The sequence below is a fragment of the Piliocolobus tephrosceles genome, chromosome 8 (assembly GCF_002776525.5).
Source record: "Piliocolobus tephrosceles isolate RC106 chromosome 8, ASM277652v3, whole genome shotgun sequence".
In the NCBI taxonomy this organism is placed as follows: domain Eukaryota; kingdom Metazoa; phylum Chordata; class Mammalia; order Primates; family Cercopithecidae; genus Piliocolobus; species Piliocolobus tephrosceles.
The window spans coordinates 41,087,395-41,159,483 of record NC_045441.1 but is presented as its reverse complement, the minus strand read 5'-3'; the positions used below and the strand labels follow the sequence as shown (position 1 = coordinate 41,159,483).

At 36.5% G+C, this 72,089-nt stretch overlaps 1 pseudogene; it reads right to left on the bottom strand.

Moving 5' to 3' along the window:
• Nucleotides 1-58,337: 58,337 nt before the first annotated feature.
• LOC111555724 lies at nt 58,338-68,669 on the bottom strand (annotated as a pseudogene).
• Nucleotides 68,670-72,089: the final 3,420 nt, after the last annotated feature.

The window sequence follows — 72,089 nt, the reverse complement described above, 5'->3', positions numbered from 1 at the left end:
GCAGAAATAGAAAAGAGAATACTAACACTTTTGTCCTTCATACAAATAAATCTTTCCCAACCCTGTTTGGTTAACTGGGTTTCTCAGCATATTGTTGCTTGATACTTAAACAACTTCTGTGGTTTTAATTTCTGGTTTTCATCAGAGATTGTAGGCTGTCCCTTTTCCTCTCTTGTCGCTTACTCTTGCTCCAGTACAGTAAGGGGCTTTCTTTCACGTGGTGCGATGTGATTGATAAGCCGTGTTCTGCAATGATTATGAATATACGCTTTGGAATAAGAAAGTGTTATGTTTGAATCTAAATGCATGCTGTGGCATTAGTTACAATTTTGACAAGTTATGCGATTAGTCTATGCCTCAGTCTCCATTTCTGTGTGTTGAAAATAATAGTACTTGATTTGTAGGGTTGTTTTATTCAAGGAAACCATTGGTATAAAGCAATAGAACAATCTTAGCATATTATCAATACGTCCAAAATATGAAATATTGGGAAGATTTTGTCATACTCACCATTTGTATCATATTTACAGTAAATAATATTTAAAGTGATTAAATAATTACTTGGGGAGAGAGCATCTTCAAGCCTTTTCTTGTTTCTTTTTTATTTTGTTTACTTCATTTATTAACATGCTAGAATATCTGTGCGACATGCTCATCATAATCTCAAGTAAGAAATCTACAAAGTAAATATGCTCATCTGAAAAAGATGCAGGCATGGTGACTGAGCAAGACGAGGTGATTGTATTCTGCTAGACTGGAGTCTGGGGTGCAGTCCTGGTGTAAATGCTGCCCCTCCTTTCCTCCCTGTGCCACACAGCTGCTCACGCGTCTTAAGAATCTCAGCCATGGATAGGCTCAGGTTAAGCCTGGGCAGCGTTTCCAGCTTCCACTTCATAATTAATGTGTACATAACAAAAGAGTTCCTTGTTTACAGTAATATTTTTATTCAATTTATCTTCACAATCAAAGAAAGTGTTTAATTTGCCTTAATGATATTGGCCACCCCAGCCTTTATTGCAACATAGGACATAATTACCCTGCTTTAACTTAATTTATAGACCTCATTAACACCCTTGTGTTTCCACTGTGATTAAAAATCTCCTAAGAATTGAGAACTTTCTGAACAGTAGGATAATTATTGTGATGTATTGTTCACCCTGGCAGTCTTGAGCACAGAGTGATTTATTATTGTGGATCCCCACTGAGGTGAGCAGAATTTTGGGGGAAGAAGGCAGGGTTGCAGGGGAGGTGCATGTATTCCTCTTAGACTGAAGGTCACAATTTAATATGGAGCCTGTTGCTTGCTGCACAAAAGCACGAAAGAATCTCGGAAGAACAAAACCTTCAGCAGTAACTAGCTTAGAGAATGTTGTTTCTGCCAAAGGGAAAGTAATTTTATCCTCTTATTGGAAATGAAAAGCTAGGGCAAGTCTTAAATATTCCAGCTGGTATTCATTTTCCTCCCTCCCAGAGGGACGACTTCCACCGTGGTCTGAACAGTCAACCAGTTTCATGAAACAGAAGTTGCTTATATATTCTTGCTCTGACAAAAGATCGCATCTCCACATTTTCCCAGCTTATTTGCTATAATGATTCATAGCTAGCAGATCAAAAGTACTGGCATCACAATTGCCCTCAAGGTCCCAGAAAAAGAACTGGGACTTTTGGAGCTCATGTTATCATTAACAATGACTGTTTATAGTTCATACACGGTGCATGGTATTACATGAAGTCTTACAGCATTTTCACAATAGGCTTACAATATGAATTTTGAGGGTGATGATAGGAGACAGAAGATATTTTTAATGCAAAATAGGAATTCACTACTGCCCAAATCCAGATAACTTTTAGAGGCAGAATGAACTGTTGCTGTTCTTTGGATTCATTGAAAGAAAAATACCTATCCAAAGACTTTGGACAGGCAAACCGTAAAGTGTTTTTTCCCTGCACTCATTGTGATCTGGCTTACTACAGCTGCTGGAGGGGAGAGCGGTTTGATTTCCTACATAAATTGCTGTTGACTTTATAACTTAAGTAAAAGCATTGGGAGATATTTAATTGTTTAATGCATTTTTATTGGTTGTTAGATACCCAAAGTTGAGAGAGTGAAGAAAATAAAAGATTCTTGCTCTTGTTATCCCTTCATTTTTATACCAAAGAAAAGCACTCATGATTCATTCTGGGTAAAGAGTTAATGGAGTGTGTACTGATGGAGAACAAGTCTCACACCCACCACGACTAGAGCTTTGCTCCTGACACTCCTAGAAGCTTTGCACCTTCTTTCCAAAGCTCTTTACAAATCATCATAAAAGAGAAATGATCTCAGAAGCACTTAAAGCCTTTTCTACACCGACTTTTCCAATAAATCTCAAATGTAACTTTCATTTTGATCACAGAAATGCAGATTTTCTGACAGGCAAACTACAGCATGACTAAGTCCAAATCGGATACAGTACATTTACTCAAGTGGAAAGAATAATGCAATGAAACATATTGGAACTCACTCAACTCCAACTCTCAAACCGTGAATGCTTTACATCATCGTCTTACTGTTTGGCATTCATTTTGCACATATTATTTTAAAACTATTTAACCAGTTAGAAAGAAAAATAATGTTTGCACATTGCAGGAAATTTAATGCACTTGTTTCTCCTTAAATGTATGTTTTATTTTTTTCTATAATGTTGATTCATAAGAAAGGTAGATTTGATAGTACTAAAATGATTCCAAACTAATCAGGGATGTAAGTTTTTATTTTTGTTAAGTTGAATCTCATAATAGGTAGAGAAATGGAAATAAATTTGTAGTCTAGTCTCTCCTCAGTGTGCAGGATAATGGTTGCTAGGCAGCTTCCTTTTTTGCAGAGAAAAGACAGAATTTCCTTCTTTATAGATTTCGTCAATAATGCCTCATCCTCTGCTTTCTGCTGAATCTATATATGGGATTGGACCTGCTGAGCAGCATAATTGAATATAGAGTATAGAACTATTCTATGTGTGAGGATCATATTTCTGCACAAGAGTCAAAGTGGAAAAAAGTGGACATTTGTGAAACAGATGGACGTTATATAGAGAAGTCAGCCTCATAATACCTAAGAGGCTTAAAATCTGCATCGTGAATATTATTTTAATTGAATTCTCTTTTATCAAAGCAACACATACACAATAGCATAAAAAGTTAAGTAGTAAACTAAAAGGATTAAAACTAAATGACTCTCTGCTGCATCACTTCCCTCTCCGACCAGTCTCCCTCTCCAAAACCAAGAGGTTGTGTTTTTTTATTGTTTAGTTTCCATAGTTCTCAACATGTGAATAAATTGCTGATACTGAACTCATCAATTTTGGATACTATGGGCTTCCTGTTACGATAGATGAGGATTTACATTTATTATGTTGTTAACCTGTTTATTTTATGTTCCTCATTCTCTTCTTATAATCTTGTTAAAATTTGGGATTAAAGCAACATTAGGGTTCATGGTATTTAAATTATTACCATCTCATAAAAGGATCACATTTACCCTTTTCAATTAGTTCTGAAATTTGGGATTCCTTGTTTGTTTAGTAGAGACAGAATCTCACTATGTTGCCCAGGCTGGTCTTGTACATTTGGGCTCAAGTAATCCCACCACCTCAGCCTCTTAGTGCTGGGATTACAAGTATGAGCCACTGTGCCTGGCCTCTTGTTTGTTTTTATTTGCTTGGATTATTTGTGTGTTTACTAGATCGGTTTGTACTTTTTATGATATTATCAGTGCCATTTTCCAAAAAGTAATAAAGTTCAGTAAACTATAAATTCAAATTTTCTTTGCAGGTCTTACTACTGGAGGTCTTTAATCCCCTGCATTGCCTAGACGTGTTGCTCTGTTGTCGACTTTTACCATCATCCTAAGTTGAATGCTTATTTCTTGTATACCAGGACTTCTCTTCTTTGACTTACTCTATTGTTTGGGTGAAGCATATCCTCCAGTAGTTCTACCATGTTAAAAACATGGCACCAAGACAGAGGTTGTGATGAAAACTCTTAGCCTGTCTTCTGAATTTCACTGATCCCAATGGACCGGTTGTCCTCTCTGCTTGGTGCAATTCCCTGCCTATATTCCTCTTTCACTGTCTCCCCTGGCATTTCCTTTCTCATCTCCTAAGTTGAATCTTCCATTTTCATGTTCTTTAGCATGTCTATATATTTCTCTATATATTTCCTGATTTGGGGGGAAGTATATCTCAAGTAGCTTTCTGGAAAAGGTAGAAAGAGAGAGAAATTTGTCAGACTGTACCTCTCTGAAATGAGCTTGTGATATACTCTCAAGCCTCATAAAGAAGATTGAAACTGGACCCCTTCCTTAGACAAAATACAAAATTTCACTCAAGATGGATTAAAGACTTAATTTTAAAACTCAAACTATAAAAACCCTGGAAGACAATCTAGGCAATACCATTCAAGACATAGGCATGAGCAAAGATTTCATGAGAAAGATGCCAATGCAATTGCAAAAAAGTAAAATTGACAAGTGGGATCTAATTAAACTAAAGAGCTTCTGTGCAGCAAAATAAATGTTCATTGGAGTGAACAGACAACATACAGAATGGGAGAAAATTTTTGCAAGCTATGCATCCAACAAAGGTCTTATATCCAGCATCTATAGGGAAGTTAAATTTACAAGAAAAATACAAATCCATAAAAAAGCGGACAAAGGACATGAATAGACACTTTTCAAAAGAAGACGTACATGTGGCCAATAATCATAAAAATGCTCAATATCACTGATCATTAGACAAATGCAAAACAAAATGAAAATGAGATATCATCTTACAGCAGTCAGAATGGCTATTATTAAAAAGTCAAAAAATAACAGATGCTGGTGAGGTTGTGGAGAAAAATGAATGCTTACACACTGTTGGTAGGAGTGTAAATTAGTGCAACCGTTGTGGAAGACAGTGTCCTCAAAGATCCAAAGACAGAAATAACATTCGACCTAGCAATACCATTACTGGGTGTATACCCAAAGGATGTAAATCATTCTGTTTTAAAGACACATGCAAGCATATGTTCATTGCAGCACTATGCACAATAGCAAATACATGAAATCAACCTAAATGTCCATCAATGATAGACTGGATAAAGAAAATGTGGTATATATACACCATAGAACACTATGTAGCCATAAAAAAAAGAACAAGATCATGTCCTTTGCAGGGACATGAATGGAGTTGAAGACCATTATCCTTAGCAAATTATTGCAGGAACAGAAAACCAAATACCACATGTTTTCATTTTTAAGTGGAAGCTAAATGATGACAACACATGGACACATAGAAGGGCACAACACACACTGGGACTCATCAGAAAGTGGAGGGTGGGGGGAGGAAGAGGATCAGAAAAAATAACTAATGGGTACTAGGCTTACTACCTGGGTGATGAAATAATCTGTACAACAAACACCCATGACACAAATTTAGCTATATAAAAACCTGCACGTGTACACCCGAACTTAACATAAAAGTTAAAACGGCCAAAAATTCCATTTAATATATAATATTATGATTGGAAAAGAAAATTTGATGATAGTTTAATTTTGAATAGACTTATAAGAATCCAAAAATTATAAAATTTTTATGAAAGCATTTTTCATTGATACTTAATATTTGTAGTTATATGTGGGGCCCATGTGATATTCTTTTCCATGCAAAAAATGTGCAAAGATTAAATGAGAATATTTAGGATATGTGTACACACACACACACACACAATTTAATAGGTGAGTTTTTCTCAGTCCCTGAAGTTCAAGATGATGATCACGTAGGCACAGCAGGCACAGACCCTCTCATCATTGTCCCTTGTGTCCCCAGGGGGCTCAGGCAGCTGCTGGTCACCAGAGTTGATTCGTCCATTACGTCCACTCAACATCTGGCTCTTCCATACCCATGGCTCTTAACCATCCTCCCAGCCTCTTCTAATTCATTTTCCAAATCTCAGCCAAAGTGAAATTTCTAGGTTGTAAATGTCCTGTTCTCCCTTCTGTAAATGGTACATGGTAGTCCTCAGTCTCAATCCTAAGCCCAGTTCGGAGACTCAGAGACTTAGTGTGACAGGACCTGCTCTGCCTGCATCACTTCCTCTGGCCCTAGTTGAGCTGCTGGCTCCCAGCATGCCCTGCCTTCTGCGGGCACCATTGATGTCTCTCCATTGTAAGGAACTTGGCGATACCTTTATTTGCTCATTCCACTTCCTCAAAATTTCTTCCATATGGCTAAACCAATGGGTTTAGACCTGCTGTTATGCACTCATGACTTACTCCGTCAAAGTGTTTATCACACTTGATTGTAATCACTTTCTTAACTGTCTATGTCTTTCATTAGATTTTAAACTCTACAGCCAATAGGGCCTGCAGGTTAGTTGGCACTACATAACTTTATTTTAAATTAAGTGAATGACATAACTTAATTTTTTTTCAATTGTAAGCTGCAATAAAAAGTCTAGTGTAATCAAGTAGCTTCTTCTTTTTCTCAAATACTTAGCATATGGTGTATAGAAGATAAAAAGAAAACATTCAGTATGGGATTCAGGAAAAAAAATAACTTTATGTAGAGTGTTAAGTAAGTCCTCAAGTCTGAGATATTTTTCACTTGCATTAATATAAATAATTTTCAAATGCAACTTTTCTCCTTCCTGCTCTATTGAGCACACGCATTCAAAGAAAATGGTCTGACTTCTCCGTCTGATTTTCGCGTTTCATTTATTTGTTACCTACCAAGAAGGTTTGGGACACATCAGTCACTATTGTGTGTTTTTATCTATCCTGCTGGTCAGTGATGAGAGAGCATAAAGTAACATAAATCTGTTTTGTGGTTATTCACAAGATGGACTTTCAGAGTATAGAATTCAGCACATGTCTTATGGCAGATCTTCAGGCAAGCACTTGTATGAGCCTGTTCAACAGGAAATGAACTCTTCCTTTTGACAATCTACTTTTAGTAGAATATCTCACGAGTATTATCTAGCATTATAACTTCCCTTTCTACTTTTACAGGTCCTGTTATTTTCCTGGCTAAAGGAGTTAAAAAAAAAAAAAAAGTGCTATCTGCTGATCGCTGAAGTCAAGCACAGAACTGAGTACTATACATACAGCAGGAAGTGAAATTCTAGCCCATCTATGAGCAAACCTAAACACCTATGTAAGCATAACTGGCAGATATCTGTTTCTATTACCTGACCTAGAAATCTCACCATTTTTCAAAATCATCAAATAAATGACATGAGGATAGCTTTACTTTGGCTCCAAACCAGAAAAATATATTTCTTTTAAAATGTATAAAATCTGCTTTTCCACTAATTTGGACTGACTTGACTCCTCATCATTTCTTGGTATGATTGCTGGATTTTCAAGTAGTAATCTCAAGAGATAAACTTGAAAAGATTCATGATAAAATGAAGTCTAAAAATGAAAAATAAAAACATATCATTGCAGTAACTTCAAAATAAGTAATTTGATTTTGGAGAAGTGAGATGTTATGTTGAATAGTTTAAAATACCTCTATTTTGTTTCAGTGCGATCACCTAAAAAGAGCCTGACAGCAATACATAATTCACAGTATCATTAAAAATTGAATCATACTTTCACAGCTTTAATAGGAAATCAATACAAATCCATCTTTTACACGATAAATATATCTGAATGATTATAGTGGCAATTGATCTCATGTAAGACTTTTCTCTCCCTCTCTCTTTTTCTTTCTCCCTCTCTCAAAAGCTAAAGTGACATTTCCCTTCCTGTTCTTTTATAGAACCAAAGAAAATCTTTAACAGCAAATAAGGTGATTTGACAGATGTGTTACAAAGTCTAAAGAGTTCTATTTCATATGTCAGATATTTCTGTTTAAGCCATGGCACACATTTTGCTGATAGAGTTTGTGTGCTCAAAACCCCACATATACTACTATAAGAATGTGGATCCTCTTGGAGCTTTTAATAGAATCCTCAAATCCCGTTTTCTAGTGGAAGCTACTATTTATATTAATTTCTCTTCAGCCCTTATATGAGAATGTATGTTCCTTTATGTAATTTGAAAACTGCAGAGATGTAAATGGTATTAATTATATAATTTTCATTTATCTATCCTCATCTAGATTTAATGTACTGATTTAATATTTGTAAATATATTATAGATTTAATATACTTATTAAATATATTTTTAAAATATTTTTGCAAACATTTGTAAAAATATTTAATTTACAAATAGTATTGTATATATTCAAAGTATACAATGCAATGCTTTGATATATATACACACATACACATATATATATATAGTATATTGAATACCACAATCAAATTAATTAACACATCCATCACCACCCATACTGGACATTATATCTCTAGAACTTATTCATTGTGTAAGTAAAATTTTGTGCCTTTGATTAACATCTCTCCATTCCCCCTACCCTTCAGTCTCTGGAAGCTATTGTTCTACTTTTGCTTTTGTAAGTTTGACTTTCTTGGATACCACAAATAAGTGAGACCATGTTATATTTGTATTTCTCTGTCTGTCATATTTTACTAGGTGTAACGTCCTCTAGTTTCATCCATGTTGTCGCAGATGACCAGATTTCTTTTATGGCTGAATAGTATTCCATTTTATCTCCCTTTCTCTCTCTCTCCTCTCTCTCTTTCTCTCTCTCTCTCTGTGTGTGTGTGTGTGTGTGCACGCACATACATATAGATTACATTTACTTTCTTCACTCATCCACCTATGGCCACTTCGCTTGTTTTAATATTTTGACTATTGTGAACAATGCTGCAATGAACATGAGGGTGCAGATTCCTTGTACTAGTTCATTTTCATGCTGCTTATAAAGGCATACCCAAGACTGGGCAATGTACAAAAGAAAGAGGTTCCTTGTGGCTGGGGAGGCCTCACAATCACAATGGAAGGCAAGGAGGAGCAAGTTACACCTTACATGGATGGCAGCTGGGAAAGAGAGAGTTTGTTCTGGGCAACTCATGCTTTTAAAACCATGAGATCTCCTGAGACCCATTCACTATCATGAGTACAGCCCGGGAAAAACCTGCCCCCATAATTCAATCATCTTCCACCGGGTCCCTCTTACAACATGTGGGAATTATGGAAGCTACAACATGAAATTTGGTTAGGGACACAGAGTGAAACTATATCACACCTTTTGAAGGTATAGATTTCATTTTTTTTAATTACTTGATCATACAGTAGTCCTATTTTAAAAATTGTCAGCAGACTCCATATTGTTTTATAATGGATGTACCAATTTATTTTACTACCAGAAGTGTACAGGGATCCCTTCTATCCACACTTTTGCTAACACTTATCTCTTCGCATTTGGATAATAGCCATCCTAAGAAGTATGAAGTGATATCTTGTTTGATTTGCACATTCCTAATGATTAGTGATATTTAGTACCTTTTTCATATACCAGATCATTTATTTGCCTTCTTTGGGAAAGTGTCTATTCAGGACCTTTGCTCATTTTTAAATTTTATTATTATTACTATTTTGTTACAAAGTTGTGTGAGTTCCTTCTGTATTTTGGATATTAACTCGTTGTCAGATATATGGTTTGCAAATATTTTGTCCCATATCTTAGGTTGTCTTTTAATTTTGTTTGTTTCTGTAGCTCTATGAAAGCTCTGTAGTTTAATGTAAACCTACTTGTTTATTTTTGCTTTTGTTTCCTATGCTTTTGGTGTTATACGCAAAAAAAAAATTATTACCAAGACTGACATGTTTTGGATTTGTGTCCCTGCCCAGATCTCATGTCAAGTTGGAGGAGGGGTCAAGTGGGAGGTGATTGGATTATGGGGATAGACTTCAGCCTTGCTGTTCTCCTGATAGTGAGTGAGTTTTCACAAGATCCGGTTCTTGCTTCACTCTCTCTCTCCCCTGATGCCATATGGAGAAGGTACTTGCCTCTCCTCACCTTCCACCATGATTGCAAGTTTTGTGAGGCCTCCCAGTCACGCTTCCTGGAAAGCCTGTGGAACTGTGAGTGAATTAAATTTCTTTTCTTCATAAATTACCCAGTCTCAGGTAGTTCTTTATAGCAGTGTAAAAATGGACTAACACAGAAAATTGGTACCAGGAGAGTGTGGCATTGCTATAAAGATACCTGAAAATGTGAAACAAACTGTAAAACTGGGTAATGGAAAGAAGTTGGAAGGGTTTGGAGGGCTCAGAAAAAGACACAAAGATGTGGGAAAGTTTGAAACTTCCTAGAGACTTGTTGAATGATTGTGACCAAATGCTACTAGTGATAATAGTGATAAGGACGATGAAGTCCAGGCTGATGTAGTTTCAGATGGAGATGAGGAACTTACTGAGAACTAAAGTAAGGGTCACTCTTGCTATGCTTTAGCAAAGAGATTGGTGGCATTGTGTCCCTACTCTAGGAATCTGTGGAACTTTGAACTTGAGATATGATTTAGGGTATCTGGCAGAAGAAATCTTTGAGCAGCAAAGCATTCAAAATGTGCCCTGGCTGCTCGTAACAGCATATAGTCATATGCATTCACAGAGAGATGTCTGAAATTGGAACTTATGTTTAAAAGGGAAGTAGAGCATAAAAGTTTGGAAAATTTGCAGCCTGAGTGTGTGACAGAAAAGAAAAACCCATTTTCTGAAGAGAAATTCAAGCCTCCTGCAGAAACCTGCATAAGTAAATGAGGAGTTAAATGTTAATAGCTATGACAAAGGGGAAAATGTCTCCAGGGCATTTCAGAGATCTTTGCAACACTCCTTCCCACAACAGGCCTGGAGGCCTAGGAGGGAACAATGGTTTCACAAGCTGGTTCCAGGGTCCTGCTGCTCTTTGCAGCCTTGGAACATGGCACTCTGTGTCCCAGTTGCTCCACCTCCAGCCATGGCTAAAGGGGGCCAAGGTATATAGCTCAGGCCATTGCTTCAGAAGGTGCAAGCCCAAAGCGCTGGCAGCTTCCATGTGGTATTGGCCCTGCGGGTATGCAGAAGGCAAGAGTTGAGGCTTGGAAACTTATGCTTGGACTTCAGAGGATGTATGGAAAGACCTGGAGGTCCAGGTAGAAGTCTACTGCAGAGGTGGAGCCCTCTTGGAGAACCTCTACTAGGGTGGTGCAGAGGGGAAATGTGGGGTTGGAGACCCCAAACATAGTTCCCACTGGGGTATTGCCTAGTGGAGCTGTGAGAAGAGGGACACTATTCTCCAGATCCCAGAATAGTAGATCCACCAACAGCTTGCACCATGCATCTGAAAAAGCTGCAAGCACTCAACATCAGCCCATGAAACAGCTGTGGGTTGCTGTACCCTTCAGAGCCACAGAGACAGAGCTGCTAAAGGCTTGGGAGCCTACCTCTTGCATCAACGTGCCCTGGATGTGAGACATGGAATCAGAGGAGATTATTTCTGAGCTTTAAGATTTAATGACTGCCCTCTGGGTTTCAGACTTACATGGGCCCTGTAGAGCCTTAGTTGGCCAATTTCTCCCAGTTGGAATAGAAGAGTTTATCCAATGCCTGTAATCCAGTTGTATCCTGGAAGTAACTAACTTGTTTATTTTTGCTATTGTTTCCTGTGCTATCTGTGTCATATACTAAAAAATTATTACCAAGACCAATGGCAAAGAACTTTTCTCCTATTTTTTCCCTGAAAGTTTCACAGTTTATGATCTGACATTTAAGTCTTTAATCCATTTCAGGTTAATGTTTATATATGGTTTAAGACAAGGGTCTAAATTTATTCTTTTCCATATGGACATCCATTTTTCAAAACTAATTATTGAAGAGGCTTTTTTCATTGTGTATTTGTAGTATCATTTTCAAAGATTGTTTACTATATATGCATGGGTTTATTTCTGGGTTCTCTATTCTATTTCACTAGTCTATATGTCTGCCCTTATGCCCCTACCACACTGTTTTGATTACTATAGTTTTGCAGTATAGTTTGAGATTAGGGAGTGTCATCCCACCAACTTTGTTATATTTTCTTAAAATTGCTTTGACTGGGGTCCAATACAAATTTTATGATTTTTTTTCTATTTCTGTGAAAAATGTCATTGGAATTTTGATAGAGACTGCACTGAATCTATAAATTAGGAATTACGGATATTTTAACATTCTTAATCTAATCTGTGTACATGGGATCTTCATTTATTTGTTTCTTCAATTTTTTATCAATATTTTCTAGTTTTAAGTACAGTTTTCTCACTTCCTTAGTTAAACTCATTTTTAAATATTTCATAATATTCAATACTATTATAAATGGGATTGTTTTCTTAATTTATTTTCGAATAATTTACTGTTAATGTAAAGAAATGCAACTGATTTTTTGTATGCTGATTTTGCATTGCGAAATTTTACTAAACTTTGTCATTAGTTCTGACAGTTTTTTGGTGGAGTCTTTAGTGTTTTCCCTATATAAGATTATTGCATCTTCAGAGACAGTTTAACTTTGTCTTCCTATTTGGATACATTTTATTTCTATTTCTTGCTTAATCTTTCAAGCTAGGACTTCCAATACCATGTTGAATAGAAGCTGTAAGAGTGAATTTCCTTGCCTTCTTCCTAATCTTAAAGGAAAAGCTTTCAGCTTTCATCATGAAGTATGATGCTGGCTGTGGCCTTGTCATATATGTCCATTATTATGTTGAGACAAATTCTTCTCTATCAAATTTGCTGACAGTTGTAATCAGAAAAGAATGTTTAATTTCTACAAATGATTTTTCTGCATCTATTGAGATGATTATATGATCTTTATCCTACAGTCTGTTAATGTGATATGTCACATGTATTGATTTGTATGTTGAAATAACCTTTCATCTCAGGGAAAAATCCCACTTGATCATGACGAGTAATCTTTGAAGTGAGCTACTGAATTTTGTATTTTCTTTAGTTTTTTGCATCTGTGTTCATCGTAGATATTGGCTTCTAATTTCCTTATTTTGTACTATACATGTCGGGATTTGGTAAGAGGGTAAAAGAATTTGAAAGCATTTCCACCTCTTCAATTTCTTGGAAGAGTTTAAGAAAGATTGAAGTGAATTTTTTTTTTTTTTTTAATTTTGGCTAGAATTCAGCTGTGAAGCTCTCTGTTTCTAGGATTTTCTTTGTTGGGAGATTTTTTATTATTGATTCAATTTCCTTGCTAGTTATTATTCCATCCAGATTTTTTATTTCTTCATGATTTAGTCATGGTAAGTTGTGTATTTCTAGAAACTTATCCATTTCTTCCAGATAATCTGGTTTGTTGACAAATAATTGTTCACAGCAGTCTGTTATGATCCTTTGTTTTTCTGTAATATCAGTCGTAATGTCTCTTTTTTACTTATAATTTTATTTGAGTCAGACTATTTTTTGCTTGGTTAGTATAACTAAAGTGTTGTTCATTTTTTTTAACCTTTTCAAGAAAAGCTATTTCATTCCATTATTCTTTTCCATTGTCATTCTAGCCTCCATTTAATATATTTCTGCTCTAATTTTTATTATCGTTGTTATTCTGTTGACTTTGTGCTTAGTTTGCTTTTATTTTTCTAGTTTTTAAGTTATAAATTTAGGTTGTTAATTTGAGATTATTCTTATTATTGATGTAGGCCTTTATTGCTTTACATTTCCCTTGCAGTATTGCTTTTGCTGCATCACATCAAGTTTTGGTATGATGTTTCTATTTTTGTCTGTCTGAAGATATATTTGGATAGCTCTTTGGAATTATGTTTTTACCCATTGGTTGTTCAAAACTGTGCTATTCACTTTACACATATTTCTAAGATTTCCAGAATTCCTCCTGTATTGATTTCTAGTATTGTATTATTGTGGTCAGAAACTATACTTGAGGTGGTTTCCATCTCTTAAATTTCTTATGACTTTTATTTGTGACCCAATATATGATCTATTCTGGAGAATATTCTGTAACACTTTAGAAAAATATATATCTGCTGCTGTCGGATATAATATTCAGTATAAGAATTTTAAGTGTATTTGGTCTATAATGTCACTTTAGTCAGATGTTTTCATGTTTATTTTCTCTCTTCATGATATATCAATTGTTAAAATTGAGATATAAAAGTCCTCTATCTGTTTCTCTTTTAAGTTCTGTTACTATTTGATTTATTTATTTAGGTACTCTAATGTTGGGTGTATATATATTTATAATTGCTATATTTTCTTTATAATTAAGTATAATTATTTCTTTATAATTAATAGTTTTCTAATTATTTATATTTATAATTATACTTAAAATTATACAATAATTATAATAAATATAATTATTTCTTTATAATTAATAAATAATAATTTATTTATAATTAAGTATAATTGTTTTCTTTACAAGTTGACCCCTTTATCATCATATAGTAATATTCTTTGTCTCTTGTGAGAGTATTGACTGAAAATCTAATTTTCTTGGTAGAAGCATAGCCATCGCTGATCTCTTCTGGTTGTCAAATGCATGGAATATGGTTTTTCATAACTTTACTTTTGATCTGTGTAGATTGTTAAGGCTAGAGTGATTCTTTTGTAGCCAGCATATTGTTTGATCTTGCTTATTATCTATTTGAAAAGCTTGTGTTTTTAGATTAGATAATTTAATCCAATTACATTTAAAGTAATTATTGATGTAATTAATGACTTAGTATTCACATTTTCTTAATTGTTTATTAAATGTCCTGTAGCTTCTTTGTCACTTTCTTTCAATCTTGCTTTCTTTTTGACATTTCGATTTTTGTAGTGATGTGCTTTAATTTTTTCCTCTCTTTATATTTTGTCTATCTGCTAGTTATTTTGTCTTTTTCATATCATAGGGGGGCTTACATAAAATGATGTGTAGTTATAATTCTATTTTAAGCTGATAGCAAAGTAAATTTGACTGCATACAAAACTTTTATGTTATTGGTATTACACATGCTATTGATATTGTATTTTTTAACAAATTATTGTAATTATAGTTATTTTTAGCACTTCTGTCATTTAACTTCTGTATCAGTTAAAAATGAATAGCACATCACAATTACAGTATTGGAGTATTCTGAATTTTACTATATGTTTATCTATACCAATGAGTTTTATTATCCTTTCATGTGTTTCCACATTTTCAGTTAATGTCTTGTAGTTTTAATTTCAATAACTTCCTTTAGCATTTCTTGTATGGTAGGCCTAGTGGTAACTAATTCCCTCAGCTTTTGTTTCTCTGTCTGGGAATGTCTTTATCTCTCTTTCATTGCTGGAGGACAGCTTTGCTGCATAGAATAGTTTTCATTGTCAGGTTGTCTTTGCTTGTTTTAGCACTTTCTATATATCAGTCTATTCCTGCTAGGATATCAAGATATCTGTTGAGAAGTTTACTGACAGCCTTATGGAAGTTCCCTTGTATGTGATGAGTCTCTTTTTTCTTGCTTTTTTCAAGACATTATTGTTGTCTGTAGCATCTAACAATGTAATGAAAATGTATCTCAGACAATTCTCCTTTGGGTTGATCTTGCTTGGATTTTTTTATCTTCATGAATCTGGATGTCCACATTGCTCCCAATATTTGGGAAGTGTTCAGTTAGTATTACTTTAAATAAGCCCTCTTTGCCCCCATTTTTTCCTCTTTTTTCTTGTTGGACTCCAATAATTCTTACATTTGTACACTTGATGGTATTCTATAGGTTCAGTAAGCTTTCTTTGCTCTTTTTCATTCTTTTTTTCTTTTTCTTCCTCTACATTGCTAATTTTAAATAACTTGTATTCTAGTTCACTAATTCTTTCTTCTGCATAATTTAGTCTGTGGTTAAAGCTCTATGTTTGTTTTACATACAGCTCTAGTATTTTTGTTTGGTTCTTTTTAACGGTTTTGATTTCTTTAGTAAATTTCTCATTTTGCTCATGTAGTTTTTGCATTTGGGTTAGTTGTCTATATGTATTTTTTTTTTCTTGAATTTTATAGAGTTTCTTTACGCTAATTATTTTTGAGTTCTCATTCAGGCAATTTGTAGACTTTTATTTCTTTGGGGTCAATTACTGGAACTTTATTTGTGTGTGTGTGTGTGTGTGTGTGTGTGTGTGTGTGTGTGTGTTGTCCTGTTTGGCTATTATCTGTGTAGTCTTGTATTGATATCTGTGCATTTGAAGGAAAAAACACCACTTACAATCTTTACTGCTTAATTCCAGCAGGTAAAAGCCTTCTCCTGTTAGATCTATACGCAGATAAATTTCCCTGGGGATAAAGGTTGAGTGGGGTTAGAGCCAAATTATGTTACTGTTGCTGGGATCCCACTGTAGTCCAAACTAATGTGCCTATAACCAGGGGTTCTAGAAGTCGTGGCTCTTCTTTGGTCCTCAGGTGGACTAAACTGCTCTCTGCATCTTGATCAGTAGGGCAGGTGCTAGGATGACAGTATGCTTCAGAGTCTGAGGATGATGGGACTATCATCTAGTGAGCACATAGGTGTGACTTTCTCCAGGTCCTTAGGAGGGCTGGAAGTGTTTCTATTTCAATGGGCAGGCTATACTGGTCTCTAACCACAGCTGACAGTGGATAGAACTGAGTCACAGGGCTGCATCAGGGCCCATAGTCAAGATTGAGGTCTGTAGGCCCACCTCTGGGGACACAAACAAACATGTCTCCTTTCAGGCCTTTTGGGGGTAGCACTGCTCTCAGATCACAGCTGAGAGGGGCTGAAACTGACTCTCATGGCCATTGCAGGGTGTGCTGTGGGACTAAGGTTGGCAAGCCTGTACCAGGGACTCAAATGGCGCATCTTCCTCTGGGTCTCTGTACAGGAAGAACTGCACTTGGACAGCAGTGGAGAAGGGTGGGAGCAGAATCTCAGGGTTATATCAGGATCCATAGTTGGGACCAAAATCAGAAGGCCTGTCACTTGAGGCACAAGTGGGCATGAATCCTCCTCACTCCCCTTGATCGATGATTTTGATGGCAGGACCAAGGAAAATGAAGCTTTATTCAAACACACAGAAGAATAGGGCTATTTTTAGGTCTGAAGCTGGTTTGGTGACTCTGCCATCCGAGTGTGGGTCTCCCCTTTCAAAACAGCCCTACTAGCTCTTGGGCTTCCCTGGAGTTTCACAGTCTTCTTCCTGAATCCCAAAGCTCCCACAAAGGCAATTTTGTCTATGAATGGCTAAGAAATTATTGCTGCTATTAGGGGCATGTAAGTGGGGGATCTTCTATTCTTCAATCTTGCTGACAACACTCCTCTTGAGTAGTTGCTGAAGGTACAATCTTAAAACAACGTGTTCCTTAAAATTAGCAAAACTCAGCTCCAAAATATTTGACCCTAGTGTTTTCTGAATGGAATAATTTGTAGCTACTAATTCAGTTTTTTTAATGGATATAGGACACTATCTGACAATTCTATCAAAATTGTCAAATGTATTGGCATATACTTTCTTATTGCAATATTAATATCTGATAAGCCTATGCAATTTTTCATTTTTAGTAGTTAGTTATTTTTAACCTTTTTTTCCTTCTCCACTTCCTCTTTCTCATTTTCATCTCCTTTAATTTTAGAAGAGGTTTGTCTATGTTATTAATCTTTATTTTAAAAAAGTTTTTGTTTTTTTGATTTCCCTCTTTTGACGTTTTTTTTTTTTGTTAGCACTTTTCACTTTCTCCCATTATCAACTGTTTTAAGATTTGTTCTGTTATTTTTTGAAACTTTAAAAATTTGTTTAATTCATAGACTTTTTCTCTTTCTTATATAATATTTAATGCTATTGCTTTTCATAAGTGTCACTTTAGATGAGCTTCACAACTATTGGTGTATTCTATTTTCATTATGGCTTAGCTGCAAGTATGCATTTACTTTTCTATTATAATCTCTTTTTAAATCTAAGCTTTTCTTGAAGCATATTTTTCCTTCTGCAATACGGAGATTTTTTTATGTGTCTTATCTTTAATAAATGTCTAGCTTAATTACATTATGGACTTACTAGTTTCCCATTTGAAATAGTTTTCACTAGTTTCATTGCCTGGCAAGTAGTTAAATTTCATAAATGTCTCATAGGCTTAGGGTTCTATCTATATTATATTAATAATCCAAGTATTGCTAATTTTGTTATTTTTGTTATCTGTTTTCTAACTAAAATTTAACCACTTTGAATTTTTAATAATTTAGACAGAAGTTGGAAGCTCCCAATTTGATAGTGTATTTGTCAGTTTCATTCACTACCTGTATGTTGCTTTATATTAATTTATATGATGTCTTCATCTCAAGTATTTTTCTTGTCTAAAATTAGCATAATATAGCCCTAACATTAACATAATTGTGCAATTTATTTATGTTTTACGCTCTTACGTTATGATAGAAAATGTTTTTAAATGTTTTCTTGAAGTATAGCAGATATACACGCAAGTTTAAAGCTAAATAAATTTTTACATACTGAACATATCCATGTAAACAGCACTCAGGTTAAAAGCAAATGAACAAACGCAACATACCAGCACCCCAGGAGTTCAGTCAGTTTCCTATTCCAATCACTTACACACTCCAGGATTAATACTGGGAATTCTAACACTGTAGTTTAGTTTGCAATGTAAATTTATATAAATTTAACCATAAAATGTGTGTTCTTTTGTGTCTGGTTTATTTCACTCGGTATTATGTTTGTGAGATTCCTCAATACTGTTGCATGTGCTTATTTCTATTGATGAGTCAAATTGCCTTTTGTGGGCCAGGCGCAGTGGCTCACGCCTGTAATCCCACACTTTGGGAGGCTGAGGCAGGCAAATCACGAAGTCAGGGATTTGATACTAGCCTGGCCAACATGGTGAAACCCAATCTTTACTAAAGATACAAAAAAATTAGCCAGGTGTGGTGGCACGTACCTGTAATCCCAGCTACGTGGGAGGCTGAGGCAGGAGAATCACTTGAATCCAGGAAGCAGAGGATGAAGTGAGCTGAGATCACACCACTGCACTCCAGTCTGGTGACAGAGCAAGACTCCATCTCAAAAAAAAAAGTATAAAACCTACTCTGTAATCTTGTCAAGTACAAAGCATTGCTGAGATAAACTAAAAGAGATCTATATAAATGAAAAAATACCATGTTTATGTATCAGATTTATTATTGTTAAGGTGGCAATACTCCCTGAATGACCTACAAATTCAATGCAATCGCTATTATAATTCTAGCTGTCTTCTTTGTAGAAATGGAAACATCTGATTATGGAATTCATATGGAATTGCAAGAGACCCAAGATAACCAAAAGAATATTGAAAAAGAAGAATGAAGCAGGAGAATTCACACTTTGCAATTTCAATGCTTACTACAAGACAACGTCATCCAGGCAGTTGTATGTAGTACTGGTGCAAAGATAAACAGATAGATCAATGGAATAGAATTGAGAGTCCAGAAATAAACACATACACCCATGACCAATTGATTTTCAACAAAAGTACCAAGACCATTTACTGGGAAAAGAAAAGTCTTTTTAACAAATGGTGCTGGGACAACTGAATAGCCATGTGCAAAATAATAAAATTGAACTGTTATTTCATACTACGTAGAAAACTAGCAAAAATGGATCAAAGAACTATTTGTTCTTTATAAATCTATAAACTCTTAAACATTATGATAAATCTTCATGACTTTAGATTTTGAAAAGGACTCTGATACAGCACCAAAACATGAGTAATAAAAGAAAAATAGATATATTTGACTATATCAAAATGCAAAGCTTCTGTATTTCAAAGAACAGTATTAAGAAAGTAAAAAGACAGCCCACAGAATGGAAGAAAAATATTTACAGATCATATATCTGATAAGAAACTTGTATCTAAAATATATAAATAATTCTTACAACTCAATAATGAAATTTTTAAAAAAACACTTAAAATAGGCAAATGACTTCAATAGATATTTCTCTAAGGATATATAAAAATAACCAATAATTACATAGAAAGATAACAAAAATAAACACAATGACATACCAATTCATACCCACCAGGATGGCTAAAACCAAAATGTGTGATAATAACAAGAATGATGTAGAGAAATTGGAACCTCATGAGTACTCATGAGTACCACCTCATACTCTAGCAGTAAAAATGCAAAATGGAGCAGATAGTATGAAAAACAGTCTGGCAATTCTTCAAATATTTGAACTTAGAGATTATATAACCCAGCAATTCATTCTAAGTATATATCCAAGAAAAATGAAAATCTGTACACACAACAACTTATACAAAATCTATTTGCATTACAACTTTATTCATAATTGCCAAAATATGGAAATAGCCTGAATGTTTAACAATAGATAAATGGATAAATGGATAAACAAAATTTGGCATATTCATACTATGGAATGTCATTCAGCCATAGAAAAAGAATGAATTACTATAATATTTGCTGTAACATTCATGAACCTTGAAAATATTATGCTAAATGAATTAAGCCAGTCAGAAAAGACTTTGCATTTTATACCTATGATAGTCTAGGAAAGATAAATCTACAAAAACTAGAAGTAGATTAGTGGTTGCATAAAGCTGGGAGTAGGGCATAAGGATGTGATAGCTCTAGGTTATGGGTTTTCTTTTTGAGTTGATAAAAATGTTTTATAGTTGACTGTGGTGATGTTTTCACATATTTATGAATACACTAAAAACCACTAATTGTATACTTTAAATGAATAAAGAATATGATATATTTATTGTATATCAATAAAGTTGGAGGTTGCAGTGAGCTGAGACCATGCCACTGTACTCCAGCCTGGGCAACAGAGAGAGACTCTGTCTCAAAAAACAAATATAAAAGAAAAGTTAGAGGATTAGGAGGCCAAGGCGGGAGGATCACCTTAGGTTGGGAGTTCAAGACCAGCCTGACCAACATGGAGAAACCCCATCTCTACTAAAAATACAAAATTAGTTGTGCATGGTGGCACATGCCTGTAATCCCAGCTACTTGGGAGGCTGAGGCAGGAGAATTGTTTGAATCTGGGAGGCAGAGTTTGCAGTGAGCCAAGATCGCACCATTGCACTCCAGTCTGGGCAACAAGAGTGAAACTTCGTCTCAAAAAAAATAATAATAATAAAGTTCAAGAACACAGAATAAAGGGAAACTACAGTGATGGTAAAAGGATCAGTGTTTGAGATATTTTTATAAGTGAGGAAAGGTAGAATTGATGACATACGGGGATATTTTAGGGTGGAAAACTGTGTGATACCATAATAGTAGATACATAACATTAAGAATTTGTCAAACCCTATCAAAATTTATAGCACAAAAAAGTGAACCTTAATGGAATTAAAAATATTTATAAGACTGGGGATCTTATGATGAAATGCGGAATTTGACAGAAACATCTAATGTATTTAAATGTATTAACCTCAATTTTAGAAAAGGTAGATAAAAGTTGCTGACCTAAGTAACTTTGGAAATCAGTGGAGTCTGTTAGACTGAAGGTGAAAGAAACTGTATATAACATTGCAGTCTAATTGATAAAGTTGTTCCTCACAACTGTAAGGTTAACAATTCTGATACTCTTCCATATGTATAACAATATTAAACATTAAACAAAGGTTTTTTGGATAGAGGGAATCACCTTCAATGTTGGAGTGAGAGTTTACAGATGAGCAAGTAGAGCAGGCTAGAATTATCCATGTGGTAATATTTAGAATTGAAAGTATAGTCATTCCTCACTTAACATCAAAAATACATTTTTGGAAACATGACTTTAAAGGAAATGATATATAACAAAACCCATTTTTTTTCTCATCAGTAGTGTAACAATATTACATTGAATCAACTGATATTATTTAAGGACCAGCTATATATTGTTTTGCTTAAAGCTACAGTATCCAAGACCCCTTCAAGGATGTTAAGTGAGGAATTACTGTAGTATGTACTTACATTAGGTTTCATATGAGAATTGAGGATGTTGTCATTCCAAAAATCAAGGAAGTGCTAAAAAAATACAAAACAAATGAAAACATCATTTGTACTTATGTCAGTGGGGCCAGAGTCAACTGAAAGAGCTCTCAGTGACCATGACTGGATCAATTTGAACAAGGAAGCAAAATAACATTGGTTTGTAATACAAAATATAACATAAACATCCATGAGTCCATATTAGCGTAAATAAATGATTGCATAAATTCATATTCTGGAGAGAATATGCCGGACTTTTATGCAGAAAAAAATTCCTAGTAATTTATGTATATAATTTGTCAGTGAGTCGAAGTACACTTTCCCATTCCTTATTTATAGATTGTACAAAATGACTTAATTCTAAAGGATATAGTATGAAAAATGGGAAAATAGATCCACTTTACAATGAAGAAACCTGAAAAATACTACTTTAGCAAGGTAATCAAGGTCAATATCACCAGTGATAAATCATGTTAATAATTTTTATCTTTGATGTAGTGCAACGAGAATCACATTTTACCTTACTGTTTTCTTCCCAAAATCCCTAAGCAAAGTCTAACAACAAGAAAATCATTAGACAAATATCATTTGAGAGGCATGCTATAAAACATTTGACTAGTCCTCCTCACAACCGTCAAGGTCATCAAAGTCAAGGGATATCTCAGAAACTTTCACAGCTAAGGGATGTCTAAGGAGACACGATCACTAACCATAATGTTATATCCTGGATAAGATTCTGAAACATTAACTAAAAATTGTAAAAATCTGAATAAAGTAAGGAATTTAATCCATAAAATATTCCACTATCTATACATTAATTATACCAAATGTATTAAAGATATAGCTGTATTATAGTTACAAAATATACCTGTGATGGGAAACTAGTCACATGTTATATAGAAACTCCTCTCTGTTCAATCTTCTTATTTTTCTGCAAATCCAAAACTGTTCTAAAAAGTATAATTTATTAAAGTAAAAACAAGCAAATAAAAAAATTATCCAGTTACAAGGATCAATCCTCTAAATAATGGCAAAGAAATTAAACATAACTGCCTGGGCATGCTGGCTCACACCTGTAATCCCAACACCTTGGGAGGCTGAAGCAGGTGGGTCACCTGAGGTCATGAGTTGGAGACCAGCCTGGCCAAAATGGCGAAACCCCATCTCTACTACAAATACAAAAATTAGCTGGGCGTAGTGGCACATGCCTGTAATCCCAGCTACTGGGGAGGCTGAGGCAATCACTTCAAACTGGGAGGCAGAGGTTGCACTGAGCCAAGATCCTGCCACCGCCCTCCAGCCTGAGTAATGAGAGCAAAACTCCATCTCAATAAAAAAAAAAAAAAAAGAAGAAACATAAATTTTTTTCTATTTCTAATAATTATTTTCCACCACAATTTTATTTTTTCATTGTGTTCTTATTATTAAAACTTCTTTATCTTAAATTTTCTAAAATTTTTAGGTCAAGTGCCACTTTCGTTACCTGTATCAGAGTTCCACAGATATCACTTTTGTCCAAATTCACTTTTAAACTTTCCAAAATTATGTCTTAGACTTTTTCTTTTTCTTGTTTTTTCTGTTCTCATGAGATCCATTCTTTTGCGAATGTTGCCCCCAAAATATTTTAATCTGGTCACTTTTCTTCTGCTTTATAAATTTTTAATGCCAGTCACTGATGAGAGAGTTGATTTCAAAATCCTGCAGGTGGGAAAGATCCTTTTTCTCAATTGATTGTTTTTACTAGATTCTCCTCTAAACATCCCAGGTCACATGCCCTAAGTTCCCACTAGTTCATATTTCTACATCCCTCCCAGATTCCATGGCCTTTCACATTCTTGTGCTTTTGCCTGTGATGTTCTCTCCGTTCAGTACTGCCTTCCTTTTGACTTATTTGGGAAGCCACATCTCATCCTAAAAGACAAAATGAGAATGTCACCTATTCCATAAACATTTCTACCTCACCAGAAAGAATCAGAGGCTTCCTCATCTAAATCTATACAGCAATTTACACTGACCTCTAGAAGAACACTAGTCACATTGTGACGTAAGTATTTGTCAACACGTATCATTTTCTGAAGGAAGAAAAGTGAAACGAAGGGGTGCGAGACAATGAAAACGAATGTGTGAGAAAAAGGTGTCCATTTTTAATAAAGGTGCATTCTTGAATATTTAATTAAAATTTGTTATTACTTAACTTTTTTTCTGGGTTTTATGATCTAAAATTAATGTAACATCCATTCAGTAGATAGATAGTGCTTTATGGATAATATTCTAGAACTTAGTACACAGTCTCAAGAAATGACCATTATTATTATAAAATATTTAATAACATAATATGTCACAACAATAGCTTCCTTTTATTGAGTCTACTGAATATATGCCACTCTGTTTGGTGCTTTACATATACTCAATTTTCATAGCCTTGTTTTAAATTTGCATCATTAACCCTACATTATAAATGCGAAGATGGGAATCAGGTAACTAACCACACTGCCATACATGCTCACTTTTGCCAGCCTTTAGAACCTGCAGACCTCATCAATGTGTGCTACTTAAAATGAGATTAACTGGAGACTCTGATGCATATAGTTTGCTACAAAATACTTTTAAAATAGCTATTAAAATGCTTTAGCATAATTAACCCTTGTCCTATAATTACCTTTAAAATATTTGTGTGTAGCGAGGGTATGGTAAAAAACTTGTTAGACCTCATGGAATCAAAGGAAGAAAGGTACAAACGAGCACGCTCCTATAACCCTCAGACATGGAACTTGGGAGGCTTCTCTGTCAGTCTCTTTCACTTATGTGGTAAATCTGCTATTTTCTTCCATAGATGGCTTTCTCCAGAATCAGAGGCTGTGTCCACTGACAGTCCTGGAAGCATATTACTCAAGCTTAAATATCTCAGAGAAGAAACTTCTAGCTTATAACTACTTTAAATACAATTTCAAGGAAGTGTATTGGCTGAGCCTGGGGTCACACATCCACTTCTTAGAACAAATACCAAGGCCAGTGGCATGGGAATAAAAATCTACCACCTGTAGCCTGGAGATAGGGCACTGAGAAGGGAATCCCCACTGACACCATATGCTTGGAATGGAAAAAAAAAGTTCCCTAGGAATGAACAGTGCTGTAACGAGAACAAAGAGGTTAGGAAAGGTGGGTTGATCAAAAACTACATCTTCCCTCCGAGCACAAGCAGGTGTAGGTCTGACCTAAGTGACAGATTCTGAAACCCGCCAATGTGTACTCACACCCTCCTCTTCATTTATGACTCGTGTACTATTGTTCATATGACTTCCGTGCTGTATGCCTTGTTCTTTTCATTCACAAAAGGATTAGTATCTACTGTTAGTATCTACTGAATAGATTCATCAGAGCTAAATTATTTAAAGCATGTAATGTACTTGATACATTTTGACACACCAAATTAAAGTCTTTAAGAATGTAGAATAGCAATAGCCCAGCTACTCCAGTATTTACAGGAATAACAAAAGTAGCTAAAACAAAAGCCTTAGTTGTTCTTAACGCTCTCAAAGAAAGAAAAAAGTGCATTGACAAAGTTCATCCTATGGATACTCTAAGTCCAAGACTTAGTGACATTCTCTAGACTTTGTGTCATTTTCTTTATATAATAAAATATAACACATTTTAAAATTAAAAATATAAATGTCAAAAGGTAAAAGAAGACTTAAAACTTATTTAGCTTAATTCTCAAAACACAGGTATGTCCCTTCAGTAACAACCTTAATAAGTGTTTCTTATGATTCCACTTGAAGAATTATTGTAACAAAAAACTCACTTTTTGACACAGCAACTTTCTTCATTTCCATGTACTCATCAGATTCCAGGGACTGTCAAATAATAGGCCTTCTTTGTTTTGGCTTAAACTGTTTAGCTCAATGTCAGAAAGATCATGAAGGTTCCAAACCCAGCTTCCCTATTTCCCTTCCTGTGATGCCTGTCTAGTTACCGAAATCCTACGGCAGAGTTAGAAGAGTGAGTTAGTGACTTTTTCTGCTGTTTTTGCTACGAACACCATGAGGAGCTTCCATGGTTGCTTCAACCTGCACTTTTCCAGCCGAAACGTTATCCACCCTTTCCATCCTTCTGCACATGTTATGCATTCTTAATCTTTCAGTCTTCTAATCACCATTAAAACACGTTTAGTTATTTCACCCACGCGTGATTGGAAATAAACTCTGAGAGAAAAGAAGGGACTACAGTGTGTTCTGCTTAAACCTGTATTTCTTTGATGAACATTATCATGTACAATAATATGTAGGTAAGTAATGATCACATTAACTGAAGTTAGTTTGTAATGTGACTGGTTTAAGTCTTCAAGAGCCACTATTATTTCCAGTAACAGCGGGCTAATGAAGGAGGCTACACCTTAGTTTGGACCTTTAATTTAGATGAAAATCTTTTCTCTTAAAAACAAAGGTCCCCTCAGTGCCATGGGATTAGACTGAAGTGCCAGGAATAAAGTCTGGGAAGGACTGGCTCACTGTGATTCTAGGTGCAAGTGCTGGGAAAACTTGTAATCTTTTAGGACTTTTTTTTTTTTTTTTTCTTTTTTGAGATGGAGTTTCGCTCTTGTTGCCAAGACTGGAGTGCAATGACACAATCTCTGCTCACCGCAACCACCTCCACCTCCCTAGTTCAAGCAATTCTCCTGCCTCAGCCTCCGAAGTAGCGGGGATTAAAGGCATGTGCCACCATGCCCAGCTAATTTGGTATTTTTAGTAGAGATGGGGTTTCTCCATGTTTGTCAGGCTGGTCTCTACCTCCCAATCTCAGGTGATCCACCCACCTCGGCCTCCCAAAGTGCTGGGAATACAAGTATGAGCCACCGTGCCCGGCCTCTTTTAGGATTTTTGTTAGGACTCCAGTTGCAAAGTTCTGTAAGCACTTTTATTTTTAGGTGGCATTTTGCACAACTTGTCTGTGTTGTTAACAAGGAAAAAAGAAACGATTGTAAGTTATTTCTATTCTCAGTTGTTCAAATTTTATAATAGCTTGTTCAACACTAATGATTTTAGGAAAAATGCTCAATTATTTTGTGATAAACAAAGTCAGAACTTTTGTGACTAAAACCATTTAAACATAATTGATCCTAAATTATTACAGCAAAGAATTGTTTTAGGGATACCAGTTAAGATATCTGTCACAGATACCCTTAAGTTTCAAATGACTCTCATCCAATAAGAATTACTGTACTGGATTCACTCCTTTCTTGTCACCTTCCATATACACTTCTATATTTCTGCTATTTAACAGGAAAATAAGAGCCAATTTCTTCCCTTCATAGTTTCACCTCTGTATGCCGGCCTCAACCTCAGCCCCAGCAACACCTTTTGGATGAGATAAGAACAACTGAAAAACTGTAGAGCAGGGGCGTCCAATCATGTGGCTTTCCTGGGCCACATTGGAAGAAGAACTGTCTCGGGGCACACATAAAGTACATTACCACTAACGATAGCTAATGAACGAAAAAAAATCACACAAAAAAATCTCATAGTGTTTTAAGAAAGTTTACAAATTTGTGTTGGGCCTTATTCAAAGCCGTCCTGGGATGCATGGAACCTGGGTTGGACAAGTAGAGTGTTCAATTAGATTTTAATCACTAAAATAAACAGGCTGATTAACCACCCTTTTTGCCTTAAAAATCACCTTTACCAAGTTTTTAGAAGTTTCATTCAAAGAAAAATTTGCTCCTGACTTTAAGGATATCACTTCATCATTTTATCTATCATGGAATAAAATATTGAGACACAATCCTGACATTCTTGTTTAGAACTGATTGTCTTTTAGCTCAAGCCCTCACAATTTCTAGTTGTTTAGCAAGTATTTAAAACTATGGAGAAAAATGTTTACATAAATAAAGGGTAACAAATATTCTCCCCTTCCACCGTAGCAACAATCTTTAAATTAATAATTAAGCAATTATAATTTTTCATCAATTTCTAGGGAATAGATCAGTGGGTCTAATAAATAGTCTCTCTGAATCACATACAACTTTCCTCATGACCCTCTCCCATGACATTCCCAACTCTTCAACTTCCTTACAAAATAATAATGAAATAAAATGACTTGCCATATAAATAAAAAGGGTATCGAGGCTAAGATAATTATTTAAAAACTTGGAAATCAGGTAAAAGTAAATAACAGTGTAGCCTTTCCTTGTCAAAGTGGAGCAATATTTAACAGGCCCATCCGGGGATTATTTTATCTCTGTGTTTGACTTTGTTATTTTCTATTTTGATAGATTTTAGACACTGTTAAGTTATACACTACCTTGTTGATTTTTGTTTTGCAGAGATAACACCAAAGGCTATGGGTTTATTGACCTGTAAGACATTAATCAGTTTTGTATCTGTGAAATGTAGCAATCTTATTTTAATATTCTTTTGAAAAGAATATCCAATTCCTCAAATGCTGTCTTCAATCCAGACCTGTATGAGAGGAATCTTTTTAACATTTTTGAAAATTACACTTTGACAATAATCACCATCATACAAGTAGGCCTACTGTGATCAGGTCTACTGAATTGATTCTACAAGGTCTTAGGAAGGGAATCTGTAGTAATCTTAGCTCTGCTGTCAGGTTAGATTTGCAGGGGGCGTGGGTTGCGGGGGGTTCTATCAAGCTATGATATCCTGGTCCTCTCTATTTCTTCCTCCAAAACACAATAATCCTTTGCACAAACAGACATCAACGTTTCAATTTCCTCATCATCCAGTAAACATGAATTTTGTACTTATTAAATAAACATTATACGCAATCTCGGGGAAGGAAAGCAGCTATATATATAGCACATCTCAAGAGACTGCCCAGTGAGTTCATTTTCAAATGAATCTATTCATTTGTCCTAATCATTGCTCTATTTAACACCTTTCCTCCACAGTGCCATCTTATTCATTCCTTTCTCTTATTTATAAATAGAAGGAAGAGTAAACTTACTTTTCTATCCTCTCTAGCCAACCCTTTCAATGTCATGTGTCTATAAGAGGAGAGGCTATAAAATGTGTCTCAGTGCCCACTCCACTCAGACCATTCACTTCACTGCATTCACAAGCCTGGCTACAGAGATTCGAGAGAGCTGTGTTTCCTTATGTCATAGAAAGCACCCTTTTGGAATAGGTAGAAAAGTCATTGCAGTGTGAATCTTGGTTTTCCATGAGAAGTCTGACACTATTAGATATTATTTGTCTCAATATTTTCAATTTTTTTCAATGTACATGAATTCATTCTTGAAAATGACTGCTGGCTATTCAGACTTCTCATTTACTTTGTCTGAGACTTGGTTTTGGTGGCCAGAACTCTAGTTTTACATTTATTGGAATCTTTTATCACTGCCTCTACATCTGATTCCAGGTATTCCTGTCTGCATGTTTTTTTCCTTGGTTTTATCCTCTTCTGTCCACCTCACCACCCTCCCTTTGTATTGAGATTCTGATTAGGAGCTCAGTATAATTTGTCATTCATCCAAATTGACTCTAGGTGCCCTTTGGGTCAGATCATGGTCTGTGTCCTGGGGATAAGGAATGGGCATGGAAGATACAGCAAAGAACCAGAATGACAAGACCCACATTTCTGTAGTGTTTGGGATCAGGGTGAGAATGGAGATGAGTAATAAAAGGAAAATAATAGCTCAAACAAATTAAAACTGTAATTTTAGATTGTGATAGGTGCTAAAAAAAAAAAAAAAAAAAAAAAAGGTATAGAGTCACCAGGGAAGTATGGCCCCTGGAGTATCTTTCTGGTGAGGTGATCCTTTAACTGAGGCCTGCATTATGAAAAATAAGGCAGTCATATGACGTTTTTAGAAAAGAGGAGCACAGCAGGGATGGGGAAACTGCAAATTCAGGAACAGACCAGGCAATTTCAGGAATGAGAAAGAACTGTTTGAAGAGAAGTGGTTGAGTGGAGAATGGCAGGAGATAGATTTGGAGATCATATCATGTAGGGTTTTCAAGGTCAGAGCAATTTAATTCTAAGTTTAACAAGAAGACTAAAAGATTTTTCAACAAGTGCATGGCATAATCTGTTTTCTGTTAAAATAAAGACGTATCATTCTGGTTCAGTAATGCCAGTTTTTTTTTTATTTGCTAAGGCAAATGTTTCTAAAGCAAATAAAAATAGCACAATTTATCCCAGTCAATATTTGAGGAATACTTTTATTAAAAACATATTACTTTTCTTCTGTTTAAATTTAACTGGTTGTCCTGTAGGCTACCTGGTGGCTGTATTCTGATTCTGTTTAAAGTATGTTATAGGAGAACAAGAGAAAAATTAATAAAAACAGTTTGAAGATAATAACCCTATGTGAAAAAGGTGTGTAAAAATTATGTTGACTTGGAGATAACAGTAGAATAGGAGAAAAGATGGAGAGATTCAAGAAATATTTTGTTACCAGAACTGAGGGTCTCACTGATAAGACTATTCAAAGGTGACTCATGTCAGATAAAACTAGGGGTAAAGAGAATTCCAGTGTTTAAGTCTTGATAAATGCAGATACATTCAGACAGGGAAGACTGAAGAAGGAACTGAATTGAAATGTTTTCTTACAGAATTTTGATTATTTTAACTTTTTCATGTTTTATTTGCTCATACAATGCAAGGTTGATCTATTTATATTTTAACTTATCTTATCAATACTGATCCTATATAGGTGGGGTTTTCAATAAAATAATAGTGCCTTGTCTAGAGTGTAGTACTTTTGTGCAAGATAGCAGAACATTGGAAGGTAGCCTCTACTGCAAAGAGAAGGATATTTGCCTAAGCAGTGGAAGTGGAAGATGGTTAATAGATGTTCCATGTTACACGGGCAGGTGTTGGTGATGGGGAGTTCCAGGGAGTAGAATAGAGATGATTAGAGACAAACAGCAACCTAGAGAATAAAACAAGGGGTATGCAGAGATCCAAGCAGATGAAAGTAAGAATCAGGGAGGCCTTTAAGCCATTAATAGAAGTAACCATTACACTTGTCTTCAAGAAGCAAGGTAGCTCCTCAGGTTTGGAGAAAGAGTAATGCATGATTCAGAATTGATGCCAAGAGCAATAGAGTTTTGGCTTAGAGGCACAAGGTTAGAGGCTGCACTGCTCCTCACTTCTGTGCCTGGGCCAAGCACAAGCCCAAATGGAGACTGCAAATGACTGAATGCCTGTGTCACCTTAAATTCATATGTTGAATTCCTAACTTTCAAGGTGATTTATTATGAGATGGGGCCTTTGTCAGGTGATTAGGTCATAAGGCTAGAGCCATCATTAATGGGATTAGTACCATTCTAATCCCATTATAAAAAAGGATTAAAATGCTTATAAAAATTTACCCCACAGCACTCTCTCTCTCTCTTTGTCTCTCTCTCTCTCTGTCTCTCTCTCTCTCTCTCTCGCTCTTTCTCTCTTCCCATGTGAGGATATAATAACAGATTGGCTGTCTGCAACTCAGAAGAGGGCTGTCACCTGATCCCGACCATGCTGACACCCAGATCTTGGACTTCCAGCCTCCATAACTGTGAGAAATCAATTTCTGTTTTTATAAGTCCCTATTTTTAAAGTCTATGGTATTTGGTGAGCACAGCCCAAACTGACAGAGACCGATATAATAAATGTCTAACACTGATAGAAGTCAAGTGAATACATTAATAAATAAAATATGTTCTGTCATTGTGTTAACCAGAAACATATTCTTAGCAACGAAATTAAATAATCTCTATTAAGCTACAGTTTTTTAAGACTGAAAATGGGTAAAATATAAAAAGATGACTAGACTATTGCTTATGTCTGGATCTTGCAATGAACTGACAATGATTGAATGAACAATAATTAAAACAAAGACATTCATAAATTATACTACTTTATCTTTATTCCACAAGATTTTTTTTTCTTTTTTTCAACAAATTCACCAATTATGTTTATAATCAAAGTGTTCACATAATCCCTGCGGTATTGTCAGTAACGATCTAAATAGTTCTTAAAGTAAGTGTAACTATATTCAAAGTGAAAAGGATTAGAATACAATTCCATAAAAATCAAACTAAGTGGAGAAATAAAAAGTTAAAAATATTTATGTCTTTTCCAATTAATATTTTTTCTAAATATTTGAATTTATCTATAATATTTCAAATATCTATAATATTTGAAACTATCTACTAAAATTAAAAGGCAGACTTCTGTTTCTGGCTAAGATGGAGTAGCAGAGACTGGATAATTGCTCCTACTTAAAACAAAGAAAAGCCAGAAAGCACTTGACACTAGGCAGCAAAGACAGTAATCCCTGAGAGTTGAAGGACAGCGAGATGAACCTGCCACTGCATCAAGGACAGTAATCCCTGAGAGCTGAAGAACAGTGTGGCTCACCTGCCACTGTCCCAGCCAACTCAGGGACAGCATCCAGGCTGTGAACACCAGGGTGTGTATGAGCAGATCAGCGGGTCCCAGGGGCAAGGAGTCTGAGAGAGAGCAAGAGGTCTCAAGAGCTATCCACAGAGGATCCCTGCCTTCCCTTCAGCTCAGAGGTGAAGAAAGTACATGAAACCCAGGAAAGGACCATCCAGAAGGACGAAAGTAGCAGGACTTGTGCTCATGCAAGCCTGAGAATAGTGCCATTTTCCAGTGACCAGCTTGGAAAATGTCAGGGTTCATGAGTGTGGGGGTGGAAGGAATGAGTTTCATATAAGGAGGCATTTGATGGCCATGGATATGTTCTTGATAAAGATGATGTTTCTGTGGAGATACACAGACACACATATAAACTTTCAAGTTGTGCTTTAAGTACATGTAGTTATTGTGTCAAGTACCCCTTGCTTTTTGCCTTAAAATTAAAAGGCAAATACAAATTGTCAATCAATATATTAATTTTAATTCAAAACATTTAAATGGAGCTGAAATTCAATTATGCTTTGAAAACAATTGAACTTTATTTAAAAAAACTCATAAGAATAAAATGCTTGTGTCCATCTAGCTGTTAAAGAAAACCAGTTCCATAGATCCTGTATGTAACATCTAAACTGACACATCTATGGGGGCTATGAGGAAACATAACGGTGTAAGGTGACAGTGGCCTTCTGTGGCCACAAGCAATGACGCTACCCCAAACTGCCTTGCCAGTCACTGGAATAGGAAAAGAAGCAGAAATGGACTCTCCATGGGTCTGGGAAAGGTTGTTATGTCCTGAAGAGATCTGTAACATGCCTGCTTTCTGAGAGGGAGCTCTGGCAAGTTTCCTAAAGGGGTTTGTACCCAGCTTCTACCCCCAGTCTTCTACCCTCTGCACTTGGAGTTGGTGGTCCCCTCCACCATCAGCAGCTGCGCAGCCACGTCCTTTATGATGGACTTCCAACTGCCTTATATTTCCAAGATCAAGGACCAGTGATATGCAGAAGCTGTCCCCTGCTGTTCCCTTCTGACAACGTGTTCTAGTTCCCCAGTGTCAATGCCCAGGTCTGGAGCCCACATGACAGAAACTGATGTGTTGTTCAGTGCACTTATTTTGAGTGTGTTTGTGGTATCAAAGGAAACGCATAAGGCACAGAGCTTAGGCAGGACCCATCTTGCTGGACCGGGTGGGCGAGCTAGACTCAAGGCTTTGCTGAACTCCGTGCAGGACCACTTGTGGTATATCACAATGAGGGCATTTTAGATGTCTCCTTATTTAGGGCCAAGGCCTAGGATGGAAGCACACAGGTGAGGATCAAGGAGTTCCAATTTTGGATAACGAATAGTTCCCATGGAAAGTGAGAGAGGGAAGGAGGGAAAGCATATTGTTCCAAGTAGCACATTAGCCTGGAATCTCACTGAGTCCACCATGAAGACGTTCATGTTTTAGCTCATTGCTTAAAATTATCAAAATAATGTGTTTTTCTTTTCAAAAGTGATTTCACAGAGGGTACACGTTTACCTGGAACCACTAACAGAGAGATCGTGAGAATTGCTTCCTGATTAGAGAAATCCATTTCTGGACTCTCAAAGGATGGCAATTATGCAGATTTATGTAAACTATATGCAAATCACCTTGAAAATAAAGTGTGTAAAGGATAAGAGGAATGCTCCCTAGCTGTGACTTGTCTGTCTAAAGTTGTTTAGTGGAAAAAGATGCAAACCCCAGTGCAAACAGCAGCTGAATTATGGAGGAGAAACCTTACCTCCTACATTCCTTTTGAAAATAATTAGATTTAGGTGAGATAAGCAGTTATTCTGCCTAACAAGATCACAACGTCTCCTTAGCATCCTGAATACTAAGCAATACAGATTTTTCTAGTACACAAACAGTGAAGTCAGAGTGGTATTGAGCTTTTGGCATAGCTTTAGGATGGTATTAACGAGTCTTCAAATTACCTTTCTGCCAGTTATGGGTCACGTCAACCCTGTGAACTTTCTTGACCTTCGAGTCTCAGTTTCCCCATTTCTGTTATTGCAGAGAAGATGAAATGAATCATTCATTATGGGGCAGCAAGGTCAGGGCCCCAAACCACCCCAAGTACTCCCTGTGTGGTCACAGCTCTTACTTGTGTGTATCTCCCTCTTGCTGTTTTTCTAAATGTGTTGCAAGCCCACTATTGACTTTATTGTTGACTGTACAGGGATGGTAAATAGAAGCAGTGCATAAGAAAAGTTGTATACAGACAGCCACAGCCTCTGAGAAAATCTTCACAAATACAAAATAGAATCAAATTGAAAAGAGAAGAGAAAAAACAGAGCCCCAAATCCTGAAGTGAGTGCTTCAAGCCCACAAGGAACAAATGGGAAAAACAGGAGAGGGCAATCAGAAAGACCTTTTTTTCTGTATTATATACAAACATGATCACAATGGCTGGGCCCATCATATTGTTTCATTTTTCCTCTTCTGCTTGATCTCCACTGTCTGAGCTTCCTCCAAGAGAATCTGTGAACATTGAAGGTGGGTGGCCAGCCTGGTGAAGTGAGGTTCCCCAGGGATCCAGAGTAGAGAGTCAGGTCAGGTCAGCCCCATTAGACAGGGAACAAGCAATCAAACAAGGCTGCCTTGCTTAAGACAGATGAACTTTTTTGAATCTAGAGTAGCCCTTTTTTTTTTTTTTTTTTTTTTTTTGAGACGGAGTCTTGCTCTGTCGCCCAGGCTGGGGTGCAGTGGCCAGATCTCAGCTCACCGCAAGCTCCGCCTCCCGGGTTTACGCCATTCTCCTCCCTCAGCCTCCTGAGTAGTTGGGACTACAGATGCCCGCCATCTCGCCTGACTAGTTTTTTTGTATTTTTTAACCCTGCTTTTTTTAAAATGCACACTGTTGGGAGACAGGATTGCCCCATTACAGAAGTAACCTGTGCAGCTCCCTCTAGTGTTCATTCACAAGTATGAATCAACAGTTAAGAATCAGCAGAGAGAGAAGGAAACTTAAGAGCCTCAAGACAGGACCAACAGACACCAGAGGACACAAAGATAGTTAGCATCCTAAGAGAGTTTTAAACATATTTCGATTCGTAACCTAAAATACTCAGTTGTGTAAGACATCCAGAGCAGTGGATCCCAACCTGGGGGATGCGGGAGTTGTTCACCCATTCCACCATACCCGGCAGGTATTTGGCAACACTTGGGAACTCCTCTGGGCCTCCAGTGGGTAGAAGCCAGGGATGCACCTAAATATCTTATAGTGCACAAAGTACTCCCCAACAGCAAAGCATGACTCCCAAATGTCTATTGTGCTGGTGGAGAAACATTGATTTTTTTTTTTTTTTTTTTCTTAAAAAAAGAGCTATCTAAGAGAAAGAATCGGGAAGACCTCCTTTCCTGAAAGAAACGTAAAGGAACTAAAGAAAGAGATAGGCTGGGCACGGTGGCTCAAGCCTGTAATCCCAGCACTTTGGGAGGCCGAGATGGGCGGATCACAAGGTCAGGAGATGGAGTCCATCCTGGCTAACGCGGTGAAACCCCGTCTCTACTAAAAAAAAAATACAAAAAACTAGCCGGGCGATGTGGCGGGCGCCTGTAGTCCCAGCTACGTGGGAAGCTGAGGCAGGAGAATGGCGTGAACCCAGGAGGCGGAGCTTGCAGTGAGCTGAGATCCGGCCACTGCACTCCAGCCTGGGCGACAGAGCGAGACTCCCTCTCAAAAAAAAAAAAAAAAAGAAAGAAAGAGATAATGTATTGATTACATGAGGCTAACAGCCGAACCAATGACTTTGATAGTAAAAGTCAAGTAAATCTCTTAATAACTTAGATTTGAAGAACAAGGAGATCCAAAGTAATAGGGGAGAAAAGGTAATAGCCATGAAGAATTGATTCCAGATGTTTCATGTCCATGTAAGGAGTATACAAGCCACAGAAAACCGAGAAGAAAAAGGAGATAATCCAGTAAATGACACAAGAATGTCTTCCTGAGTTGAAGTTGAAAAGGCCCATGGTATATCCACGCTGATTAATAAAAACAATCCATGTTTAGAAAAATCCTTCTGAAACCACAGATATACCGCAACAAGAATTAAAAAAAGAGAGAATCCTAAAAGGAGCCAAAATGTGGAGGAGATAGAATGGGGTTCGATACGGTTTACTTCATAAAAATTCAAGTAAAAAAGATATCAATCAAAAGACAATGCTTTTACAATTTTGAGAGAAAATTAGAACTGTTTCAATAATCAACCTAATAAATTTTTAAAACCAACAAAATTTGTTTTAAATGCATAAGATACAAAAATTATTAAATAAAAAATGAATATATATTTAGAATAAGCAATCAAAATAAATTATATTTTTAAAAGTTAATGAGAGAAATATCCCAAAATACTAAAAAATAATTTGTTTTCACTACCAGAAATATGTTTGTAATATTGTTCCTATATCTTTTGACTACATAATTATTGTTCTCTTCCTATTCAGCATCAAGACTTATTACAAAAGATAGCTGAGTAGTTAATGTTATATAAATGAGAATGAGTAGGACAATTTAAGAGATATAGAACTCTGAAATAGATGCCTGTATATGTAGACAGTTGATATGGGAAGAGGTAGCTCTGCAGAATAAAAAGAAATAGCTATTTCAGTAAAAAATTTAGGGTCAATTGGATATCCATAGGAAAAAATTAATCTTAATCCATCCTTCATTCTATGTTTTTTTTTTTTTTTTTTAATTATACTTTAAGTTCTAGGGTACATGTGCATAACGTGTAGGTTTGTTACATATGTATACTTGTGCCATGTTGGTGTGCTGCACCCAACTCGTCAGCACCCATCAATTCATCATTTATATCATGTATAACTCCCCAGTGAAATTCCTCCCCCCCCCTCCCCATGATAGGCCCCAGTGTGTGATGTTCCCCTTCCCGAGTCCAAGTGATCTCATTGTTCAGTTCCCACCTATGAGTGAGAACATGCGGTGTTTGGTTTTCTCTTCTTGTGATAGTTTGCTAAGAATGATGGTTTCCAGCTGCATCCATGTCCCTACAAAGGACACAAACTCATCCTTTTTTATGGCTGCATAGTATTCCATGGTGTATATGTGCCACATTTTCTTAATCCAGTCTGTCACAGATGGACATTTGGGTTGATTCCAAGTCATTGCTCTTGTGAATAGTGCCACAATAAACATACGTGTGCATGTGTCTTTGTAGTAGAATAATTTATAATCCTTTGGGTATATACCCAGTAGTGGGATGGCTGGGTCATATGGTACATCTAGTTCTAGATCCTTGAGGAATTGCCATACTTTTTCCATAATGGTTGAACTAGTTTACAATCCCACCAACAGTGTAAAAGTGTTCCTATTTCTCCACATCCTCTCCAACACCTGTTGTTTCCTGATTTTTTAATGATTGCCATTCTAACTGGTATGAGATGGTATCTCATTGTGGTTTTGATTTGCATTTCTCTGATGGCAAGTGATGATGAGCATTTTTTCATGTGTCTGTTGGCTGTATGAATGTCTTCTTTTGAGAAATGTCTGTTCATATCCTTTGCCTACTTTTTGATGGGGTTGTTTGTTTTTTTCTTGTATATTTGTTTGAGTTCTTTGTAGATTCTGGAAATGAGCCCTTTGTCAGATGAGTAGATTGCAAAAATTTTCTCCCATTCTGTAGGTTGCCTGTTCACTCTGATGGTAGTTTCTTTTGCTGTGCAGAAGCTCTTTAGTTTAACTAGATCCCATTTGTCAATTTTGGCTTTTGCTGCCGTTGCTTTTGGTGTTTTAGACATGAAGTCCTTGCCCATGCCTATGTCCTGAATGGTACTACCTAGATTTTCTTCTAGGGTTTTTATGGTATTAGGTCTAACATTTAAGTCTCTAATCCATCTTGAATTAACCTTTGTATAAGGAGTAAGGAAAGGATCCAGTTTCAGCTTTCTACTTATGGCTAGCCAATTTTCCCAGCACCATTTATTAAATAGGGAATCCTTTCCCCATTTCTTGTTTCTCTCAGGTTTATCAAAGATCAGATGGCTGTAGATGTGTGGTATTATTTCTGAGGACTCTGATCTGTTCCATTGGTCTATATCTCTGTTTTGGTACCAGTACCATGCTGTTTTGGTTACTGTAGCCTTGTAGTATAGTTTGAAGTCAGGTAGCGTGACGCCTCCAGCTTTGTCCTTTTGACTTAGCAATGCGGGCTCTTTTTTGGTTCCATATGAACTTTAAAGCAGTTTTTTCCAATTCTGTGAAGAAACTCATTGGTAGCTTGATGGGGATGGCATTGAATCTATAAATTACCTTGGGCAGTGTGGCCATTTTCACGATATTGATTCTTCCTATCCATGAGCATGGTATGTTCTTCCATTTGTTTGTGTCCTCTTTTATTTCACTCAGCAGTGGTTTGTAGTTCTCCTTGAAGAGGTTGTTTACATCCCTTGTAAGTTGGATTCCTAGGTATTTTATTCTCTTTGAAGCAATTGTGAATGGAAGTCCATTCCTGATTTGGCTCTCTGCTTGTCTGTTACTGGTGTATAAGAATGCTTGTGATTTTTGCACATTAATTTTGTATCCTGAGACTTTGCTGAAGTTGCTTATCAGCTTAAGGAGATTTTGGGCTGAGACGATGGGGTTTTCTAAATATACAATCATGTCATCTGCAAACAGGGACAATTTGACTTCTTCTTTTCCTAACTGAACACCCTTGATTTCTTTCTCTTGCCTGATTGCCCTAGCCAGAACTTCCAACACTATGTTGAATAGGAGTGGTGAGAGAGGGCATCCCTGTTTTGTGCCATTTTTCAAAGGGAATTTTTCCAGTTTTTGCCCATTCAGTATGATATTAGCTGTGGGTTTGTCATAAATAGCTCTTATTATTTTGAGGTACGTTCCATCAATACCGAATTTATTGAGCGTTTTTAGCATGAAGGGCTGTTGAATTTTGTCAAAAGCCTTTTCTGCATCTATTGAGATAATCATGTGGTTCTTGTCTTTGGTTCTGTTTATATGCTGGATTATATTTATTGGTTTGTGTATGTTGAACCAGCCTTGCATCCCAGGGATGAAGCCCACTTGATCATGGTGGATAAGCTTTTTGATGTGCTGCTGGATTCGGTTTGCCAGTATTTTATTGAGGATATTTGCGTCGATGTTCATCAGGGATATTGGTCTAAAATTCTCTTTTTTTGTTGTGTCTCTGCCAGGCTTTGGTATCAGGATGATGTTGGCCTCATAAAATGAGTTAGGGAGGATTCCCTCTTTTTCTATTGATTGGAATAGTTTCAGAGGGAATGGTACCAGCTCCTCCTTGTACCTCTGGTAGAATTCAGCTGTGAATCCATCTGGTCCTGGACTTTTTTTGGTGGGTAGGCTATTAATTATTGCCTCAATTTCAGAGCCTGCTATTGATCTATTCAGGGATTCAACTTCTTCCTGGTTTAGTCTTGGGACAGTGTAAGTGTCCAGAAAATTATCCATTTCTTCTAGATTTTGTAGTTGATTTGCATAGAGGTGTTTATAGTATTCCCTGATGGTAGTTTGTATTTCTGTGGGGTCGGTGGTGATATCCCCTTTATCATTTTTTATTGTGTCTATTTGATTCCTCTCTCTTTTCTTCTTTATTAGTCTTGCTAGTGGTCTGTCAATTTTGTTGATCTTTTCAAAAAACCAACTCCTGGATTGATTTTTTGGAGGGTTTTTTGTGTCTCTATCTCCTTCAGTTCTGCTCTGATCTTAGTTATTTCTTGCCTTCTGCTAGCTTTTGAATGTGTTTGCTCTTGCTTCTCTAGTTCTTTTAATTGTGATGTTAGAGTGTCAATTTTAGATCTTTCCAGCTTTCTCTTGTGGGCATTTAGTGCTATAAATTTCCCTCTACACACTGCTTTAAATGTGTCCCAGAAATTCTGGTATGTTGTATCTTTGTTCTCATTGGTTTCAAAGAACATCTTTATTTCTGTTTTCATTTCGTTATGTACCCAGTAGTCATTCAGGAGCAGGTTGTTCAGTTTCCATGTAGTTGAGCGGTTTTGATTGAGTTTCTTAGTCCTGAGTTCTAGTTTGATTGCACTGTGGTCTGAGAGACAGTTTATTATAATTTCTGTTCTTTTACATTTGCTGAGGAGTGCTTTACTTCCAATTATGTGGTCAATTTTGGAATAAGTGCAATGTGGTGCTGAGAAGAATGTATTTTCTGTTGATTAGGGGTGGAGAGTTCTATAGATGTCTATTAGGTCTGCTTGATGCAGAGATGAGTTCAATTCCTGGATATCCTTGTTAACTTTCTGTCTCGTTGATCTGTCTAATGTTGACAGTGGAGTGTTGAAGTCTCCCTTATTATCGTATGGGAGTCTAAGTCTCTTTGTAAGTCTCTAATGACTTGCTTTATGAATCTGGGTTCTCCTCTATTGGGTGCATATATATTTAGGATAGTTAGCTCTTCCTGTTGGATTGATCCCTTTACCATTATGTAATGGCCTTCTTTGTCTCTTGATCTTTGATGGTTTAAAGTCTGTTTTATCAGAGACTAGGATTGCAACCCCTGCTTTTTTTTGTTCTCCATTTGCTTGGTAGATCTTCCTCCATACCTTTATTTTGAGCCTATGTATGTCTCTGCATGTGAGATGGGTCTCCTGAAGACAGCAGACTGATGGGTCTTGACTCTTTATCCAGTTTGCCAGTCTGTGTCTTTTAATTGGAGCATTTAGTCCATTAACATTTAAGGTTAATATTGTTATGTGTGAACTTGATCCTGCCATTATGATATTAACTGGTTATTTTGCTCATTAGTTGATGCAGTTTCTTCCTAGCCTCGATGGTCTTTACATTTTGGCATGTTTTTGCAATGGCTGGTACCGGTTGTTTCTTTCCATGTTTAGAGCTTCCTTCAGGGTCTCTTGTAAGGCAGGCCTGGTGGTGACAAAATCTCTAAGCATTTGCTTATCTGTAAAGGAATTTATTTCTCCTTCACTGATGAAATTTAGTTTGGCTGGATATGAAATTCTGGGTTTAAAATTCTTTTCTTTAAGAACATTGAATATTGGCCCCCACTCTCTTCTGGCTTGTAGAGTTTCTGCCGAGAGATCTGCTGTTAGTCTGATGGGCTTCCCTTTGTGGGTAACCCCTTCGTTCTGTGTTTTAAATGAAGTTTTAAATGCAGTAAAATTTAAAGGTGAAAGAAAAAATAATAAAATTTTTAGAAAATACATCACCACAAAATATAAATGACAAATAAATTGGAGTCTTTTACAATTAAAAATTTTGTTTATTTCTTGTTTAATTAATTTTTAAAAATTTCAATTGTTTTGGGCATACAAGTGGTTTTGATTACATGGATGAATTCTATAGTGGAGAATTCTAAGATTTTAGTGCACCTGTCACTTGAGCAGTGTACACTCTACCGAATATATAGTCTTTTTTCCTCACCCCACTCCCACTGTCCCCTGACCCTGAGTCCCCAAAGTCCATTATATCACTCTATATGCCTTTGCATCCTCATATTGTAGCTTCCACTTATAAATGAGAACATACAGTATTTCATTTTCCATTCCTGAGTTACTTCACTTAGAATAATGGCCTCCAGCCTCCAGTGCTGCAAAAGACATTATTTTGTTCCATTTTATTGCTGAGTAGTGTTCCATGGTATATATATACCACATTTTCTTTATCCACTCATTGGTGGATGGGCACATATTTTTGCAACTGTGAGTTGTGCTGCTGTAAACATGAATGTGCCTGTGTCTTTTTCTTACAAAGACTTCTTTTCCCTTAAGTAGGTACCCAGTAGTAGGATTGCTAGATCAAATGGTAGATCTACTTTTACTTCTTTAAGGAATCACCATACTGTCTTGAATAGAAGCTGTACTACTTTACATTCCCACAAGCAGCATAAAAATGTTCCCTTTTCACTACATCCACACCAACAGTTATTATTTTTTGACTTTTAAATTATGGCCATTCTTGCAGGAGTAAGGTGGTATCTCACTGTGGTTTTAATTTGCATTTACCTGATGACTAGCAATGTTGAGCATTTTTTCAAATATTTGTTAGCCGTGTGTATATCATCTTTGTAGAAATGTCTATTCATGTCCTTTGTCCACTTTTTGAAGGAATTATTTTTTGTGATGCCTTACTTCTGTTTGTTTGTAGATTTTGGATACTAGTTCTTTGCTGGTTAGGTAGTTTGCAAATATGCTCTCCCATTTTGTGGATTGTTTACTCAGCTGATTATTACTTTTGCTGTGCAGAAGTTTTTTTAGTTTAATTAAGTCCCATTTATTTATTTGTGTTTTTGTTGCATTTGCTTTTGGGGTCTTATTTATGAATTCTTTGACTAGGCCAATATCCAGAAGAGTTCTCCCAATGTTATCTTCTAGAATTTTTATGGTTTCAGGTATTAGATTTAAGTTTTTGATCCATCTTAAGTTGACTGTTATATAAGGTGAGGGATGGGGATCCAATTTTATTCTTCTACATGTGGCTTGCCAGTTTTCCCAGCACCATTTATTGGATGTCCTTTGACTAATTTACGTTTTTGCATGCTTCGTCAGAGATCAGTTGGCTGTAAATATTTGGCTTCGTTTCTGAGTTCCCTATGTAGTTCCATCGGTCTAAGAGCTCAGTTTTATATCAGTACTACACTGTTTTGGTCAGTATAGTCTTATATAATTTGTAGTTGGGTTATGTGATGCCTGTAGATATGTTCTTTTTGCTTACAATTTCTTTGACTATGTGAGCTCCTTTTGCTTACATATGACTTTTAGGATTATTTTTTCTGGTTCTATGAAAAATAATGATAGTATTTTCATGGGAATTGCATTGAATCTGTAGATTATTTTGGGTAGTATGATCATTTTCACAATATTGATTCTTTCTATCGGTGAGCATGGAATGTGTTCCCATTTGTTTGTATCATCTATGATTTTTTTCAGCAGCGTTTTTTAGTTTTTCTTGTAGAGATCTTTAACCTCCTTCATTAAGTATATTCTTATGTTTTTTAAGTATTGTAGAGATCTTTAACCTCCTTCATTAAGTATATTCTTTAATGTTTTTGCAACTGTTGTAAAAAAGACTGAGTTCTCCATTTGTTTGTCAGCTTGGCCATTGTTAGTGTATAGCGGTGCTATTGATTTGTGTATATTGACTTTGTTACCTCAGACTTTACTAAATTTGTTTATCAGATCTGGAGAGAAAAGTATTTGCAGCTTACATAACTAGCCAAAGACTCATAACCAGAATGTTAAATTAGCTGCTAATATTCTACAAGAAAATGTTAGACAGTCTAAGAAAATTGGCAAGAGACTCCAACAGATGATGAACAACAGAGAATATTCTAAAAGTCAATAAACCTACAAAAAGACACTCAATATCATTAATGAACAGGGAATACACACTAAAATAAAAATACAATGAGATACCATACAAAGCCTTTGGATGGCACCTGAAGGCTTTGTAAGGTATCTCACTGTATTTTTATTTTAGTGTGTATTTCCAGTTTATTAGTGATATTGAGTGCTAGAGATACTGTGGAACAACCTCATGCACTGCTGGTGGGACCATTAATTGGGAAATTAGTTTACATTATAAAGTTAAATATAAATGTACCTATTAGCCAGAAATTTCACTCCTAGTTTTGTACCCAACATGTTAGCATAGTAAGAGTCATGTCAATGAAATTCATAGTAACATTATTTACGTAGGCAAAAATTGAAATCAAAGCGATTACCTTCAATACTAGATTTAATAGGTACATTTTTATAAAATCATATGATTGAAGACATTCATTTCAAAATTTTAAAATCAATACTTTCTTCTCTTTCCTTTGCAAAATTCCTACAGCTCAACAATCCTCAGTTTTTATCAATAAGAATTCATTCATCTTACTGGGAATGTAATTTATCTCACCTAAGATTTTGACTTCCTTTTGGATGACCTCTTCTTCCTATTGACCATGTTTTCTCTGACTTCATTCATTTTGTGCCTTGCACTGAACTTAACTAGTAAGCTATATTCTCATGCCTTTAGCCCTTGTTGCAATCCTCAGTTTTAATTTTGCAATTTATTCTTGTATATTGTATTTTTAAGAATGCAAATAATTTCTGCCCATTCTTGATTACCTGTATTTATTTTAATCTTTTTGCTAGGCCTTTTAAAATAAATGCTTCTTTCTGGCACTTGTTTTGTAACTTACAGGCATCTTCTAAGCTGGACATTGCACACTTCACGTTTGAAAGCCTAGTATTTTGACATGCATCACAGCTGTAAATCATAGCATTGCCTTTGTTTTCTAAAACTTTTGAAAGCTGTCTTCCTGAAGTTTGAAAAATAGGTGACACATTTTCTCCCAAGCCACTTTTTATGTTTTCCCTTAGCTCTGCCACTTTCATGACAGTTTCTCTTTGTTTTACCTAGTCCTTTCACAATAGACAACTTTAAAACAAAATATGATAAATGGAAAAATAATAGAATGTTTTGCTCCTGAACAATGGATTGTACGTTGCTATCCCCTTTCTACAGAAAGTTAAAGCCCCTCTCCTGCTTTCATATAAGCTATGTCTTATAAGAAAGCTCATGGAATGAAAAATTGACCTGTTTTCCAATAGCAGGCCATCTTTACAAGCTATGCTGTATCATTAAAAAGTCTTATCATATTACTACTTCTAAGTATCTGAACTCCAAAATACTAAAAGGTTTTGCCATGCTGTAGTTGAACCAAAGGTGAAAGAACCATTATGAGAAGTTGAAGTGTGATAAGTTGAATCCTACACAAGATGCAATTGACAAGAGGTAGTTATCTTTCCTTTTTATAATTTGGGAGGAAGACCTACGTGGGGAGCATCTTTGATTTTTGCTTCACGTTTAGGTTTTTGGAAAGAAAGGCAAATGGACCGCAGTACTCATTCCCACAGTTTTTCTCCTTTGTCTTTCTCTCTCTCGTCCCCCTTCTCCCCATCTCGTTCACTGCCACTGCCCACTAATACGTACTGCCTTTGCCTCTGCCTCAGACCTGGGGTGGCGATCATCCAAAGAAGCTCAGAATCCAGCCTGCAAGTTCTCTCTCAGGATTTCCCTACAGCCTGCCACAACTTGGTAAACAATCACAGGATTAAGCTCCTCTCTGCCATTTGAGTATGCCATCTGATTCCTGTCAAGGTCCTGACTGCTTTTTGAAGGGAGGGAAAGATAAAGAATATGGAAAGATATCTCATAGATGGTGACTAGCATGAATCAAAATGTCACCAGTGCTGGAGATTAGTTGGTCATGACTGATTTCATGGTCTAGTGCCAGAGCACATGCATCAGATAAATATTCCTCTTTATAAAAATAACATGTTATGCAACTAGTTAATGGCACAATCAGGCCTAGAAATAAAATATGCTAATTTGGCTCACAGACTATTAAATCCTATATATAAATATTTGGGTTTTTTTCACATTTTTTTAGGTAGATCCTCTAAGTCACTTGAGAGTTTTTACAATATGCACAATGCAATATGTTTACCTAGATCCTTATTACTTCCCTAAGAGCTGGAAATCTCTTTAAATTGTATAGAAAATTGTCAAGCATTTTTATTCAATTATTCAAGTGATTCCATTATTTCATATACATGAGCAATAGGCATGTAGAACTATACTGCCAGTCAAAAAGCTGCTACAGCTAACAAGTAAATAATAATATTATAAAAACAGCAGACCTTATAATCCATTTCAAGTTTAATATCTCCCAACTCTTGAGGGTGCTTGCCAAGGTTATTAAATTCTCTCAAAACCATCGCTAACGTAGGATTATCTATGAAAGGAAAACAGAGACTAAATATGTTTTGCCAGAGAGAACTACACTGTGCCTTCATGTACAATGGAGTTTGCTTTTTAAATATAGCAAACATGCTTGCATGGCTCTCTGAGATTGTTTTATGCTAGCATTCTTTTTTTAATTTTAAAATATGTTCCATAAGAAACATAAAGTGAACCCAGCAGCAGCTTTGCCTGACACATGCTATAAAATATGGTCAATGACATACAGTCATCTCTTTGTGCTATAAAATACATTTTATAGCATTATTATCTTTCACTAGGACCCTATGTGCAAGAAAGAAAAATGACAAAACAAAAGAGAAGATAATTTTTTTTTAAATGTACACATCTAGTTGTTTCTATTAATCTAACTTTGGAAGATATCCCCAAAGTGTAGAAACCGTAAGTTTACCTGCATACGTTTGTTCCATTGTTGTTTAGGTTTGCTCAGTAACTTCTATTATTACTGGCATCAGAACATCCCACTAGTGTTGCTTTTATCCTGTAGGATGACATTACCTCCAGCAACATCTCTGCCTCATTGTTTTCTTCCTGTTCTATCTACTTTGGAGTTATTTTTTATTCTCTTACAGGCATTTTTACTGTTTCTCTGGGATAGTAAAATTCTATTGAAATAACCATATCCTAATTCTCTTTGACCCACGAGTGATAATGAATGATTATGGAGTACCTTTGAAAAACATTGATAAAAAGTCCCTAAAAGCATAATTTTACTTTTCATTTTGCTGTATTTGCTCTCAGGCTAAGTTCAGAATGATGTTTAGGAAAAAAACAAAAAGCATATCTTTCTGACCTCCTGAGTCAATCTATGCTTGAGCATTGGCTATTTGGGACAGGGCATTAAATCAGTGAAACAACCAACAACTTTGTGGAAATAGTACAGATTTAAATAATGTCATTTTCTTCCTGAAGAATAAAAACAAAATCAACATAACACGATGACCATATTAAATACCTGTAACAGTCACATTACATTTTTAAAGAAGAAGCCTTATGTGCCTATTTAACAGTCATTTATCTTCTCTGTATTTTCTAATTTAAAACTCAACATCTAGTTCAGCATTTGCAATGTAGAACTAACACTTTCTTTTTTTCAGTAGTGAATGAATGTAAATATATAATCCTTTTTTGCTATGAGAATTACCACAACCAGCCTGAAAAAGTGTTTATCTACATATAACTTATATCCTACAATGTGAAACTCAAGATTCTAAGTAAATATGATTATTTAGATTGCTTGATAAGAGACCTGACAAGCTGTCACATGAGACATTCTGGTAAAATTGACCAAATGAGAAGACTCCAAAAGACTTGGGAATAATTATAAGGGATGACACAGAAAATAACCTAGCAGTGGTTCAGGTGGTACAGGTGACCAACATTTGCTCATTAGGGAAAGTAAATTAAAATACTTTTAAGAAGGGATAAAATATCTCACATATTTCAAAAAACTTTGGGTACTTAAAAATACAGAGGTATGGAGATATGCAACCCATTTATCAACACAAATCCAATATTAACAATGAGTTAGAAAAGTATATATCAGCAACATCTATACATGTCTATGGAAATTTGTGGCCCAATGAGTCCAAGAAGACATTATAGTTCCTGGGGTGGGCATCTGAGCCACCCAGAGGGCTTGAGACAATACAGAGTGCTGCATCCATCTTTACAGTGTCTGATTAAATGCGTCTTTGGACCATACATTGAGAATCACTGCTGCACAATGGAAGGGCCAGCTTGGTTTTCTCTGTATTTGAGCATCTTGGTTCTAACGGTCACAGGCAGAGCCAGTTAAACTTTATGGGCCAACTCAATGCTGGTCGAGGGCCAGGAACCAATTTTACTTCATAAATAAAATGAGGGGATATATGAATATATATGCCTGTGGTTAAACACAGTAGCTCAAACTCATCATATGTTTATGTCTGTTTTTCCTCAAATCTCTACTGAAAGCAATAAGGGGTTAAGTCCTCAGGGAAAATAAATGCATATGGAGAAGACTACAGCCCTGGGGGACAGTAAACTAGACGAATGATACAAATCTCTCTTGGAACACTAGGGAAAAGTTACAGGGAAAGGAAGTAAGAAGCGAGCTGGTTCCTCTTCCAGAAGTTTAACGAGACTTCTGAATCAGGTGCACCAGGTACAGGTTCAGGGTGCTGACCAGCCCTTGCAGAGGGGAAAGTTGTCTTTAAGAAGGAATATTAGGCTCCTTTTCAAGCCATCAGCAGCCATGTAGCCTCTCTTTTCCCACAATGGCCGTAAAAGGGGATGTGATTTTCTTGGGAATTTAAATTTTAAAAATTCTGGACTTTGACACACCAGCACAATAAAAAATTAGGGAAAAAGGTGAATATCTGCATATAAAATGACGATAACTTTAACCTTCCTGATTGCTTCTGGGGATAGTGGAAGCCAGACTACAGATGCCAGGAAATAGAGCAGAAGTTTCCACTCAGGGGTAATTAATTGTCACAAAAGAAAATACTCAAAATACACTAATAATTTGTATTTCCCCCAACAAAACAACATTGTCTTTGCCTAACTACACCATGGTAAAAACCAACCTTTGACCAGTCCAAACATGCACACATTTTATGTATGCATGTTTCTTAGCAATTCTTTAATTAATATCCAAGAATGTGCAGTAATTACAAGATATTAGGAAACATTTCTAACATAAAGTCAGGGAGGGACCAAAACAAACAATGAGAACAAAAAGCATTCCAGAGGAAACAGAAAATGAGATGAAACTTAAAAAAGGAAACAAAGAACAAAATAGTAAATGTATTGATTAGATAAGATACTTCATCTATGACACAAGAAGCTTCTATATCTACTTATCTATCTATCTATCTCAATTCATAACACTCAAAAGGAGAGACTGAAAATTAAAATTACAGCAGAGTAATTTAAAATTGGATAGAAAAAGATAAAGCTAAGGAAGTCTCCTAAAATTAGAAAATAAAGAAGACAATGAGAAGACGAAGAGTGGAGATATGAGAAAGAATCAACTCAGGAGACTGAATATGCAAATAATGGGAGGCTGGGAGAAGGGAAATGAAAACAGTAAGAGGGGAATTGTCTAAGAAATTATAGAAGAAAATAAATCAGAACTGAAAATGTGTGTGTAAAGATGGACAGACTCCACGAATTTCAGTATAAATAACATGAGAAGGATCCTACCAAAGCATTTGAGAAGAGAGGAAAAGAAAATGTCTTCTCTGAGAAAAATGAAACAGGATGGCTGTGCTACATGGAGTAGCCATTGGAGGGTTGTGAATCACAGCGCAAGATGAACTGTGTCACTGTGAACTGTGTTTTATCAGTTGAGGAGATGAGATACAGAGAGACAAGAAACATTAAGGAATTTGGAAGGGAACTCTATGTCCACCGTGACATGCAAGCTGTATGTTGACATGCAATCTGTTGAATGTTATTTTAGGAGGATGCTAAGGCATCCCAGAGGGCTGAGCCCCTGAGAGGTTGAAGGATGAGTGGTGAGGGTTTACAGAGCAAATGCACCTGAAGTATTGGCCTGAGAATAGGATGACTTACGTATCTTTTTATTCTTTTCATGAAAAAAAAGAAGAAAAACAAAATGAAACAAAACATCACTTGTGTTACAGCATAGTAGTGTGGAATTTCAGAACACAAGGAATAAAAAAAAATCCAAAATCTTCTAGAAAAGGGACAAAATCCTAAAATCCTATAGAGAGTATTGCTAATTTGATTGATATCAGGCTTTTCAATAGAAATATTGGAAGCCAGAAGACAATGGAATGAATGAAGTCCTTAAAATCATGAGGGGAAATTTCTTCCCATAAAGAAATCAATTACCATATAAACTTTATATGGAAAGAAAACATTTGCAAACCTATATAGATATCTAAAAATTAACATCTTATGAGCTACTGGAGAATGCCTATCCTTCCTATCGCTATCACAGCCACCCACAGGAGTAAGCAAGAAGAGAAATAAATCACATCCAGAAAGAAGACATGGAACACAGGAGAGGATGACAGGCTGCCCAGGACAATGGTGAAGGGAAGATTAAGGAGAACACCAGGACAGTCGATCTAGAGAGTCCCCAGTAAAGACTGGTAGAAAAGAATGGTTGGTTCCAGAAAAAAATTCCACAAATTAATTATTGAATTATTTCAAAATATGTAAATGCATTTTTTCCCCAGGTGGTCTAAAAAATAATAAATAAAGTAAAGGAAAACATAGATAGTTATCTGAGTTAAAATATGTAAAAAGAAATGTAATTCTAGTGTGTTATTTGCCAAAGCTGTGAAAAATATTCAGTCTTAGTATCATAGCCAATGACTTACCAACAACAACATAGGCTATAACTCCCTGGAGGTAGAGGGAATGAAGTGTGTGTGTGTGTGTGTGTGTGTGTGCGCGCGCGCGCGCGTGCATTGATTTTGCAGGTACATGTATATAAGACTTAGAACTTTAACTTTTGTATTGGGAAGACAATAAAATCCATCTAAAACTGAAAAAGTGGCTCTATAAGAGTTAAGTGAAAATATGAGTGTAAACACAAAGGAAGTTGACAGGAAAGGAGAATTTTGTTAGAAAGCAGATAGTGTAGTTTGATTTTTTTAGATTTGTTTATTATATTAGACTTTATATCTGATTTATGTTTTTATTTAAAAATAGACAGCTATTTTATAAGTAAAGCTATTTAATCCTTCTTCATGAAATTCTTATTTGAAATTTAAATAAGAAGCAAGCACTTTTCCTCACCCATTCATGTCATTTCTAAGAGCAAAAGAAAGTAAAGTAGAATTTCTTTAACTTTCCAGAAATGTAAATCCACCTAATACCTAAGTATCTTAAATGGCCAATGTCATTGTAACAAGGAAGCTTGTTATTAATCATAAGACTAGGCTTCTGCTGTTATGAGAAATGAACTTCTCCTCCACAAGTAATTATTAACTGTTAAATCCTAGGTGGCAGCTGTAAGAGAGAGAGAATGTGGGTGCCGTAAATAGAACAATTCTATGATTTCTCATTTAACCTATGAGCTGCTTATCTCCTGTGATCAACTGCCTATGGAAAGACTGGCTAAGAGTTTCATTTAAAATAAATGGCATTTTCTAGATGACTTTCATTGCAAAGAAGCCAACAGAGGGCACAGGATTCATTAGCATTGAGAAAAGCAGGCAGGGAGTGGGGAAAAACAAGAGAAGACACTGGCAAACAAACTGATCTAAAGCCAAATGAATAAACAGCAAGATTTACGAACTCTCATACTTTAATTTTTCCCATATATATATATTTTTATTTTTCTTAGAAAGCTTAATGACAGAAAAGAAAAAAAGTGAGCATGGACTGAAAAGGCTGTTCAATAGATAGGGATAATTTTATACATGATGTGAATTGCCTTTGTTTCTTAAATATTCAGAAAATTCCTTTTGAGGTTTTTTGTTTTGTTTTGAGACGGAGTCTCGCTCTGTCGCCCAGGCTGGAGTGCAGTGGCGGGATCTCAGCTCACTGCAAGCTCCGTCTCCCGGGTTTACGCCATTCTCCTGCCTCAGTCTCCCGAGTAGCTGGAACTACAGGCGCCCGCCACCTCGCCCTGCTAGTTTTTTTTTTTTTTTTTTTTTGTCTTTTTTTAGTAGAGACGGAGTTTCACCGTGTTAGCCAGGATGGTCTCGATCTCTTGACCTCGTGATCCGCCCGTCTCGGCCTCCCAAAGTGCTGGGATTACAGGCTTGAGCCACCGCGCCCGGCCCCTTTTGAGGTTTTTCTAATATGTATTGCCTGTGAACATTAGTAATTTGACTCTGAAGTCATGAGATACACTAATGGAAAATCTGATATGTTAATTAGGCATAACTATTTTTAATATTTGTTTTGTAATTTGGAAATATCTTATATTTTCAATATTAAATTCTCAATGTCAATTAGTTGCAATTTCCCATACGTAAGCAGAGCATCAGCGGGATTTCTAAATCAATGAAATTCCCTTTACCAAATCATAGGGAATGCGACTAGATCTGCTCTTCCATTATTAAGTTCAGCTTGATGAAGCACATTCTTAATGGTTCAAATCAATGCTTTTTCAAAAACAGACATCCTACTTTGCACATAATTCTAACCTAGATTTTCTAGGTCTAACTCACAAAGCAAAGTAACAAAAATAAAACTTGAAGGAAAGAAAAGGCCCCGTTATAGTGAGATGTAGTAGTACTTAGGAAAGCTTAATGAAGTAGTATTTTAGCAGCATCCTGGAGAGTGCACGGAATCTGAGAAGTGAAAGGGAGGGAGGTTATTTTTGACAGGCAAAGAAATGTGTCAGGAAAGATCTCATTGGGAACATGCATAGACTTGCATGTGTGGAGGGAAATGATTAGCACTGAGAATAAATATAGATTTAAAAATGGCATATATGGACTGCATTTTGTCAAGCAGATTGTCTATTCACCCCATCAAAGTACTTGGTCAACAAATGCGAAGACTGGTTGATTATCCCTCTTTTCAAGTTTTTTTAAAAACCATATTTTAATTTACACTGTCTTAAAGAAAACAGAGGGTTAATAAACTAGTATAGACGTCACACTAAACACATTTAATAAAACAGAAAATTTCAGGATAGGCGTGTAGGCCTGCAACTTTAGGAGTAACGTGATGTTATTAGCGATAGTGTTAGCAACAAATCTTCTGCTGGAATGTGGATGACACTTTCAGATGCTTTCATCATTGCATCATACTAGATATATATTATGTTCTGTATCCCTATCTTCTTTCACATTACGTTGGTTGTGGCTGTACTTCACAGCAGACTTAGCAATGTGTGAAGGTTTTCAAGTTTTATTTTAGGATGTACTCAAAGGTCAGATTTTACAGTATAGAGACCTTTCTACTAGCTTCACAGATGTCTGCTGATGGATGTTGGATGCATCCCATCTTGCTAACACTCCAGCCCTCAAGATCCTTCATGCTCCTCATCTGGTCTCACATCTGGCCACCATACCCTGATCCTTACACAAGTTATTAATTTTCAACTTTCTTTCCAGAAGTCACCCCCTTTCCACTTAGCTCACTAATGGTCACTGTTCCTACACTTTTCCTCTCAGGCTTCACTTTTTCAATTTGATCTTCAACTGAACACAGATGCTTAGTTGAAGTTGACATCTATTTTTACAGCTCCTTGCTGTGGACATCTTTATCAGCCTCGGATGCCAATCCTGACTATACTTCAAATCTAATCATATCCAGTGGTTTCCAGCTAAAACATGGGAAGTTGTTGATTATCATGCAAACTGTGTCAACCATGGAAACTGAGGAAATGAGAATCTTCTCCAATGTGAAGGTCAACTACTAATGCTTTCTGCCTGAGAACATTTTCCCCAAAATGTCTTTTTCCTGTGCTCTTTTGCTGAAAAAGGTCTTTACATTCCCCTTCCTTCAACTTCCAACATTTTCCTGATTCTCCATTTTCTTCCATTTGGTATCAATGCAGTTACATCTGTATTTACTCTATTTAGATGATATATTAAGCTGCTCCACAAACATCATTTTAGATAGCTTTTCCATCTTGTTCTTTTCTGCTTGTTTCATAAAATGGTACTTTTGTGCTTGTTTTACAAAATGGTTTGGGCAAAAATCCATACTTTTGTTTTGTGGTAAAATTTATGGGTCTATCAATACTTTCAAAAGTAGTCCTCTTAGCATGTGTTTATTTGGTTATTTAAAAACCACTGACTACTCATATTTCATTTTATTGAACGTATTTTCTAAGCTACATATTTCTTGGAGTGTGAGGATTCTATTGAATGTTTGGGGAGGGTTTTGTCTGGTGTGTGGGAGCATAGGCCTCTGACTATAATAAATGGCTCTCCTAATTTCATATCTTCCCATGTGTAAACCACAGTCAACACTCCTCTGTGAAAGGCAGTCCTGAAGTTCCATTGCAGATCACATTCAGATCCAGGTCCAGGATTGTTCACTATGCCCCACTGGGGCTCTTTGTAAACAAGAAAACTAGATAGCAAAATATAAGTCTGCTTCCCTGCAAAGGCAATATGTAATTATGGAGCATTAACAAAAAGTATAACTGGACTTCTACTTACAAAAGAGAGAATGAGAAGCACCAGTTATCTTGATTCCATAGGAGTCAGCATATTCTTCCGGGCAGGAATGGTAAAGGCTCACATCTGGGATGGGTAGGATATTGAAGAATCCACGACACAGTAACCTTTAGATTGGGATTTCCGCCATTTTCTCAACATCCTGCAGAGCTAAAAGGAAAAAAAAAAAGCTATTATTTTCCACTATGACTTGCGCTGCCACACTTTCATTACCAAATTCTACGTTAATTAAGATTTGGTGAGGTGAAGAGTGTCTGGAACCTCAGATAATAGTGGCTAAACAACACCAGGCCTCAATCCTTGCTTGCATGGAAGCATGGAGTTATGACGTCAGGACCCTGCAATGCCTTTGCTCCATGAACCCCAGTGGAGTCCAGGCTGCTTGGAGGTTGACATCCCTAGAACTTTGTCTTCATTGCCCAGTGTGAATCCATGTTCATGCCACAAGCAGCAGGAAGAAAATGAGAAAGAAGGGACAAAGGTTGTGAGTGAGGCATCTCTTGTTTATGGAAATGTTACAGAAAATGGCCCTTCACCTTCCCCTAATAGACCGGGGCAGGGTCATAGCATCACACTTGGCTGGAAATGGGTCTGGGAAATTGACTTAAGGAAGGATCCACCTAAAAACTAGATGCTTCTTTATGCTCTCCCATTCCTGGATTCTCACTGCATAGAAATTACAATAGGGTTGGTCTTTCCATCCTTATGTGATTACTTGATTTCTGGCCTTTATACCCCTTCAAATGTCTCAAACTCATTGTTACCACAATTTTTTTATGTGCTGTTATTTCTGCCTTAAATGCCTAACTTGTCTTTCCATTGTATCTCAGGTTAAATTACACTTTTATACACTTCCATGGAATTATGTCTATTTTCTTGCTAAGAATAATCTGAATCTTAGTATACTTTTGTGTCTGATTTTTACCCTGTGTCATTCACTACATTTTAAGTTCGATATGAAACCCAGAATCAAACAGTCCAAGAGCAAGAAGCACAGGGCCAGATGCTCAAAACTATTTGTTAAAGAAATAAATAAAAGCGACGTATAACAGTCAAACAGGTTTGCGATGTAATATGTTGTTTACATCACCAAATGTAAGCTCCTCAAAAGCATGGACCTTGTCCAGTTTGTTCACTGCCAAATTTCGTGTTCTGTCAGAGTCCCTTGTACATATTAAAACTAACTTATTAAAGCAGTAAAAAAAAAAAAAAAAAAAATGAATAAGTGCCATGTTATTTCTGCCTTACTTTGTGTGTGTGCCAAACAATTTAGGGCAGCCTTCTCAGTCATAAGATGTACCACTTTTAGAGGATGATGCATCCTCGGAGGAAGTTTACTGTATATTTAATGGTACATTTGTTTGAAAAGCTTGTGTATGTGTATGTGTGTGTGTGTGTGTATCTATACTCATATTTACTAATACACAAGGTTTGTAGATGAGGCTTGACTAAATCTGAAGGTAAGAGTCACACCTGGAGCATCTTCGTACACCCAGTTCTGGGGCCAGCCCCAGCATAGAGACAACAGATCATTTACATTTTCTGGTCTACCACATAAACTGCTGATTGCTTTCCTATTTCGGAATGACACAGTTCAGAAAAAAAATGTAACTCTTAATATTCCTTTGCCTGACTATTTGTTATTTTACTTATGAAGATTATGCATTCCAGGTAATGATATGTTTTGATACTCCTTTCTATCTTTTTCCCAGGTATTTTCTGAGATTTTGATCTCAGAATGGATTCACAGGGGTTAGGGTAATGAGTGGACTGTTTGAAAGAACACTGCTTCCTCAGTAGGGAGCAGTTGCCTGCTTCTCTAGCTACATTTGGCCCAGGATGCCTTAGACAATCCAAGAAGTGAGGACTCTGTTTTCTGCAGTAAAGACTAAGTGAGTCCCATTCTGTTCCTTGGCTTTGTACTTAGGACAAACTCCCCTGAGTTTCTGGCAGTAATATTTCCCTTAAATTTTACACATCTTGTTAATTTTTGTCTCTTCGTAATTGTGGATTTTAGTGGGCAATGGGAAGTGACTATATCGGAGGTTATTCTCTAGAAGCCACTTGCTCTTAAAAGGCCATGGTGATCTACTCCGTGCTGGCAGAGTCTGAAATGTGATGGTGGACTTTGTCAGCTCAGTGTTTTTTGTCATACAAAGCTTTAAGTAGTTACTGTGTGCCAGTGTTCTGAGCACTATACAAACAGCAACTCACGGAATTCATATAACAATGCTGTGATGATTATTGACTCTGTTTTCCAGATAAGAAAATTGAAGCACAGAGGAGTTAGGTGATTGGCTCCAGAGTCGAAGCTCCTAGCCACTCCTCTCTGTTGCTTCTTGCTCCCTGTTTGTGAGGTATCTCTCTGCCTGTTGCCAATGCAACACCTTTTATTCACTATCTTCCCCGTCTCCAGCTTTACAGCATCTTCTTGTATGTTATCACACATGTCAGACAAAAAGTAACAACCGAAAAAGTGTGGCGTGATTCCCTCTACTAAAAGGTTTTTCTTTTCTTTTTTTTTTTTTTTTTTTTTTTTTTTAATTCAGGGATTCTTTTGAGCCTTAAGTACACCATTCTATCCCAGTTTAAAAAAAAAAAAAATCAACCTCATCCAATTTTTATGCTGTCATTACACAGGGTAAATTTAACTTTGCAGCACTAAAAAGAAAATGTTTGTCTCTGTTTCAGCAATGCAGAGTGGTATCCCAGCTTTCACATGACAAACATAATTCACCGAAACATTTTAATAGTTCTGTCTCAAGGATTATAATTAATAAATTATATTTGAAATTCTCACTGCATGACTGTTTTCAAGCTGAGGCAATGGTTTTCTCCTGCCTTCAGACTTGTACCCCAACTGGAACTTATAAAACTGGCATTCCTGGTTCTCAGGACTTCATACTTAAGCTAGAATGATGCCGTCATCTGTCTTGGGTCTTTAGCTTTCCAGCTGTCAATTCAGGACATCTCAGCCTCTATAATTCATGTATATGCCTAGTTCTGTTTTTCTGGAGAAATTTGACTAATAGAGTTTGTCAATTTCTGCAAAAAAGCAAGTCGAGATTTTGATAGAGTGTACATTAAACCTGTATTTATCATCATAATGATCACCTTCTTTGGTTATAGAATTTGGGGTTGAGAGTATTTGTTTTTCTTTTTAGTGTTTCTTCCTCCTAGCAGTTCAAATATATTATTTCCTCATTTTATGGCTTTCATTGTTTTTGTTGAGCGCACAGTTGCCAATCTTTTTTTTTTTTTTTTTTTTTTTATTGCACATCACTCCTTTATTATACTGATCTGGAAAAAGGATTTAGTACAGTCATGCTCAGGTGAACACTGGACCCATGTGGCAGAGCCAAGCAACTAGAACATGATTCAGAAATCAGTGAAAGACACACTTGGACAGGACCAAGGGGCATTTCACTGCCATGAAACAAGGCAGGAAGGGATTCTAGCACACCCAGCAGGAAGCACTCCTGCCCCTCAGAGGTCAAGGAACTGATCCCCTACTGGTATGAGGAATGGCTTATTTTCTAATGACTACATGTGGGACTATTTCAACTGCCACAACAAACCCCAGAAGGGTTATTGTTTTGTATTATTTATATATACTATACTTTTTTAAAATAAAAGTAAATGTAACACATAACTAAATTCAGGATTGATCCCAAACTTCTAGAGCCAGGTCCTCTAGGGTCAGGGAGGAAACAGTTGTCACATCACCATGCAGGTTACATCCATCTTCCACTGGAATGACTAGAGCCCCCAGGCAGTGGTCTGACTGCAGAAGAGCAGAGGACTGGCTCCTGGGGACAGACAGGCTCTGTTGCTTCTCCTCATTGGTCATGGCTTAGCATGGTTCCTCCCCACAAGTCCTTAGTAAACAAAGAACTGGCAAGAACCCAAGTTACTACCTTTAAACTCTGTTGGATAAGGGGAGCTTTTCCACAGCTTGGACTGAGAACCTATGCTCTAGAAGTGCTATTCTGACTAGATTGTACGAAGGAAGTGGGTGCAGAAGACAAAATGGCTAAAATGAAAATGGGAGCCACCGGTCCCCATCTGCAGCTACAACTCAAGATGTCTACAGATGTGGTCAGTGTGACATGTGCAGGTGGGCGGGGCAGAGGGACAAGACGGGCAGGAAGGGTGCTCCTGGGGACAGTATCCTCCCCGCTGGCCTTCACTTCTTGGCCTTGCCCTGGGAGGCCACAGCTTTCATGGTTTTGCGCACCGTCTCTTCATCCCCCAGGAACTGCATGGGCTTGATAGGCTTCAAGTTCTTGTCCAATTCATAGACAATGGGAATACCAGTCAGCAGGTTCAGCTCCATGATAGCCTCTTCAGAGAGACCCTCCAGATGCTTGACAATGCGCCGGAGGCTGTTGCCATGGGCTGCAATCAGTACACGTTTCCCCTCCTTGATCTGGGGAACTATTTCTTCATTCCAGAAGGGCAGAGCTCTGGCAATAGTGTCCTTCAGACTCTCACAGGAGGGGAACTGATCTTCTGTGAGGTCTGCATACCTGCGATCCTTACTGATGTTGCTGTAGAAAGGATGGTCGGGCTCCATTGGAGGTGGTGGGACATCATAGGAGCGCCTCCAAATCTTCACCTTGGCCTCACCATGCTTTGCAGCAGTTTCTGCTTAATTGAGACCGGTTAGACCCCCATAGTGCCGTTCATTGAGGCACCAAGTCCTCACCATTGGCAGCCACATCTGATCAATGGCATCTAGCACTGTCCAGAGGGTCCGGATCGCTCTCTTCTGTACTGAGGTGAAGCGGATGTCAAACTTACAGCCAGCATCTCGCAGCGCCTGCCTGCTGTGCTTCGCCTCCTCGTGGCCCCCTGGGCTCAGGTCGGCATTGTACCAGCGGCTGAAGCGGTTCTCCAGGTTCCATGCACTCTCGCCGAGCCGTGCCGTGCCGGTTCAGCACCAGTTTGTAGGCGGCTATGGAGGCGGGCTGGGGATGCGGCACCGACTGCCCAGTTGCCAATCTTACACTTACTCATTTGAAATTAGTTTCCCTTTTTAAAAAATTCCCACTTACTATCTCTAGAAATATTGTTTCTGCTCCATGCTTTCTCTTGCCTCTTTTTCAGGGACCCCAGACTTCTTCACTGTGTTCTCTGTGTTTTCCATTTGATTTTCTGTATTTTCATCTTTACTTCTCCATTTTTTATTCTGGATATTTTATGTCTTTGTCTATATCTAATCTTTGTCCAGCTTCATCCACTGAATTCTAAATTTATATTATATTTTCTGTTCTAGAATTTAAATAACTTCTTTTATAGTTCCCAATTCTCTGTGGAAAGTCTTGTCTTTTATTTCCTTTCATATATTTTTCATAGCTATAGTAAAGCCTGTATCTGATAACTCTATTATCTACATTCCCTGCCTGTTTCTACTGTCTATTATTTTTCCTTGCAAAATAACATTATTTTTCATATTATCTTGTATCACATTATTTTGTCTCCTCATATATTGCTTATTTCTCTTACAGTTCCAGACATTGTATTTGAATAATTATAAAAATAGTGTTAAGCTTAAGTTAATATTATCTTCTTCTGAGATGATTTATATTTGCTTCTGGAAGGAAGCCAGGGGAGTAGTAATCCCATATGACCTTGATTTAATCATATATTGAGATGATCCAAAGCTGGTTTTCCATCCCTGCTATGACCAGTCTCTTTATGAATTACTATCGCTCCTGTTATTACCCAATGGGCTCTTCTTGCCTACTGTACAGATAAAGTCAATTCACTGAGACAGCCATATTACAGCAGAGAAAGAGTTTAATAATCACAGGGCTATCCAAGTCGAAGGATGGGTGTAATTATTACTCAAATAAGTCTATTCAAAAACTCAGAGGCTAGGGTTTATCAAGGATAGTTTGGCAGGCAGTAGGCTAGGGAATGGAGAATGCTGATTGGTTGGGTCAGGGATAAAATTATAGGCGGTCAAAGCTGTCTTCTTGTGCTGAGTCAGTTCCTGGGTGGTGGGTCACAAGACCAGATGAGCCCGTTTCTTAGTATTGGTTACTGGTTCAGGTGGACCACCAGCTAGTCCATCAAAATGCAGGGTCTAGAAAATACCTCTATTACCAACCTTAGGTTTTACAACAGTGATGTTATCTACAGGAGCAAGTGGTAAGGTTACAAATCTTGTAACCTCTGGCTGCAGGACTCCTGAACTATAATTCTAACCTTGTTGCTAATTTTAGTTTTACACAGGTGGTTTTAGTACCTGAACAAGGAGGCAGTTAATTTCAGGGAGGAGCTGTTATCTTCTTTGTTTTAAAGTTAAATTATAAACTAAATTCCTCCCATAGTTAGCTTGGCTTATGCCCAGGAATGAACAAAGGCAGCTTGGAGGTTAGAAGCAAGACAGAGTCAGTTATGTCAGATTTATTTCACTGTCATAATTTTTCTGTCAGATTTCCCTCACTATCATAATTTTTGCAAGGGCAGTTTCACTCCTTGGTTGTAGCACTTTGAGATCCCAACCCAAAGCCTGGCAAGGAGGTTAGTAGGGCCTTCTTTAGCAGACTCTGAGCAAAATACCCTTATTTACAGCTTCTTAGTCTTCCAAATTTACATTAACTTTTGTGAATTTAGAGTACATCCCTAATCTTGTGAATCTAAATTACACCCTCAACACTGGGCTCACTTTCTGCGAGATTTCATCTCTCAAACCTTGGCCGTATATTTATGCCTGTCTTTTACCTCTCCAATACCTTCAGATCTGGTTTTTTTTTTTTTCATATTTCCTAATTTTTTGACTTCTTTTTGAATTCTGCTTGGAGAAAAGATTCATTTTAAAAGACAGCAACTGTTCCCTCCTTCCTGCAGGACAAAGAGGAAGCTACTCTGACATACTAATCACCTCCATAACAGCTCCAGAAAAACCACTGATCCCTGCCATGGGTTGGAAAGACAGGCCCACTGTGTGGAGTATGTGAAGACTGAATGAGAGAACCTAGTCAAAGTGTTTGATAAGTTATTGTTTCTTTTTCCTTTTCCTTTTCCACGTTCTTGATAAGAAATGCTTGGTAAGTTTTTTAATGATCATGCTTCCCTCTTTGTTCCAGCCTCTAGAAAGGTCAGAGCCATATTTTGATCCTTCTACCAACTTATGATTCAGAACCTTATAATAAGTCCTTTGTGGAACAATCTTAGCTCAATTTCATTGTATTGTCTGTGTTCCAAGTGCTTCATTTATTTTCCGTAACTTTTGTTGTATTGCACATGTCTATATAAGACACTCTCAATCATTATCATGGGAGGTGGAACATAAAGAAGCAAATTAAATAATGTAAATAAAAGTATTTAGATAAAAAATACAAATAAATTATATTTATTTTTGCATTTTTAAAACATACTGAAGTCAGGACAAGGTAGATACTTTAAGCTAATGCACATATATTTGCATAAAGCGTATTTTAATTTGTTACCTAATTAACCTTTTCAGATACTGAGCGTAATGTTGCACAGTATCTGAAAAAAGTAAATTAGGTAACAATTACTTTTAATAACCAATTTGTTCCATGCCTGTATTCTTATCTAGGTATTTAAATATTTCAGTCGTTTCTTAGATTTATGGACTCCTTCAGTATATTTCAATGTATATTTAAGCTATGTGACCAGAATTGAAATAGTAAACCTAAAACTACATATTATCTGATTTATGAATAACCAAAACTACTCCTAATCTCCCCTCTTTTCTGCATGGTGCAGTCTCCCTGCCTGTCTGTTTATGGTCTGTGGGTACAGTCTTCCTTATTGTTTTGTTATTCCTCTCGATCATATCTACCCTCTACAGTCCCCCAAATCAAACCCTGCCACATAAGATGCTGACATTTCCTTGTAATCTCCTGCCGCACCTGCCTCTTTATTTCTCTCCAACATATCATGAGTTATCACGCAGGTTTTTATTTTATTTTATCTCAAAAATAAGCTTTATAGAAATGAAGAGACATTCCAAAAGTGTGCCTGGAGGGGAGGGTGCAGGGCAATCCATGCCAGTTGCAGGCTGCTGGGGAGCTGCACGTGGAGAGCCTTGGATCCAGTGCAGCCTGCACCTCACAGAGCTTGTCACCATTTAAGGAAACCAGGGAGACTTGGAAAAATACCTGGGACACAATTCTGCACATGACACATAGCATCAGAAGCAAGTATGTGAGTGCGCCAAGAACAGCTCATTCTGAGAACAGGGAAGTACTGAAAGGAAAATAAATTAGAGTAAATTTCAGGAGGATTCAGAATTTGAGTTGGACTCATAGAACTAGATAAAAAGCAGAAAGGACTATCAGAATAAAGTCACAGGTGCTGAAAGGCACAGGGCAGAGAAGAGCTCATTCTAGGTAAGGAATGGTGAGACATGAGAATGTGGGGTGGGTTTTCAGTAGAAAAGCTGAAAGACAGGCGGAGAAGTCAGGTTTCATTTGGCAGAAAATGAAGAAGTTTTTTCATGTGAAGTGAAGTGCTATGATTGGGGGTTTTATTCTATTTTTGGGTGCTTCTCTTTGCCAGTTTCTGAGTGCACAGACTGAGTGCAATAGAACCATTAGAGACACATTGTAGTAGTCTCAAAATGAGAAGGGAGCATGATAGATGAGGAGCAGTAGGAATGGAAGAAAAATGTAACAGTCTCAAAGTAAATAAGGGAACTTGAAAGAACGGGAGAATTAGGAATGGGGGAAAAAAAAAGCCAACTCTCTCTTCTTTCTTTCTTTTGAAACTATCACTTTTACATCATTTATGTTCTATTTATTGACATCCACATAAAAGTTTATAGTATACATTCAGTAAGGATTATTTTCAAGCAGATCCAAATTAATAAAATAATTTCTGATAAAACTTATCAGGGGCTAAGTTTTTCTCCCAAATTTTGATTCATGCCTTGAAAACAGTGGTGACTTGTCTTATCATTTAAAAGGTGGTTTCCTTGTATTTCTTTGAGGTACAGGGAAAATAAAAGTAAGTGTGAAATGCCAAGAACGGTCAGTAATTTAAAGTCTCTAAGTGTACGCGCACTTATAAAGTACATTTCAGCTAAAAATGAAATAAAATTATTATTTCTAGCCTTTTCAGGCTAACATGTGACATAGAAATCTAGATGTTGTTTATAGAAAATAATGTTCTGCCCTTGTTTATTTTGAACCAGTTTATCTTTCTTTCAAGCTTGTTCTCCTTAGATTCATCTATCATACAGGACCACCTTTTAGTGTGATTGCTTTTGTTTGTTTGAGCTTTGCCTTTAACTTGGACACTTGGCCGAGATTCTTTTCGTTCTGGCTTGGGATAAAGAAAACAGTCTCCCTACTGAGATCTGATTTTGAGCTTGGGTCAACTGGTTGGTCCTCCAGCCAAAACAGTTTTCATAATTGTTGAATTTCAAATAAAAAGTGAAACGTGAAACTATTCCCAGACTAGTTAGACAGTATGCCTTCTGGGTATAGTAAATGAAACTATGCTACTGAATTTGGTTAATATATTTGAAAATGTTTAAGCTTTACATAATGCATACAGCTGTGCTCAGTTTATGACGATCAAGATGAGGTGATATTTTGGCTTGTAAAGTATATGAAAATTGTAAAACAAATGGTCCCCCCAAAATAATATGTACATTCTTTAGACTGAAACAAAATGCAGTGTTGATCACACAACAGTAGCTTAGTAAATGTTTAGTGAATGAATAGATCAACAACTATAATGTCTCTTCCCCCAAATTTGTCTTCCTTAAAACACAAAGGGGAAAACAAACAAAAACTGTCTTGCCACCACATCATGTTACCTACATGCTACAAAATGGAACAAACATATAGTATTATCTTAGGGATTCCCAGGTCCCATTTCCCCCAGGACTTCCTGTCCTATTTCTTTGTCACTGAATAAACAACCTTCTCTTGCTTTAAAACAATATTTAGTAATTATGTGTCTTTAAAAGTATCCTAAATATTTCCATTTTATTCATCCTTTCTATTTTCATTTACCCCCTCTCTCTAGCATCTCAAAAAATGTTCAAAAGGAGACAACATTATTTTAAAAATCAGTTATGTGATTACAAAATCACTGTTATATTATTTCAATCAAGATGCATCATCTTTTGGGCCACTCTTCTTCCTAAAAAACAAAACAAAACAAAACACACACACACAAAATTGAAGTTTACATGGAATGCCTCTAAGTTCCTTCTCTGGCTTGAAATTACAGCTTGAGAATTAAAGTAAGGTTAACATGGTTTGAGACTAATTTAGAAATTTTAGTCTTTATTATTGTTATTTTAATTAATTACCCCATTATACAGTAATTATCTTAAGATTTTTCAATGGTAGTTTACAAAACCACAAAGTGAGATGCATACAAATCAATAAAAGTTTTTTAATGACAGACATCGAGGTTTTTCTTATTTTTAAAATATATTATAAATGAAATTAATTCAAGGACCGAACTTAAAGTAAATGTGAGGACATACTGTGTTTAGAACAAGATAAACAAATGTTTTCCAAAATGTGCTTCACTGTTATTTGTTTAATCCCTAATGATTTTAAAGAGTGATTACGCTGATTCTTTCATAGCATGTGTAGAAGTGTACCACTGTTGTAGCAGGTGAGATATGACAGAGATGGCTGAGTGATGAATGAGTCCCTTCTATAACTATTACATACTTTCATGATAAGTACCAAGTAGATAAAGAAGAAACCAGCTCCTAGAATGAAAGCAAAATTGAAAAAAAAAAAAAAATTCAATTATATCATATACCAGCAAAGAAGTACAGTTATGTATACACAGTCATCCTTTTTCAGTTATTTTTATTTTTTGAAAATTCAATCACAAAATATTTTTAAATAAATCTTTTAATTTTCCCCAAATTGCAGGCATTTTAACATTTAACTGGAATACCCTTGAGACAAAGGAGATTGGAAAGTTAACAAAGGAGAAAGTGTAATAAAGAAATTCTAACAAACAGAAGTTTATTGTATATAGTTTCCCGTTTATTAAAAAAATAAAAAGAAGAAGTTGTCACAGTAAATTTTGCAAAGCATAACAATTACAAATCCAAAATGTCTTTTTTTTCCCTCTCATTGTTTTTTAAGATTTTCTTTTTCTTTTCTTTTATTACTATTATTATACTTTAGGTTCTAAGGTACATGTGCACAACGTGCAGGTTTGTTACATATGTACACATGTGCCATGTTGGTGTGCTACACCCATTAACTCGTCATTTACATTAGGTATATCTCCTAATGCTATCCCCCACCCCACAACAGGCCCTGGTGTGTGATGTTCCCCTTCCTGTGTCCAAGTGTTCTCATTGTTTAATTCCCAACTATGAGTGAGAACATGCTGTGTTTGGTTTTCTGTCCTTGCGATAGTTTGCTCAGAATGATGGTTTCCAGGTTTACCCATGTCCCTACAAAGGACATGAACTCATCCTTTTTATGGCTACATAGTATTCCATGGTGTATATGTGCCACATTTTCTTAATCCGGTCTATCATTGATGAACATTTGGGTTGGTTCCAAGTCTTTGCTATTGTGAATAGTGCCGCAATAAACATACATGTGCCTGTGTCTTTACAGCAGCATGATTTATAATCCTTTGGATATATACCCAGTAATGGGATGGCTGGGTCAAATGGTATTTCCAGTTCTAGATCCCTGAGGAATCGCCACACTGTCTTCCACAATGGCGGAACTAGTTTACAGTCCCACCAACAGTGTAAAAGTGTTCCTATTTCTCCATATCCTCTCCAGCACCTGTTGTTTCCTGACTTTTGAATGATTGCCATTCTAACTGGTGTGAGATGGTATCTCATTATGGTTTTGATTTGCATTTCTCTGATGGCCAGTGATGATGAGCATTTTTTCATTTTGCTTTTGTCTCCCAGGCTGGGGTGCAATGGCGTGCTCTCAGCTCACTGTAACCTCTACCTCCTGTGTTCAAGTGATTCTCCTGTCTCAGCCTCCTGTGTATCTGGGATTACAGGTGTGCACTAGCCTCCCAAGTAGCTTGGATTACAGGCATGCACCACCACACCAGGCTAATTGTTCTATTTTCAGTAGAGACAGGTTTTCACCATGTTGGTCAGGCTGATCTTGAACTCCTTACATCAGGTGATCCACCCTCCTTGGCCTCCCAAAGTGCTGGGCAAGGTTTTCTTTAAAAAGCTGTGCTACTACATTGGTCAGGTGTCTCTGTGGATAAACATTTTGTGGGTGTAATTATTGAATGCTCCCCTGTGAGTCACACCCTTGTGGACTCCCCTGCCCAGGAAGGTGTACCCAGCTGGGTTGCCGTGGGGCCCGGAGAACACCATGCAATGTCACTCTTGTGATTATGCACAGGATACAGCAAAAGTGGAGGCACTACGAGGTGCAGGATACCAAATCATTTGGTTTTGAATCAATCTAAGAAAGATAATCTTGGGCGGACCTGATGAATGCAAGTGAATCTTTTTAAAAAGGGCTTCCTTTCCTGATGTCAGAAACTCAAAGCAGTAGAGACTTTCCACTGCAGCTTAAAAGAAGCCAAAATGACCTCTACAGCTTCCAGGAAATGCATTCTGACAACATTTATGTGAGTCTAGAATCCCAAGCTTTAGATGAGATTGCAGCCCCACCTAACACATTAATTGCCATCTGTAAGACTCCATTAGAGGACCCAGTTAAGCCATAGTCAGATGTCTGATACGTAGAAAATATGAGAATATAAAATAGGCTATTTAAGCCTCTAAGTTTGTAGTAATAAGTTGTCCAGCAAAGGAAATCTACACATAAACAAAGAAACATATATAGGTCATTTGCTCATTTGTTTCACATTTTAGTCACCCTTCCAGGACTTAAATTCTTCAGAATTCATATTACATAAAACAATTATCTGCAGATTAAATAAAATACTACATGCAGAAGTAGAGATGAATTCATAATAATTAGTACAGGATGTTTCTCTTCCTCAAACCTTCTCTGTCAAGCAAAGCTTCTTTCCTCTCTATGTTCGTTGGCAGAAAACATAGCCTCTCTAAGGAGTGAAAAATATTCTTGAATCCACATTTTGTCTTTTGAAAATACTATATACTAAAAATTCTAACATGCATATTGGTCACAGACTTTTGACTTTTAGGGCATCAACAAAGTGACTTGTTCTAACATACCACTTTTTCAGGAAGATAGAAAGAATATCTTGTAAACTCCAGGGGTTACAAATTATATTTGTGCATTTTGGGGAGTGGATGTTCACAGGCTTAATTAGATAACCAGTGGGCTTTCCTCAGGGGGAAATTTAACATTCACACTCTATACCCCAAACATCACCTTTTCATCTCCAGAGCCCAGCATGTCCTCTGATTATAATAGAAGTCACAGTATATGTGCTGGATCGTAAGTGATAAAGGAAACATTTAGCGAATTTGCATCTGCTTCTTGAATGTCAAGTATCAGGAAATACTATCCACAATGTTTTCTTTTCCTTAATTTCTTAGAAAATTTATTTTATTTAAGTGATAATTTTCTTCATGTCTTCTTTGATCATCTTAATGTTTCTCAATTACTTAAAGGTATTAAAATTTCAGAGAATATGGTATCTTTTGTCACTCGCCCCATTATTAGTACTTGAATTTTTTCTGCCCACTTATTTTTGATTCTAATCTTATCTCTTCTAAATGTACAACTATCAGGTCTGATATCAGCATCTAATGCTGCTTTTATTTTTCATTTCAAGAAGTGTTCTTGCTGGGAAAGCAATAACAGAAAGAATAATTTGTTAAAAAGCAGAATTGGGTTTGACTCCTAGAGGGTTTGACATTTAACCAGTTGCTTGACTCTGGGCATTTAATTTAACTCCCCTAAGTCTTAGTTTCCTCATCTCTAAAGTGCAGATAATAACAACACTTCTGCAGGTGGAAGAAGGATGAGGCAACATTGATGTAAAATGCTTCTCTAGATGCTAATATCCCATTTAGTTGCGGATAATAACAACACTTCTGCAGGTGGGTGAAGGATGAGGGAACATTGATGTAAAATGCTTCTCTAGATGCTAATACCCCATTTAGTTGGATGACCCTAAATGTCAGAATCTATTTATTATCTAATGTTCTATCACCAAAACACTGCCTGCTATGTAATGGTTATTGGGTGAATAATCAGAGGATTTTAATCTTAAAATGTTCACTATGTTCCTCTCTCCTGTCTGCATCCTCAGTGTTGTCAGTAGCAGGAATTTCTCTACTCTTATTATTTCATAATCCAAAACTCCTCTCTCTGGCCACAGCCTTTCACATTTCAGGATTTGCCCGCTTATTTGATTTGTCCCTCATCTCACTGTCCCCTGACTTATGATCCCCAAATCTGCTACCCAACAGGCAGGTGACTGCAAGCCTGGTTCCCACCTCTCCTGCTCCGCTCTCTGTAATGCGATGGCTTTGCCATACTTTCAACTGCTGCTGACATTCGTTCGTTTTTCTGCAGATACAGTCTACAATAGTCCATTTATTTCCATAAAAGATTTCCATTTTCTTCCCTTTTGCTAGCAGACTACCTTGCACTGGAAACAAGGCCACATCAACGAAAAGTAGTTTAAGTAGAAGATCATATCCAATAACCTATGGCCCTTAATGTTTGTTGTGTAAGAGTTTCTACACAACATTCATTTCTACGCAAGAATTACAAATGGAAACTATTAGCTCCACATTTTTTAACCTATCTGATTAACACTGAATGAATAATCAGTCGCTCTGTGAAGGCTAAAAGGTCCTCATTTTGATAAACTGGACATCTCTCAAGCTCTGTCATCTGGTACATAGTAGGCGTGGCCTGTGGTTGACGTCATCACACGGTTATGTGAACGCATGCAGAACCTGACGCCATTTTTTAGGTGACTCCCATGCCCTTCCCTTCTTCTCGTTGTGCCTCACCATCTGAGCAGTTGAAAGGAATGTCCCAGTGCTCTCTCCTTTGACACCAGTGAAAAGTTCAAATCACACGACCTCCTGCCACTACTTACATGAAAACTCTCACCCCAGCCCTAGCCCCTAAACCAACAGAAACACCCCAAACCATCCTCCTTTCTCTGCCCTTTCAAGCCATTTTCAGGCCAGCTTGGAAGATAACGCCCTCTTTCCCTCAGAAAACCTCATTATGTAAGAAACAAAAATTTTCATGCCCTCTAGGGGTGTGTGTGGCTTAATTAATGTCAACATCTGAACCAAATTTTGGATGGGAATGTTTTGTTCTGTTTTGAGTAGTAGTCATTACAGCATTTGTACATAATTTAAACTCAATTATTAATTATGACAGTTAAAAACAATGCCTAGAATTTTAAACATATTACATGCACAATATTTTGTAGGCATTGAAAACAGAGCATACATTTCCCAGAAACCTTTTTTAGTCAAAAAACTAAATAAACTTGATTTAAGAAAAAAGATAGTTCATTGGAATGGCGAAGTTTCTGAAACAAATCAGTGTGTGTGCACCCACTTGTGTATCTGTGGTGAATGAAAGACAAAAGAGAATAAGTGCTAAATTTAATTAAAATAGAAGTGAAAACCATTACAATAAGAATAGCTTTAAAAAGTTTTGCTTTCTTTTTTCCTCACAACAAAATGTGAAGGAACTTTCAATTTCTAAGACATTTAATTTCTATGATTTCCCTTAATTAGTATTCTAGTAATTCAGGACAAACCAGACATGATAGACAAATACTTTTCCTGTGTTTTGGTAGTCGGATGTGTCTTGCTTACCAGAATGCATGTAGCATGGTTTTAATATCATAATCTTCTTCTGTTGGCACCTGAGAATATAGATTTGGTAGATTTTGGTAGATTTGTTAGATGTATTGACAAATTTTAGCATTTTGTCAGGAATATTTTTTTGTACATAGAGTCTAATTTGTATCACATGCCCTTAGATAGAACTGAAATTAATAAATGTTGACTTGAATGCAAGTGTTTTACCTGAGTTACTATGAAAGTCAGGAGACTTTAGAACTTTATTAACAGCTCCATTGAAGTATACTGACATATAATAAAGTGGACATATTCAAAGTATCTAAGTTCATATATTTTGACATACATATACATCTATAAATCCGTCACCACAATCAAACTAATGAACATTTTCCTCATGCAGAACATTTCCTTGTGCTCCTTACTAATCCTCATTCCTCCACATAGGGTCACCACCATCCCCAGGCAATTTTCAGTCTGCTTTCTGTTACTATAGATTAGCTGGCCTTTTCTAGAAGTTTATACAAATAAAAACATACACTATGGAATCTTTTAGGTTTCACTTCTTTCTCTCAGCACTATTATTGTGAGACTCATCCATGTTGTTTCAAGGATCAACAGCTCATTCCTTTTCATTGCTAAGCAGTTTTGAAAACGTGGACAGAACACAATATGTTTATCACTGATGTGTTAATGGACATTTAAATTGTTTACAGTTTTGTGCCATAATGGCTAGTGCTGCTGAGAACACTTTGTACAACTGTTTCATTTGTCTTCATTAAACATCTAGGAATGGAATGTCTGTATCATTTTGTAGGTGAATGTTTAACTTTTTAAGAAACTGAGGACCGGGTGTGGTGGCTCACACCTGTAATTCCAGCACTTTGGGAGGCCAAGGCAGGTGCATCACGAGGTCAGGAGTTCAAGACCAGCCTGGCCATCAGGGTAAACCCTGTCTCTACTAAAAATACAAAAATTAACTTAATGTGGTGGCCTGCTCCTGTTATCCCAGCTATTCAGGAGGCTGAGGCAGGAGAATTGCTTGAACCAAGGAGGCAGAGGTTGCAATGGGTCGAGATCATGCCACTGCACTCCAACCTGAGAGACAGAGTGAGACTCCATCTAAAAAAAAAAAGAAAGAAAAAAAAAAGAAAGGAGAAACTGTCAAACTGTTTTTCCAAAGTGATTGTAACATTTGATATTGCTATCTCTTGTGCATGAGTGCTAAAATTACTCTCTACACTTTTAAATCCATGTGTTTTTGATTTTAACCATTACAATATCTGTGTAGTGTCATCTAATTGCAGTTTGAATTTGCATTTCCCCAATGACTAATGATTTTTTCACATGCTCATGTGCCATCTGTATTGTTTCTTTGGTGAAGTCTGTTCAAAACTTTTGATGATTTTTATTGGGTTTATTTCTTATTGATTTTAGAGGTTTTATAAATTTTAGATACAGATATTTAATCACATATATGATCCGCAAATATTTTCTCCTATGCTGAGGTTTGTATTTTTATTTTCTTAACAGTGCTTCCAAAGGACCAAGGGTTTTCATTTTGATGAAATCCAAACTGTAAATTTGTTATATCTTGAATCATGTTTTAAAACACATCATATTCTATGTATTCTATGTCTAATCTTAGATGACAAAGATTTTATTCTAAACGTTTCATAGTTTGAGGCTTTATATTTAGGTCTATGGTGCATATTTTGTTTTGTTTTGTTTTGTTTTTTTTTCGTATTGCACTAAGTATGTGAGTATGTGTCGTGATTTCTTTTTTTTTGCAAATGTATATGAAAATTTTCCAGTAACATTTGTTGAAAAGCACATTTTTTCTCCACCCAATTATTTTTGTACCTTTATTAAAAATCAGTTCTACATATATGTGTGCATCTACATTTGGACTTTATTTTTTTCCATTGATTCATTTCAGTAATTTTGTTAATATCACATGTTATTGATAACTGTAAGATTATATTAAGTTGTGAAGTACTGTAATGTTATTCTTCCAATTTTGTTTCTTTCCCAATTTGTTTTAGTTATTTAGAGTATTTTGCACTTCCATGTGATATTTGTAATCAATTTATCAATTTCTATGACATAAATTCTGCTAATAATTTAATTGCTATATTGTTAAAGCTATAGATCAATTCGGTGAGAATTGATGTCTTAACTGCTTTGATTCCATGACTCATATGC